The 71,436-nt window shown below is 48.7% G+C and overlaps 1 long non-coding RNA gene across 1 annotated transcript; it reads left to right on the top strand.

Annotated features, from left to right (window-relative positions):
- Positions 1 to 30,154: 30,154 nt before the first annotated feature.
- LOC139358847 (uncharacterized) lies at positions 30,155 to 68,458 on the top strand. The gene is made up of 5 exons (XR_011614369.1): positions 30,155 to 30,266; positions 54,222 to 54,349; positions 58,156 to 58,283; positions 64,128 to 64,255; positions 68,067 to 68,458. It is a non-coding gene; the product is annotated as an uncharacterized lncRNA (long non-coding RNA).
- Positions 68,459 to 71,436: the final 2,978 nt, after the last annotated feature.

Below are 71,436 nucleotides of genomic sequence, written 5' to 3'. Positions count from 1 at the left end.
GGGTCGCGGGCACTGGGAACTGTGCAGCCAGGGGGACTGGGCCGAGGACAAAGGTTTCTGCCCTTCGGCAGCTGCAGGGCTGACTTCCTGAATTCGGTGCTGAGATGGCGTTGGCCCGGGTGTCAGGGCTCTTGGTGGTGCAGGCAAAGTGCCCGGTTGCTCTGCTGCTGCCGTGCCCTTGTACAGGTGGCAGCTGCAGCTGAGCTCTCAGGAGAGGCCGGCAGGGTTTGTCCCATAAGGGATGAGGATCGCCCAGTGCACTGCTGTCCCAGCCTAGGGTCCACTCTTCCTTGGCCCGCGCCCAGAGCTTGGGGTTTCAGGCGCTGGGCCCTGTGCGGCTGCCTAGAATAGGCAGAGCGGCAAGTTCCTGCCCTGGAAAGGCCTCCAGCCATGGAATCCTCACTGCTGTTGGCAGGCGCTGAGCACAGTGCAGGCGCTGGAATGGGGCTGAGCTGCAGGTTTCCGCCCTCTGGGGGAAGGTTTCCGCTGCTGGGGGGCGGACCGCCTGAGTCAGGTGCCTCAGAGGCTTTTGGTCATGGGGTCTGCACTGCGGGTGGCTTGCACAGGGTCCGCGGCTGCCACAGCTGCTATAGTTCACTGTGTGCACTTGGCAGCCGCCCCTGACCCCACCGCTGAGGCTGCAGGGCTGGTCCGGTCCCAGATGGCCTGAGGGTCATTTGCCCGCACCCAGAGCACTGGGTGGCAGGCGCTGGGCACTATGCAGCCTCCAAGAATCCGCCGAAGGGCAGGTTCCCACTCTCCTGCAGCTGTGGGCTGACTGCCTGACTTTGCCACTAGGTGACATCTGGCTCTAGGGTTTCGGGGCTGCTGGTGTGGCGGGCAGAGGCCGGGTTTGCCACTGCTGGGCGCCACGAGCAGGTAGCAGCTGCAGCGGAGCATTAGACCGAGGCTGGCAGGGCTGACCCCAGATGGCCTGAGGATCTGAGAGTGCAGGATCTTCCCACCCTAGGTCCGCTCTTCCTTTGCTCTTATCCAGAGCACGTTGTGCGGGCGCTGGGCTCTGTGCAGCCACCAAGATGGGGCTCAGCAGCGGATTTCCGCCCTGCTGCAGCTGGAGGAGGAACACCTGAATTAGCCGCTGAGGCGGCATCTGGCCCTGGGGTTCCTGCTGCTGGTGATGCGGTCAGGGTCAGGGTTGGTTCCAGGTGGCAGCTGCTGCTAAACCCATTGCGAGCCTTAGGGTCACCAAGTTCACTTGGTGACCTTCATGGTACTATCTGATCTTTGGCCCGCGTCCAGAGTGCAGGGTCGCCTCGCTGGGCATTGCATAGCCTCTGGGAGCCGTGTCAGCGGCAGTTTCACGTCCTCCTGCAGCTGCGTGGCCTAAGGTCTTAGGTGCCAAGGCATACTCTGGCCCTGCTGTCCATGCTGCTGGTGGCGGGGACAGGGTCAAGGGTTGCCACTACTGCTCCCATGTGCTGTCGGCAGGTGGCAGTTGCAGCTGAGCCCACAGCTGAAGCTGTTGAGGCTGTTCCTAGATGGTCAGAGTGTCGCGGAGTTCACCGAAAAACCACCCTAGGTTCCGCTGTTTCTTGGCTTGCACCCAGAGCGCCTGGTCATGGGTACTTGGCTCTGTGCAGCCACGGGGATGGTGCTGAGTGCAGGCTCCCGTCTTCCTGAGAAGTGAACCAACTACTGGAATTAGGCCCTGTGGTGGCATCTGACTCTAGGGTCCGAGCTGCTGGTGGCATGGGCAGGGTCAAAGTAGCCTCCCTTGCTGCTGGGCGCCATTTGCACTGTCCTCCGGAACAGGCTGGTCTGTGCTGTGTATGGTCAGTGGAGTCTTCTCTGGACATTCTTCACCGATATCTGCTGATGTGGCTCATCTTCTCTTTGATTTTGCATGTATTGGCACCCACTGATGCAGTTTCTGGTCACCCAATGCCATTTTCCTCTAGCCTCCTAGACCTAAAATTCTGAGGCCAGCATGTCCCACCGGTGGCCTCCACTGGTCCAGTCAACCCATTTATGAGTCCCCCTCCCACTAAGCTTGGAGAGACTGGATTTTCAGGCAGCACTCACAAGCTGAAAGTAAGAGTAAGCTCTGTCATTCCTGGGCCACCCTATGTGCACTAGAGAAGACACCAGCCTCCATATTTTCTCATCTTTCTTGGTCTATTTTTTCTTATCTATCTCTTTGAGCGAGTCCCAGGAGGATGCTGGGGCTGAATACCTGATCAGAGACACAGGCAGTGCCATAGTCACTGAGAAAGTTCACATCTCCTGGGAACTTTCTCCTTCCTGTGTAGTTCAAAGCTCTTCTCTTCCTCTTGTTCATAGAAATTCCCCTTACATTAAACCTTTGACTAAAACAATCCCTTCAGCTTGATAAAATTTTAGACAGGATTATTTCTGATTCTAGGCTCCTTTTCTTTTCTTTTCTTTTTTTTCTAATATCCTAGAAATGTTATCATTGTAAATTCTTTCTCTGCCTCTTTGACATAGACATCTTTGTAAGAGCTCACTTGCCAGTTTTACACTTCAGAAACGTCCATTTCAAGAACCTCAGTGCCATCCCTTTGAAATATACTTCTCAAGAAAGATAACACCATTATCTCCCAGACTCCATGAGAGAGTAAGAGCAAAATTTTGGTGGGCATATTGATCTAATTTGTAAAATTACCTTCTGTCATAAAGATAAAAAGATAGTTTAGCATTCCTTTGGAAAAAGACAACTAGCAAAGAAAGGTGGTCTATGATCTCCCCCTCATCCCAACTCTTAAAATCCCTACTGCTGTTTGTTTCAGTGGAGCTGAGTCCAGACTAAGTACTGGCCTCTTTACCCTTTTGCAATAACCTTCAATAATAGCTTTTTTATGTGTTTAACTTTGTCTGGTGCAATTTTTTTTCTTTGACAATTTCCACCCTAACTAGAACTTCCATTAAAGTCGTAGTAGGATTCAAGGCAGCCAAACTTGACTCACATACGTAAAAAATCTCTTTAGGATTTAGAAACCCACATTCTCTTCAATAAATTGTTTCTTGAGACTATTGCCTTATTCAAACTGTCTAGGTCTTATTTTGGCATTGAAAAGGAGAATGCCAATTTTTAAATAAGTCTCTGCTCACTTTTAATTTCTGCTATCACAATTTTATTGCTTTCCATGGCTGAACAAGGAGAAGAGTAGAACACAATTTTAAATTAAATTTTATTTAATTTTTACTATTACAATGGTTTTGCTTTCTGTGACTGAAAAGAGAAAACTCGAACAAAGCAGTCTAGTCTATAAAGAGACTAGAACAAAGAATCTTAATACATTTCAGAAAGTTACTTCCATTTAACATCAATGGTGTCATTTAATATTCTTAACCTTCCTATCAACTAGACACTATTATTACCTCTATTTTATAGAACATTAAGTCTTATATATCATATCTAATCAACCGAAGGTCATGTAGCATAGTAGATATGATAGGTGTACAAAGAAACAATGACATTAGAAGCAGAGGAGGGAGAAGGATTAAAAGATTAAACCTAGGTCGGTTAAGAGAAAAAGAAAAACAAGGAGGAGACAAATTCTTGTTAGAAAAAAATGATCAAGGCCGAGCAAGACAGTGGTGCAGACCTCTCCTGTTATCACACCCCTATAGAAACATCAATATGAGCAACTGTCTACATGTGAAATTACCATTACGAGAACAGAACCTCAATGCATGAACAAGGTTATGAAGCATGTTTGGACTGTGAAGATGAGTAAAACCATGGCTTAGACAGTGAGCGAACCAACTCTGTGACTGTGATACTCCTCCCTCAGGCCATTATGGTACCATCTGTAGAAACTCCCACAGGGCTTATAGTTTTACATAGAAAAAAGTCAGCAAGAGGTTGATATTTGGTTTTTTCACTATACTGAGTGCCTTCACAGTAGACTCACTCCTGTATCAGCCCACAAGTGGCATCATGAGTGCCAAAAGGGATGAACCATGTGAGGATGCTAAGGACATAAGAGGAGGTGAGGCTAGCAACAGCCTCATGTGAAACAACACACAGACTCTACAGGCTTGATGGCCTTACGTGTTCACCCCATAGCCAGGGGACTCTGTGGATCACCCGTGGGCCCATTCAGCAAATGGTGCATCAGTGGTGCAGCCATCGCAAGACTTACGTCTAATGCGGGATCTGGGCTATCTCTAATGCTGCAATGGAATACAATTGTGAGTCCACTCAAAATTTCTTAATAAGTCCACTGAAAAGTAGTCACAAAGAAACCCAAACTGAGAAGACTCAAATATCTAATTCATCAACGTGTAGATGGAGATGTATATCTAAAAATATTAATAATAGCTTAGGAAAGTTGCCTCACCAAATGGAAAAAGCAAGGTGCCAGCAACCGACCTTAAAGACATACAGATGAATGATCTGGCAGGCAAAGAATTCAAAATGGCTGTTTTAAGAAGAACCTGTGAACACTGAGAAAGTAGAAACACAATTCAGAAATCTACCAGAGAAATTCAACAAATAAATCAAAATAATGGGAAAAAATCAAATGGAAATCATGGAGCTGGAAAGTTCATTGAACACATTGAAAATCCAATGGAAAGCATTAATAGTAGAACTGATCAAGCAGAAGAAACAGTGAGCTCAAAGACAGGCTCTTTGAAAATACATATTCAGAGTAGAATGAAAATAAAAGAGAATGAGAAGAAACAAAGAAAGTTTATGAGATTTGGGGGACAACAACAAAAGAGCAAATCTACATATCATTGACATTAAAGGGGAACTAAGAATGAAAAAGTGATAGTTTATTCAAATAGATAACAGAAAACTTTTTAAACCTGGTGAAAGATTAAAATGTTTAGGATGGTCAAAGTCACCAATCGTATTTAATCTGAATAAGGCAACCAAGGACATATTACAATTAAACTCTCAAAGGTAAAAGACAAAGAGAAGACCCTGAAAGGACTAAGAAAAGGGAAACAAATAACACATAAGAGAATTCCCATGTGCCTGGCAGCAGACTTATCAGCAGAAACACTACAGGCCAGGAGAGAGTAGGATAATAGATTCGAGTGCTGAATAAAAAATCTGTCAACCATGAATACAGTATCCAGCATAGCTATCATTTAGAAATAAAGGAGAGATTGAAACATTCTCAGACAAACAAAAAGTGAATGAATTCATTGTACTCAAACCAGCCTTACAAGAAATGCTAAATATTGTTCTTCAAACTGAAAGAAAACGGCAGCAATATGTAACATAAAATATCTGAAGGTATAAACCCACAGGTAGATGTGAGGATTCAGACAAATTTGGAATGCACTAATATGGTAATAATTGAATGTAAACCACTTATATATCCTTAGTAGGAAGGTTAAAATACAATACAAATAATAACAATTACAATAATTTGTTAAGGAAGAAGCAATATACAAAGATGTAAATTAAGACATCAGAAATGCAAAATGTGAGGGATTGATGGAGTTGAAGAGTAGAGTGGTTTCTTTTCCCCTTGTTTGAATCAAAATTAAGTTGCTATCTCTTTAAAATAACTTATTGTAAGCATAAGATGTTCTTTGCATGCCTTGCGGTAACCACAAAGCAAAAACTTTTAGTAGATACTCTAAAAATTAAAAAAATAAAACAAGAAACCAAAACACACTGATAGAGAAAACTTAACCACAAAGGAAGATAGTGAAATCAATCAATCAATCAATCAATGAAAGTATAAATTTTAAGAAAAACATGAAAACAAGTAATAATGTGGCAGTACCAAGTCCTTGTCTATCAATAATTACCTTGTATGTAAATAGATTATCCCATTTAAGACATATAATGGCTACACTGATTAAAAACAAGACCTAGCTATAAACTTTCTACAGAAAATTCACTTCATTTGTAAATATATACATAAATTGAAAGTGATCTGATGGAAAAAAATGTTTTATAAGTATGGAAACCGAAAGAAAGCTGGGTATAGATATATTTATATCAGATAACATATACTTCAAGCAAAAATCTATAAAAACAGACAAATATGGCCATTATATAACTATAAAGGGGTCAATATCACAAGATAATATGATAATTGTAACTGTATATGCACTCTATATTGAAGCACCTAAATACATAAAGCAAATGTTAATAGATCTAACAGGAGAAATAGCAAGCAAGAAAATAATAGTAAGAAACCTTAACATTCCACTTTCAGCAATAAACAGATTATCAAGCCAGAAAATCAACAAAGAAACGGCATATTGAAACTGAACTCTGGACCAGAATAACTTAGCAGTCATTTATGGAACATTCTATCCAACAATTGCATAACTCACAGTCTTCCCAACTGTGCATGGAACGTTTTCCATGATGGGTCATATATTAGGCCACAAAATGAGCAAATTTAAAAAAATCAAAATTATATCACATGTCTATTCTGACAATATAGAATAAAACCAGAAAGAAACAACAAGAACTTCAGATATTGTGCAAATAAATACAAATTAAACATGTCCCTAAACAACCAATGGGTTAAAAAATAAATTGTTTCATTTTAAAAATTCTTAAGACAAATGAAAATGAAATCAGAACATATAAAAACGTATGAAATACAGCAAAAAAATTCCTCAGAGGGAAGTTTGTAGAAATAAATTTCTACATGAAAAACAGAACACTCTCATTAACAATTTAAGAATGTATTTCAAGGAATTATAGAAACGTGAACAAACTAAGCCCCAAATTGGTGAAAGAATATAAATAATGAAGACCAGAGCACAAATAAACAAAATGGAGACAAAAATATGAAAGATCAATGAAATAAAAAGTTATTTTTTGAAAAGATAAACACAATTGATATATCTTTAGTCAGATTAAGAAAAAAAGAGAGAAGAGTCACATAAATAAAGTCAGAGATGAAAAAAGACACTAAAATGGTTACTACAGAAATACAAAGAATCATGAGAAAGTACTGCAATTATATGCCAATAAATTAGAAAACCTAGAAGAAATAAACAATTTCCTGAACACATGTAACCTATCAAAATTGAAGAATGAAGAAATACAAAATGCGAACAGACCAGTAACAAACGATGAGATTGAAGCATTGTTTGTCAATACAAGAAAATCAGGAGGGCTTGGCACAGTATCTGACACATGTAAACTCACACTTTGGAGGCCAAGGCAGGAGGATTACTTGAAGCCAGAAGTTCCAGATTAGCCTGGGGAACATAGTGAGACCCAGTCTTTACAAAAATAAAAATAAAAATTAGCCAGGTGTAGTGGTGTGCACTTGTAGTCTTAACAACTTGGGAGGCTGGGGCAGGAGGACCACTTAAGACCAGGAATTTGAGGCTGCAGTGAGATATGACTGCACCACTGTACTCCAGCCTGAGTGACAGAGAAAGACCCTGTCTCTAAACAAAAATATTTAATAAGAAGAAGAAGAAAGAAGGAAGGAAGGAAGGAGAGAAAGAAAAAAAAGAAAGAAGGAAAGAAAGAAGGAAAGAAAGAAAGAAAGAAAAAGAAAGAAAGAAAGAAAGAAAGAAAGAAAGAAAGAAAGAAAGAAAGAAAGAAAGAAAGAAAGAAAGAAAGAAAAGAAAAAATAAAAGTTTAGGACCCGAAGCTTATACTGCTGAATTCTTCAAAACATTTAAAGAGGATCTTATACTAATTATTTACAAACTCTTCCAAAAAAAGTGAAAAGGAGGAAACTCTTCCAAACTCATTCTATGAAGACACAATTACCTTATTCCAAAATGAGACAGGAACAGTGAAAAACTAAACCACAGGCCAATGTCACTGATGAACATGAATGCAAAAATTCAAAACCAGCAATGCTAGCAATCATAATTTGAAAGCACATTAAAAAGATCATTCACTATAATCAGGTTGTATTTGTTCCAGGGAGGCAAGGAGGGCTTATGATATGTCAGTCAATAAATGTGATACACCACATTTGATAAGGGAAGATAAAAATAATATAATCATTTAAATAGATACAGAAGAAGCCTTTGACAATATTCAATGCTTTTTGTAAACATGAGATCTCTTAACAAATTAGTTATAAAAAGAACATAACTCAATAAAATGAAGGCCATATATGATAACCCACAACCAACATGATACTGAATAAAGAGAAGTTGAAAACCGTGTCTCTAAGATCTGGAAGGAGACACGGATGTTCACTTTACTAACTTCTCTTCAACACAGTACTGGAAGTCCTAGCCAGAACAATTAGGCAAGAGAAAGAAAAGACATCCAAATTGAAAAACAAAAAGAAAGCCAAATTGTCCCTGTCTGCAGATGACATGATCTTATGTATAAAAAAAACCCTAAAACAGAAACAGTAAATGAATACAGTAGTTTTAGAAAACAAAATCAGCATAGAAAAATCAGTCGCATTTCTACACCCAACAGCAAACTATCTGAAAAAGGAATCAAGAAAACAATCGCATTTAAAACAGCTATAAAAAAATGGCTGGGAATAAACTAAGCAAAGAAAGATGTCTAAAATGAAAACTATAAAACATTCATAAAAATCAATTAAACATAGACATAAAGTTATCCCATTTCTATGAATTAGGAGTATTAATACTGTTAAAATGACCATCATACTCAATCTATAGGTCCAATACAATCTCTAACAAATTTCCAATGTAATCCTTCACAGATGTTAAAATAGATTTTAAAGATCGTTCTGCGATGTTAAAAATATTTTTAAAACCGTTTTTTTCGTTCTTGAGACGAAGGCTGTGGCTGCTCTCCTGGCGGCCAGTTCCCAGCAGCAGTGCATCTCCCCTGCTCCGCGCCTTGGCTCCAGGCCCGCAAGGTCACAGCCCCGCGGGGATCCGCACTGAGCCGGTCTCGCCGCAGCCCCAGTGTTCAGGCTGCGACTGCAGGGACCCGATAGCCCAGCGCTTGGAGGAGGGCGACGAGGCCTTCCGCACGGGGAGTGCCACATAGCAGTCGGGCTCTTCCTCTCCAGGCTGGCCCCGCTGGCGCAGCCCGACCGCGGCCGGTGCCTGAGGCTGGGGGACTCGCTGGCCCGCGCCGGCCGCCTCCCGGTGGCCCTGGGAGCGTTTGCTGTCGCCGTGCGGCTGGAGGCGCTGCGGCCGGAGGAGCTGGTGGAGCTGGCGGGCGGCCTGGAGCGCCCTGGACTGAGCCAGCGGCCACTGTTCCCTGGGAAGCCGGCGGCGAGCTGGAGACGCCAGGCTAGGCAGGGCCCGCCCCAGCGCCCAGCGCGCCCGGCCACCGGCTCTGCTGCCCAAGGCTGCTGCACAAGCCGGTGATGCTGCCCTGCGGGACTGATGGTCTACAAGCATTGCATTCTGGAACTGGGCCCCCCGCTCCAACCACAGGCGCGGTGCGTGAATGTGGTGCTGAGCCGCCTGCTGGGGAGGTGTTTCCTGGCCTAGTGCCCGCTGTGCAGGCTGGAGAGTCAGGCGTGGAGCCTGCAGCCCAGCAGCAGCCCCAGGCCGCACTGCTCAAGTGAGACCAGGCCCTGGAGTTGTGACTTGGCTGTGGGGCTGGCCCGCCTCCCTGACCCCTGTCAGGCCGAGTGACTGGAGCTGACCGGTGGGCCCCGGCTTTCCAGCGCTTTGTCCAGGCGTAGGGGGTCACTTCGCTTGCTAAGGATGGGAAGGTGAAAGGTGTGGGCGGCCACATCCTGCAGTCAGGGTGGCAGGTGTCAGAGGCCACAAGCAACTCACTGGTTTTGTCTTTTCCAGGATGCTGATAAGTTTCCCGCGGCCCCAGAGCAGCTCTGTAAGGCCCTGTAGTTGCCTGTGGTTCCCTTCTGCTCTATTGAGGGGTGGGAGGATGACAAAGTGTTTTTGCTCACCCCGAAGGAAAATTGCCATGGAAGGACACACCGGTTAGTATTTGACTAGCCCAAGCAGGAGACCCGTGGTCTGCTCCAGCCATGATACCACCTCAGGCGAAAGTAGCCTTGTGGTTGTTTTACTTCTTTTTACCAAATGGGTCTTTTTGGGGTTTGTGGCATGTCCCACGTAAGGATGATCTCTTGGTTCTCCTTTCTCATTCACACCCGGGAGCTGAGGTGGATGGGTGCGGGGCGGGGAGGTGAGTGGCCACCTGCGCCAGGTGTGAGAGAAGCTGCACCTGAGACCAGCCCCTCTGTCCTCCTCCTGCCTCTGCATCCAGCATCCCTGCAGGAGGCAGAAGGGATGAAAAGTAGCCTCGATGTGAAAGTGCTTGTGTGTCCCTGAGGGGAAAGGAAGTCACAGTCGAGACACTGATTGCTGTCATCAGGTACAGCACAAAGAAGGACCCCAGGACATGGGGTGCAGACGGGAGCACAGAGAGGGTGGCTGCTACTGGGGTGCACAGGCAGCTTGAGGAGGATGGAGATGGCAAACTTCATTTTGTCACACCAGGTTCACGTTTAGGGCCGGAGGACCACCAGATCCCCAAAGCCCCCAGTGCTTCTGAGGCAGAGGAGAGGCAAGGCCGGTGGCCATAGGCATCCAGGGACCTGGCAGCCACCACTGAGGCCCACCTGCTTGTTCCTCAGCTGGATGCCCACTGGCGGCCACAGTCCAGGTCTCTGGGCTCTGCCTAGGACTTGTGTTGGGGCTTCTCTCCCGAGCAGAAGTCATCTGCGTACCCTCTGCATCCCACGGATTTGCTTTGTTTCTGAGGAAATAATTATGGAGTGTTAGTATGATATCAAAAATTAGATAATTATGGCAAAGAGCTAACGGGACGATCTGGGAACTTGTGGAGCTCTAGTTAGTGATGACAGAAGACGAATATATTTGACTGTTTTGTGCTCCACCCAGGTTCTCAGGAGGTGGCGAGGGAGGAGGCTTGGCAGTGTGCCATGCACAGAGCCCCTGGTCCCGGGGACTCTGTTTCCCTGTGGGAGTTTAGAGGAAAGGTGGTGGGCTGAGAAACTCAGGATGGAGTGAGGAAAGAGAACGACTTGAGGTGCTTGGGTTGGAGAGTTCTAGTGCCCCAGGCGGGACTGGCTGTGGCCTGCACTCACCCCAAACTCACATATTCTGTCATGCTCACACACAAGCACACACACACTCATAGCCTCAAGCTCACACACCACACTCACATGGCTTATTCACACACACACACGCACTAATACACACACACACTCATATTTACACTTTCACACACAGTTATATTCCACATACACCCTCATACTCCCATGTTCAAACACACATTTCTCCACAAACATTCACTCAATAACTCACATACACACTCTCACACATGTACACACTCACCTACACACTCTCCATTACACACATTCACCTGTCCGCTCTCACACACATGCACAAACACACACACTTCAAGCCAAATTAGAGCCCCTTTCCTGGTCCCACAGAAACAAAAATGATACCTCAGTTTCTTGGTCTTGACCAGAGCTGGGCGCATGATTCCATCCATCCACAAGGTGGAGCAGGAATGAAATCCTATCACGTCCTCAGATCGTGGAGAACAACACTATGTCAGGCCGCTCTAATGTCTACCACAAATGAGCAGGAGGGGTTGAAACAGAAAAGAGGTTCCTCCTGACGTGTGGCACTGACGGAGCCCGGTTCTGCCTCATGCCAAGCACCACCTTGCCCCTCGATGATGGAAAATGGTTGTGTCTTGTTTCCCGGCCCCCGTCTCTGTCTTGGTACAGAGTAGAGACTTGAGTCTCGACTCCAAAGCCAGGAGTCCCGCTGAGCTGACCTGCCAGCCCACAGATGAAGTCTTGCCATCTGTTGACCAATTTCCCCAAGGACCCTTGAGACACAATTTCTGAAGAGGGTCTGCCCAGAATTCCCTGTCCCCATGCTCTGCCCAGCTGTCAGGACACTTGTGAGCCTGGTCTGTGGGGAGTCCCTTTTCAGCTCAGTCAGCAGGTGGCTCTTCTCTACAAAGAAGCAGAGGATGAACCTCCTGTCTAGTTTTAGCAGCAGAGGCCATGAGATCCATGGCGAGAGGCCAGAGCTGTGCAGGCTGTAGGAGGTACCACTTCAGGGATTTCAAAAGGAGGAAGGTACTTTCCAGAGAGTACTGCAGGGGACCAAGCCATATCCACCGTAGCTGCAGTGAAACCTCTGAGGCTCAGCTTAACCTTGACCCTAGAAATGATGTCCCAGCACAAGCTTTACAGGAGAAGCAAAATTTAGAGAAGAGAAAATGCAGACCCAGGCAATGATAAACATAAGTCATCTGGACCAGCACAGAGCAGATACAGCGCCTTCTCCAGGTGCAGTGAATGATGTTCTCACATCTGTTAGTGTGTGGAATTGAACATCAATATCAGAATCATTCTGTGTTACCTACAGCTGATTTTATGTTGCTATGCCTGTCACTTGATGAATGTGTATCTTCACCCCAAAGCTCCTGCCCCAACCCCTCCTCCTGGAAGTGCCCATCTCTGGTCTTGGCAGGAGGCTGTTCTTCCCAGCCCGTGGGGTGGCCACCTTGCAGTCTGCAACCCTCTACAAGGAACAAAGTCTTCTCTCCTTTTCCAAATTTCGATATTCACTTAATCCTTAGCTTCTATTTTTTCAAGCTTTTAAGCTGCTTTTAGGTCGTGGCCTCTTCTCTGTAGGGTCTGGAGGCCGAGAGATGTCCAGCAGGAAAGAGCTGCTAACTAATTCCGGTAGCGCTGCTTTTCTGCCTAACGGAGGTGTTTAAATGTTGATTATGAAAAAATCTATGAGCAGGTTGCTCCCCCTCTCCCGAGATCTCTCACAATACTTTGTAAAACCCAATTTAGCATCATCTGTGAGGGCAGCTTTTACTGGTTCTGCAGCAATGTTCCTTACTCAGAATCCTTTGGAATATTGGAAAGCGATGCGGATTTGTGGCATGTGAGAAGAGCATGTAGACCCACGCTCTGCTGTCATTCAAAGTGCCCTAACACCTTCCTCTCCCCTGCAAGTTGTGATAGGAGGGTGCTCCGGGTCACTGAAGAGAGGGAGTCATAAAGGAGCAGAGGCCCTGCGTCGTGAGTGCTGTCTGACCTTGAGTGTGGCCTCTTGTTCTAGCCCATGGGCTCGCCATGGCCTGACTAAATGCTGGCACTGCTCATACATCCACTTTTAAAAGTTGGGTTGAATATGAGAACATAATCATTCATATTTTGTCCATTTGCATGTATTTGATAACATCCTTTCTCTGTTCTTATCTCTACTTTACAGCCTTTTTCTTTAAAGAATGAATGTTTCCGTGTTTAAAGCCACAGAATTTCTGGTTTTTCCTTTTGGAGCCCAAGGAGCAACGCCAGAATGAGGAACATGCTGTACCTTACAGACAGTTACTGTTAAGGCCGCAGCACAGAAACTGCAAGAAATGTCAGTCATAAAGTGTCCCAGTGCGTTTTAAATGGATGGTTATTAAAATCCTTCTTTATCTCTAGGGGATCTAAAAAATTAAACAATTCATCATTTAAACACAGTTGCCAGGTAGCCTGAGTCAAAAATCAGGAGAGGCTCTGTGGTCTGAAGTCACCTAGTGCTCACCTTGGTGAGGGTCTAGTTGCCTAATGGGTTAGCGTAATGACGTCATTCTAACACAAGCAAAACACAACTCTCTTAGAGTTGTTCAAAAAATCAGGAAATTGAAAAAAAAATAAGGGAGAATAAAGTACTGACAGGAGAGAAAAAGAAGAGTTACTTGGAGATTTGAAGGAGGTGAAATGGGCAAAAAGTAAATTTAGCAATTAGATTTTAAAGTCAATGGATAATTAAGTCAAATAATTTATTCTTATGTCCATATATTTTGGTTTTAAAGTTTTGATTAATACTCACGCAACACTAATTTATAACAAATTCAAATATTTTCCCATAGTCTATTTTTACTAGTGAGTTTGTAATAAAGATCCACCAGTAATTTTAGTACACCATAACCCTTCAAAAGAAGCCCATAGAATAAACTAATTTTTAAAGAGTCACATTTTATTCAATGTCTATTTATACATGTTATTAGCAATAAACTCTTTTATCTTTAATTTTGAGAAACTTTACAAATACAGAAAAGTAGAATGAACAATAGTGCCCATAGCCAGGACTCAGATCTGGAAAAATAGGTCTAATCGGTTGTTATACTGTGTTTATATCATACATTTCACTTATTTTTATCAAATAAAAATTAGAATTTATAAAATGTTGATGAAAAGGAAAACATTCTGAGTAAAGTTTAGTCCCATGTTTCTTCCTCCAAATCTCTTTGTTCTACATTAACAGGTCAGGATAAGTATGAATGGGGAGGCTGAAAAAGGGGTATCCTTGCCCACGTGGTCCCCAGAGCCATATTCTCCAATCGGGATTTGGGGAACATCTTTCTCCATCCAGGACCTAGGGGGCATCCTTTCTCCATCCAGCACCTGAGGGATGTCTTTCTCCACCCTGGACTTGGGAGGTGTCTTATCCACCCAGGACTTGAAGGGGATCCGATTCCATTCAGGAGTGGGGGAAATTCTTCTTCATCTGGACAAGGGGTCATCCTTCTCCATCCAGGACTGGGGTTTGTCCTTCTCCATATAGGACTTGGGGGACATCCTGCTTCATCCAGTACTGGAGGTTATCTTTCTCCATCCAGGACTGGAGGTTGTCTTTCTCCATGTAGAACTAGGGGGCATCTTTCTCCATTCAGGAATTGGGGAGCATCCTTCTCCATCCATGACTTTGGGGACATCTTTCTCCATCCAGTAACTAGGGGGCATCCTTCTCTATCCAGGACTTGGGGGGCATCCTTTTCCACTCAGGAACTGGGGGGCATCCTTCTCCATCCAGGACTTGGAGGACTGTCTTTCTCCATCCAGGACTTAGGGGACCATCTTTCTCCATCCAGGACTCAGGAGACATCATTTTCCATCCAGTAACTAGGGGGCATCCTTCTCCATCCGGGACTAGGGGGCATCCTTCTCCATACCAAAAATGGGGGGCTTCCTTCTCCATCCTGGAACTGGGGGACAGCCTTCTCCCTTCAGGACTTGGGGGACATCCTTTATCATCCAGTAAACTAGGGGGCATCCTTTTCCATCCAGGACTGGGGGGCATCCTTCTCCATCCAGGACTGGGGGGCATCCTTCTCCATCCCAGAATTAGGGGATATCCTTCTCCATCCCGGAATTGGGGGGCATCCTTCTCCATCCAGGACTTGGGGGACATCCTTTATCATCCAGTAACTAGGGGGCATCCTTCTCCATCCATGACTGAGGGGGGCATCCTTCTCCATCTAGGACTGGGGGGCACCCTTCTCCATCCAGCATTGGGAGTCTTCCTCCTCCATCCAGGACTTAAAGGGTGTCCTTTTCTGCACTTCTTTGGATGGCAGCCTTTCCTGTGCAGTCATTCAGAAAGTCAGGCTGACACATGTTGTCATCTTGAACTCTGGCATCTCATCTCTATTCTGGGTGAATCCTTTTATGTTTATAGTGATTTATCATTAAATCACTGTGCCATTTTTTCCTAAAATATCTGCGGTGTGTTTTTTGTTCTGACTTCTGTTAGTCCTTTGGTTCCCTGCTCCAGTTTTTTGTAATTTCTTTTGCAACCGAATATGGGTCTCATTTGGTAAGTATTACATATACTAGAAAATGATGTATGTTCAGCATTTGTTGTGATTTTAAAACCTTTTATAAACACATAGCATCTTTGTCTATTTCCCATTTAAATTCAGAAGTAAGGGTTCCAGCGTCCCTCTCTAGACCTGCTCTATCCTGTTAGTTTCTTTGTATGCCTGGAGGTGAGGCCAGCATTGGACTTGACATTGCTTCACCTACACGGTTCTATTGTCCGTCCATGTGCAGTGTCTCTCCTGTTGTTTATGATTTCTTCCTTACATTTTATTTGAACTAAAATTGATTTTGTGATAGCAGCTTGCTTTCTGTGAATATTTACTTAAATTTTTATACAGTATTTATTTTATTTTTTCTTTCTTTAATTTGAAAGTGCTGCTTTATTATTGATACTTTTGTATTTTAATATATGAGGTTAATCCCTCTATGTTTGGTAGGAAACAGTGATATATTTGAACTTATTTCTATCATTTGATTTTTGAATTTTGTATTTGCAAAGTTTTATCCTCAATTCTCTTTTCCTTCCTTCAGATTTCTTTTCTTTTCTTATTTTTTTGAGGGGACAGAATTTTGCTCTTGTTGGCCAGGCTGGAGTGCAATGGGGAGATCTCGGCTCACTACAACCTCCACCTCTCGGGTTCAAGTGATTCTTCTGCCACAGCCTCTGAGCAGCTGGGATTGCAGGCATGCGCCACCACACCCAGCTAATTTTGTATTTTTAGTACAGACAGAGTTTCTCCATGTTGGTCAGGCTGGTCTCAATCTCCCGACCTCAGGTGATCCACCCACCTTGGCCTCCCAAAGTGCTGGGATTACAGGCATGAGCCACTGTGCCCGGACTTTCAGATTTATTTTCAATCAACGTTTCATTTTCCACTTCCTTCCTATGCTGGCGTGTAGGTTTTCCAGGCTATTTACCTTTATCTAGTGTCAAAAATTCTTTTGGGCACTTTTGAGTTGTCACCCAGTAGTTGTAAGTATATTGGATATTGCTGTTTATCTCCCGGTGCTCTGGTTATAATCTCCCCTATTAATACTTTGTAGTCTTATTGTTGTATTTTTTTCTATTAATTTCTGAGATATAAGAATTAGAATTGTCATATTGTGGATTTATGCATTTATCCTTTTAATTCAATAACTTTTGCTTCATGTATCTTGTTATTTTTCTTGGGTGCGTGCATGCTTATGATTATTAGGTGTTCTAAGCAAATGGACTCATTAGTATAAAACATCCTTCTTTATCCCTGGTGATGCTTGTCTTTCTTGTAGTCTGTCATATCTGCCATTAACACACTGGCTGCAGTTTTTGATAACAAAGATTTGCATGGTGTATATTTGTCCATCTTTTCAGTTCGAATCTATTTGTATCTTTATATCATAAGTGTATTTCCTTTTAAAAGCAGATATTGAGGTTTCCTTTTTCCCTACTTTGACAGTCTCTGTTCCACCTTCCTGGTCTTCTTCTGGATTATTGTAGTTTTGGTTTGTTTGTTTGTTTTATGGGGTTTCTTTCTTTCTTTTTTTTTTTTTTTGGTATGGATTTTGTACTTTGATTTTTTTTTAAACTATCACTCCTTGTTTCATTTATTTATGTTTGGTGAGTTCTTTAGAAATTAAAATATAAATACTTAACATATATTAAATACCATAACACTTATATAAAACACAAAAACCTTACCTTACCCTCCTCTCATCTTTTGTGCCATGTTGTCTTGGATTTTTCATCTGCACATGTTGTAATTCCTGGAGGATGTCATTAAAGTAGTAATTTCCCCTTCACATATTTACTATTTTTGGCACACTTTGATCTTTTCTGTGAACTATAATTTCCAATTATTGTCATTTCTCTTCACCCTGAACAAGTTTCTTTTGCATTTATTATGGTTTGGGTGTGATGGCAACATAGTCTCTCAGACTTTCTTTAACTGAAAATGTACTTTTCTCATCTTCAGTTCTGAAGGCTGCTTCAGCAGGTTCATAATTCTAGGGACTCTTTCGACTTTGAACAGCATGAAGTCTCTGCTCAGCAGTGCTCTAGGCACCATCTAACACATTATCATAGCCAGTTGTGTCAAATCCATCATGGGTCATAGAACCCTTTGACAGGTGCTTCTTGTTGCTTAAGTTCTAACATTTCATAGTCTTCAGAGACATGGAGAAGTAGCAGTGCTAGTAGCAGTACTAGCAAAACCAGGTTAAGCCCTAAAAATAATTAAGAAGCCATTGCATGCACACACATGAATGTTTAACTTCAGCTAAAACGCTTTCAAATGTACTATTTTATCTTTATACAAGGTTATAACACAAATTAAAAATTTAAAAATATGTTCACTTTACATATGTGAAAACTGCAGCTCAAAGAATTTAAAAGACATGATTGAAACCCCATAACTAGGTAAAGATGGTCAGATCTGGAGCCCGTGTGTCTGGGTCCCCCCATGCCCTGGTACAGAGCATGTGAGGCTTCACCAGGAAGCCCTTTCAGCTCAAGGATTAGCTTTGGGGAAGTGCAGCAGGCAGGCCCACTTTGCACCTTTTTTCCAGCAGAAATCCAATGTTTGTTCAAGTTTCCAGTTCTTTTTGTTTTGTTTTGTTTCTTACCATCATGGCTCTGGGAGTTATTTATAAAATTTAATTTTAAAAGAGACAGTTCCCATCATTAAGGTTCCTTGGAAACGTATGCAAAAACAAAAAAATACTGGTAGATGAGAAACTTTTGAAAAATTGTTAGATATATATATATAATATATATATAATTGTAACTAAAGAAATGTGTATCACAGTAATAATTTATTACGTCATTTTTTTGCCAGATTTGAGGGCAATTTTTTAAGCTCTCCACGTGTGGTTTACTGTGGACCAAACACTGGCATACTTCAGGCTGACAATCTGCTGACAACCCCTTCTTAGTTCCTTCACTTGAAAAATGTGAGCGTGCCCTGTTCATGTGCCTGGCAAGCTCGTAACCCACTCAGGAGAAGGACAGTGGCCACTCAGGTCATCAGGTGAACTTGTGACGAGGCCATCAAGAGGCTGCACGTGAGCTCCAGAAAATGAAATTCCCACTGTCTACCTATTCCCCATTTCCACCCAATGCCCCGCCCCTGCTCCAAAGCAAGGTCTCCACCTCCTAGGATTGATTTTCAATGTGGCTGAACAGGGGTCATAGAAAACAAACTGAACAAAGACACAAATGTAGCCTTTAACTCAGTGAGCAAAGACACAGCACCTCCCCACCCCCACAACAGCTCCAGAGCCACACAGCTGCTGCCAGAGCCTGAGCACAGGCCTGAGCTCTGGCCCGTGGATCTCACCAATGCATTTCTTCCCTCTGTGTCAAAAAATGTATCCATACATGGGATTCGTTTACTTGGAATATAAAATAATGTATACCTCTAATTTTGTCCCAGAACTGTGTAAACCGACCTGCTGTCTGCCACAATACAGTCCTCACCCTGCATCAGGAGCTTAGATGGGGGAAGCTGGCAGGGCTGGAAGCCTGAGAGTCACAGGTGCTCGGACAGGAGAGAAAAGCACCACAGAGAGCCAGGACTTGCCTACAAGTCACATTTGTAGGGGTCTAGTGGTCTGGGCAGGCTGGGAAATGCTCTCTACAGGAAAGGCAATAAATATTGCCCCACATCTCCCACCACCAAACAGAAAGTGCAGGTGGTCAGCCCCAGGGCTCACCTGCCCTTTGCCAGGGTCACGAGTCAGGCCCAGGCTGTGCCCTTCACGCTACCCTCAAGGGGACTTCCTGCCAGGCTGGGACAACTGCACCAGGCCCTGATGCCCTGGGAAGGACAGGGTTGTGTTTAACAGAAAGAGCTAAACCTGCAGGGATGAACTTGCCTTTCCCCGGGGCCATGGGAAGACTTATAGAAAGTTCTACCCATCAGGACAAGACTTCACATGACACCATCAGATGAACTGATTTCACGCCACAGAGGGAGGAAGAGGGCACATGGTCTGCTGGTCACAGCACACACACGCTCCTGAGAGCTTCAGACCCAGCAGTGTGGCTCAGGTGCCAGGTCAGGATGTGGGAGGACACCGTGTCTGGGTGAATCTATCACCTTTGCTAGCTGCCTTGTTTCACCAGGTGGAAGATATGGCAATGGGAGCACAGCAGTAGGAAGTCCAGTGTCCCCCAACCTTCCACATCACACCCAGGACCTCTGAGGCGCATCTATATCCTGCACATCTGGGCTCTGAAAAGCAGGAGGTCCTGGTTTCCACAGCTGTGGGGCTTCTAGCCAGGGCAGGTCCAGGTTCTCTGAAAAAAAACAAGCTCTGGGTGCTGCTTTGTCCTCAGGCTGCTCCTCCATGGGACCTGCGGGCAGAAAAATGAGTACCACCTGGACCGTGGTGTCAGCTGGAGCAGGACTGTGCTGCCTGGGGAAGGAGGGGCTCCACGCAAGTGCCTCTCGGTACACAGCATTTGATGACATGTGGACAAGTGCGGGAGCTCTAGACCAAGGACTATGTGGTGAGCAAGGCTCAGGGCCCCTTAGGAGTGAGGGCCTGGGTTACACGACCAGGCGGTCACCCGGACCCTCAGCAGAAGGTGGAGGGGGTGGTGATCATTACCTGTGCAACCTTGAGATGGGTGGCAGCCACAAGAAAAAGGGTTCATTGAACCCACATTTTGTAACTAGCACCCAGGAAAAAGCCTAGAATTTAATAAAGACAAGGCCCCTGTCAGTGCAGTGCTGGCTGGGGCACACCCCCTGGTGCACACCCGATCCTCCCCCAGGGCCTCGGCTGTGAGCTTTGATTGTAGACACACTTATGCCACGGCCCCTTCAGACTGCTCCTTTCACCTCTGAAAAACCAGACAGGATGCTTCTGTTCCTGGAAACGTGAATGCCCTTCATGTGCTTTTTACTTTGGCTATAAACTCTTCTGCAACCGAAATATATGCAGAGGCCTTGTGTGTTCCCAAGGTTTCCAGGCATCTCTGAGAGTTGATTCTCAGTTCCCAGAAGGTGTGACAGCTCCAAAGCATGTGCTGCTGGTTTCTAATCTCCGTGTATTTTTGTTCCCTGTGGACAGCATGTTTCTAACCCCCTGGCACATGCTTGGCTCAGATCTTTGAAAAAGCCAAGGGTGGGAGACAGAATGATGTGGAATGGGCAGAAACTATGAGTAAAGGCTGGCCTCACCCCAGGAGGAGACAGAATGCATTAGCCAAGTGAGGGTGCCAGGGAACCCACGCAGCAGCCTAGGGAAGGTCAGGGAATGGAGCTGGGGTTTCGGTTGTCACCATCCCAGAGTTAGACTCAGCCAGGTGAACAGCTGATTCTCCTCCACAGAACCCTTGGGCTGGCACAAAACATGCAATTCACACAGAGAAAGACCAGTCATGTCCACCCCCTGTGGCCTCCACATACCTGAGCCTGTACCTGATATATCGCAGAACAAGACTCCACAGCCATGCATCTGTTCTCTCCAGGGCATTTTATGGTGAGAAAGGGATTTACTTAACATGATGAAAATAGAAGAGGAAATAACCTTGATAAGGACATAGTTCCACACCCGCCATCCAAGGCCTAGGAATAGTGCTCAGCCAGGGCCCAGCACTTCTAGGGCTCTGGGAAGCTGCAGTGGAGTTGGGGTTGGAACAAGGAAGAGTGGCCATTTGCAGGTAGTGTGGGCACCAGGCCCTCTGCAGGGGAAAAGCCCAGTGGCAGGATGAGAGGACAGCAGAAACCTGTCAGGGGCTATTTACACCCTTACCGTGGGAAGGGGATACACTCCCAGGTGGGGCCACTGTTTAAATTGAAATCACTCAAGTCCATCACCAGAAAACACAAAGAGGATTGTCTTGCCAGAGATTAGTGACCTGAGACTTAACCAAAATGCCAGTTCGCAAATAGAAGGATTCTTAGTTCCACAGACCTCATGTCTACAGTTGCAGTAAGCAAGACTGAACTCAGCCACGCTCACCTGCAGACACTGAGATGCTTGCCAGGAGGCTGTGCAGTGGAATACAAGACACGAATGCTGACAAGGATGGGAAGAGCCTCCCTTTTCTGGCTGGGGGGAGGGAGAGACTTGGCCAATCCAAAAATAGATAACAGAAGGTCTCAGAGCTCCTGAGGCAAGAGCTACTTAGGCATTCAGAGATACTTGGATGATGGCATTGTCTTCAGTAGAACCCTGAAAAAGCACCAGGGACTCCCAGACAACTTAGCTTAAATCTCTCAAGAGTAGAGCTAGTCTTTGAGCTCTCCATCAAGTGGGTGAGCCTTCGCCAGCATGACAGCACATAATAAAGTCGCCCTTGTTAGCAGCAGGGACAGGCCTGATGTCACTGATCCTGAGGCAGGAATCTTGTAAACCCATATAATTTAATTTTGTGTAAGCTCAAGCTCGTCACTGAGATCATCCTCTGTATGATGATCCATGAGGCCACCATGAACAGCATGGATGGACCCAGGCCACGGATGGGCCCTCTTCATCCTGGATGAGGAGCCCACAGTTGCCATTGTCCCTCAGTCAGAATAAAATCAAGACAAAAGCAATCAGAAGACCCATACACCATGAGACTGAGGGTTTTTTTTCAAAGATGTCAGAATAGGAAAATAATAAAATGGAAAAAAGCCCAGAATTCCATCCCCTGAGTTGCTTCAGAGGCCTCCCCAACTCCAGGCCACCAGGTGCAAGGGGCCTGCCGAGGAATTCTCCCTGGGTAGAAACTCCTCTGGTTTTTGCCTTCCACCCAATGTTGGCAACTTCAATTTCATCTTTTTCGACATCATAGCTAACATTAAAAGGACGCAGGTCAAAAAAGAGTGATGCGCTGCAGCCCTGACAATGCTCCCAGTGAGCATTTGTGCAAAACTCTTCCCTTGACCTGCAAAACCAGGTCCAGGCAGGGTCTTGGGGCTGTGATGACTGCATCTCTGCCTCCTCCTCTCTGCAGTGCGGTCTCTTCACAGGCAGAGCATTCACTCCTCTCTAGCTTCTCACCAGCCCAGGATGCAGGGAAGAAGTAGCTTATCAGCACAGTCTTTGAATATTTTGCTTTTCCAGCTGGGCTCCTATGAACAATGTGTCCAACTATAGGTAAACAATGTGTGCAGATAATGTGAGAGTGACAGCACCGTGTCAGGACCATGCAAGAAGCTGGCCAGAGGCACAAGCAGCACATGGGATGCTGATGGGGGTGACTGAAATCCAGTGTGGGGCAGCTGTGTGCTGTGATCAATCTGCAGGGGTAGGGAAAACAATAACCCTGGGCCTGGCTAACATTTGCGTGGGAGAACATTGACCCAAGTCCCCAGGAGAACGTGGAAGAGAACCGCAGGTCATTGTCAAAGGCAAAAGTAACCGCAGAGTTTTCTTTCTGGTTCTAAGCAGATGGGAGGGGTGTAGCCTGCAGAACCAAGGGTGTGGGGGTCCTAGAATGTTGTTGGTGGTTGTTCAGTAAAGGGCTTCACTTCTCAACCTGCAGAACTTTCCGTCTATGAGTGTGGGTTACATCTACACATATACAGGAGATCATATACTCCCACTCAGCCACCCATATCTAAATATGGGAGTATTAGGAAACATAGGAAAGCAACATCCTACTAGATTACATTGCTTGCAGTGAAACCATTTAAACCCCTGAGCCTCGGTGTCACCAATTAACACTGCGTGTAAGGAGAATGCCTGCCTCATGGGGGTTTGTAAAGACAGAATGTAAAAATAAAATCTAGAGTGCTTGGTAAACTAGAGTTCTAAATAAATATTGGTTGTTACTATTATTATGTCAGAAGTACTAGTCATAAGACTGAAATACTTCCCTTGAATGAGAACTCATTGGAAAGAAGTTGGATAAATTTGTGAGTTTGAAACTGCAATAGGACTAAAAATATGCCAATTAATTTATTAATGTATTCATGTTCATTAACTTATTTATATTCAAATGAATTAAATATTTAGTGCATGCTCAGAGCTGGGAACACACCACCATAAGGGCTGCACAAACTCTGTCCTCAAAGCGATTGTTTTCAGATGACCTCAGAGGAAAATGAGAAGGAAACACCGGCAATTTCCTTCAGTGGATACCTTAGCTGGCTGCATAGCTCATGTTAAGTCAGTCTTCATGAGGAACTCAGAATGTTTGGGGCTTTGGTATTAAAACTACAGATCTCTATGGCAAGCCTTCAGAGCTCCTTGGATTAGACATCAGCTGCTGCAGTAGCGTCCCCTGAGAAACCCGCACACGTTCTGAACACTTGCATGAGTTTCCTTTCCTTTCGGGCCACTATATGTGGAAAAACACTTTCACCCATGACCCTAACTGTCCCAAACTGCAGCAGAGGCAGATTGTAGCCAGCTAGTCCCTGTCAATGGCCTGTTGCCCTCTTCTGGGTCAGCCTTGTCCGCCCAGCCTGAGGTGTTCTCTGAGACATCCTAGCCACCATGCCACACGCCCCTCAGCCTGACCAGAGCATCAGCATGCTGTGCATGGCCGTTAGCTGGGATGACTCAGAATTGTGTGCTGTGGAGCAGGGCTCCGAGTGAAGCATGTGGTCACTCAGGCCATGGAAATGATTCAAGCTCTTACTCCTCTGTCAGCTCAGTGCCTGCACAGTGGAAAGGAAGCACATCTATTGATTTCTTGGCCAAAAGAGCAAGTTGATACATTTTTTAAAGCTTTGACATTTTGTCTTAAAGCAACAGTGGGCCTTGTTCAACTAGAATCTCATTTCTCCAGCCTAATTTTGCTGGAAAGGCCCCCAACCCAGGCAAGCCCCTGGAGGAGAGAGAGCACCTAGGATGCTGGCACCAGATGGCTTTGTTCCCCAGCCTTCAATATACTCAGTTACAAAATAACCACAGCAGAGGTTTGATAAGATTACCCCCAGGCCATTTTTCAGGTTTATATGCTACCATATTTTCTACCAGAATACAGTATTTGAATCAACTTTCAGGGGCCCCAGCCTTCAGCAGACACTCTGGTGAATACAGCCATTTTTCTAGCCTCAAAAGCACGGTTTGCAAACTGGTTTGTTCTTTGCAGGAGAAAACCACACGCGTGGCCATTGAGGCCCTTGGTTAGCAGAATTGAGGGGATTTCATCTGGCTCTCACCTAGAGGTCATCGTCAGCATCCTGAAGTCACTTGCCAGCCTCTGTGCAGATGTCCCCTCAAGGGGCTTCAGTCTGTGGAAGTGAAACAGTGAACACAGGACCTGCCTAGACTTCCTGCCTCACAGCACAGCACCACAGCCTGGATTGCACTCAGCCTGATACTTGGTTGGGAACTTTACTCCATGAAAGCATCCAAATAAAAATATACAGACTCCCCACCTATCCTGTCTGCCGTCGGGTTCTAATTCCTCCACAGACATCCCATCAGGGAGCTTTCCCCCGTGACGGGGGACTCCTGCACTGGACTCCATCCCTCCCCTACTGGAAAAGCACAGGTGCTGTGGCATGAGTTTAACCGACTGAAATTCCCTGATCTTCAGAGTAATAATTCTAAAACAGGGCCACAAATACCCTTGTCAGTGTACTTGGAAGAACCTCTCATTACTTGAGGCCCTGGAAATGTACACACCCCTCCCGTTTTCCAGTGTGCTGTCAACCCTGGCATCAGAGCTCTTCCCGCCGTGGGCACTGGTAATTGTCTTACTGGAGAAAGTCAAGCTTTTAAGTCCCAGGAATACAGGGTTCCTATTTCTTTAGGCTGTGTTTATTTTTACACTATTGCTGGTAGAGTCAGTGTGCACTCAGTGAAGATGAAGCAAAAGTGTCAAAGAGTGATTTCCAGGAAGATGAAAAATGATCTGCAGTTTCTACTTCCTTAACCAGCAGGCGATGTCTCTCCTGTGGCATCAGACAGTGGAGACAGTGGCGCTCACTGTGGGGCCTCCTGGCTGAAGGAGGGGACAACACCGTGTTCCGTCTCCTTAGATGCTGTATGCACCTCACCTGGGTGGTGATTTACTTGAGAGAAACCCATGTGTGGAGTAGGGAGTGCTGCCTTTGGCACCTACCCAGGTCTAGCTCTGGACTCTGCCTCTTACCAAGGGTGACTTCTAGGCCTAACTCACCTGGTGGCTGTGAGAACCCAGTCCCCACAGATCCAGGCACTTCACAGTTCACAAGGTGAATGCTCAAGATGATAGAATCTTCCATTGGCTCATCTGAGCACAGCACTCCCACAGCATCAGCTCCATTCACAGCCAGCTGCTCTGCCAAGCGCTGCTGTTTTCCTGGAATTGTGAATGCCCGGAGTCTCCACAGGTTGCCAGCTTGAGTCCGGAGAAGGTATATGTATGTGGAGAATAATAAATAGTGAATTTTGTGAAAGTTAAAATGAAAGAAAATGAAATGAAAGAAAAAAAACTTGAATATGAAAAGGTCTTTACACACCATTTTTGCTTTGTTTTTTGCTTTCGGTCCTTTTTAGTTGGTCACAAGGTCTAGCGCAGGTATTAACATATGATGTCAGTCTTCAGGCTCAGTGAATTCCTCTGTCTCACCTTGCAGGTTATATAGGAACTTGCAGGTGGCAGAATCCTAAGAGCTGGAACTCCTGACTCTGCCTGAGGGATCACGGTGCTTCCCATGCAGTGATTCTGTGACTACAGGCACCTGCCTCTCAGAGGAGGAATTTTCAAATCTGTCACAGCTACACTTGCAGGGGTGTCCGTTGTCACTTTTTCTGATGGAGAACTCGGTTGTTGTGAAACATATAGTTTCTGATATTTTGATCCTCACACTTCCCACACTAAACAGCAGCACTGCATTCTGTCCCGCAACTTTGAAAGGGGAAGCAAGAGGTTACATCCTGTCTGAATCTCGAGGTGCTCCTTGAGGAATGTCCAGTGGCTGCTCTGGCTTGGGACAAGCAGTGTCTCACAAGACCAAAGTGCCTCGTGGCACAATCCTGTCAGCCACAGAGGCTGGTGCCAGGGCCATCACCCCAGACAACATGACCAGACCCAGACTGCTGTCCCAGACAGCACACTGCCCATCAGTCCAGGGAACCCTCTATTTACCATTACATACTGTCGAGGGACTTCATAGAAAATGGTCTTGTGGATGTTGTGAGCTTCTTATGGTTATTTAATAATAACCCCATGAGATGCAGACCCTGAGCACAGGGGGATCTCAGTGTGCGTTCCTGTTGTAAGGGCAGGATGAACGGTCCAGTCAGAGGCCTGTGGCATTGGGCATATGGGCACGTGGATCTGGTCAGCATCTTCTGCCTGCAGCTCTTTCTTCTCCAGCAGTGCACGGCATCTGCGTTAGTCAGGGTTAGCCAGAGAAACAAAACCAACAGGATGTGAGTGTAGATGCAGAGGGAAATTTATTATAAGGAGTGAACTTGTTATTCGCAATGCCGACCAGCCCCAGATCTGCAGGATGAGGGGGCAGCTGGAGGCCCAGGAAAGCCCTGTGTGGTTCTGTTCCAAGGACTCACAGGCAGGAGGAATTCTCTCTGTTTGGGGAAGGGCAGGCCTCTTGTTCCCTGTGGGCTTCAGCCTGATGGGGTGAGGCCCCCACGCTGGGAAGGGCAAACTGCTTTATTCCCTCTGCTGATTTAAACATTAACCTCATCCAGAAATACCATTGAGAGTAAGGCCTGACCACACCGGGCTCCCCGTGGCCAAGTCAAGCTGACGTATAACTGAAGGTCACAGCATCTGAGAACTTTCTCTTCCTCCTTACGTCAAAACCCCCATGAGTGTTTACAGCAAAACAAATTCAGAACCGAGGCTCTCCTGGGTGCCCCTGTCCAGACACTCTGAATGAAAGTCCGAATTCCAAATGGGGCACCTGCCTGCTTCCCAGGCCCCTTTTTCCAGGGATTGGGGTTGGGACGTGGGTCTGGGTGCATCCACTTCGGAAGTCCACACCGGGAGGCTCAAGGTGGAGCCATAGCACTGGGCCAGGGCTATGGGTTCCTAGGGGCTGGTTTTCCAGGAAATAAGAAAGCAGCCACTTGCAGAAGAGACAGAGTTGAAGCCCTGACCCTGCAGTGCTGGGTCAGTGGATCCGTTCCTGTCTCTGCTGAAACTAACCTGTGTTCTGTTATTGACAATACAATATTCCCAGCTAAAACAAAATGTGCCCTATGCTGACCCTGCAGGAACTGTCTTTGTGAAGTCAGTACTACCAGGTTACTGAAGTTCTATTTCTAAACTGCTGAACCCAGACAGTGACCTGGACGACTGTTAGACCTGGAGGCTGGCTCTGATACAGGCCTGAGGCTGCCTAAAATCACTGCAGGAGTGGAAAAGGCCAATTGAGTGTTCATTTGACTTTTCTGCTACTGCACAAATTATGCCAGGCCTCTTTACATTCTAAGCCAACAGGTGGGATTCAAGAGCCATTCTCCATTGCTTTTTGTTTTTTTTTAAACTTCGTCAAGTTTAGATACTGGTGAGTATGTGACTTTATTTCTGTGTTCTCTATTCTGGTCCATTGGACTCTGTGTCCGTTTTTACACCGGTAGCTGTTGTGTTGGTTACTACAGTAACCTTGCCGTGTAGTTCGAAGTTGGGTAATACGATGACCCCGGCTTGGCTCTTTTTACTTAAGTTTGCTTTGGCTCTTTGGGCTCTTTTTTGGTTCCACACACATTTTAGAACAGTGTTTTCTAATTCCGTGAAAAATAGCATGGGTAGTTTGGTAGGATAAGATTTCTAGATTGCTTTGGGCAGTATGACTATTTTAATAATTTTGATTCTTCCAATCCATGGCCATGGAATTTTTTTTTTTTTTCATTTGTTTGCTGTCTGTGATTTCTTTCAGCAGTGTTTTGTAGTTCTCCTTGTAGAGATCTTTCACCTCCTTGGTTACATATATTCTTAGGGATTTATTCTTTTTGTGGCTACTGCTAATGAGATTGAATTCCTGATTGGGCTTTCAGCTCTAACATTATTGCTGTATAGAAATGCTACCGATTTTCATACATTGATTTCTATTCTGAAATGTTAATGAAGTTATTACTTCTAGAAGCCCTTTGGTGGAGTCTTTCAGGGTTTGGGTATAGAATTACATCATCAGTGAAGAGAAATAGTTTGACTTTCTCTTTTTCGATCTGGATGTCTTTCATTTCTTTCTCTTGCCTGACTGCCCTGGCTAGAACTTCCAGTACTACATCCAACAGGAGTGGTGAGAATGGGAATCATTTTTTGTTCTAGTTCTCAAGGGGACTGCTTCCAGCTTTTGCCCATTCAGTATAATGTCAACTGTGTGTTTGTCATAGATAGCTCTTATTATTGTGAGGTATGTTCCTTTGATGCCTACTTTATGGTTTTTTTTTTTTTTTAACACAAGGGGATGTTGAATGCCATCAAAAGCTTTTTTTCACATCTATTGAGTTGTGTTTTTAATTATGTTTATGGGGTAAATCACATTTTTTTATTTTCACATGTTGAAACAACCTTGATTACAGAAATCTACAGGGTGATGATGAATTAACTTTTGGATGCGCTGCTACGCTAAGTTTGCTAGTATTTTGTTGAGAATCTTGGGTATATGTTTATCAGGGATATTGGCCTATAGGTTTTGTGTGTGTGTGTGTGGGGGGGAGTGTGTGTGTGCGTGTCTTTGCTAGGTTTTGATATCAGGTTGACACTGGCTTCACAAAATAGTTCAGGAGGAGTCCTTCCTTAACTGAGTTTGCTTCAAGAAGTTGCCGGGGGCCGGGCGCGGTGGCTCAAGCCTGTAATCCCAGCACTTTGGGAGGCCGAGACAGGCGGATCACGAGGTCAGGAGATGGAGAGAGATCCCGGCTAACACGGTGAAACCCCGTCTCTACTAAAAAATACAAAAAAATAGCCGGGCGAGGTGGCGGGCGCCTGTAGTCCCAGCTACTCGGGAGGCTGAGGCAGGAGAATGGCGTAAACCCGGGAGGCGGAGCTTGCAGTGAGCTGAGATCCGGCCACTGCACTCCAGCCTGGGTGACAGAGCAAGACTCCGTCTCAAAAAAAAAAAAAAAAAAAAAAAAGTTGCCGGGATTCCCCCGTCTCAACCCCAGATCCCCAGGAGAGTTCAGCACCGCCCTTGCTGTGGGTGTCACAGAGACCGATGCGGGTCCCTCTCCCCGGGAATGGGCGAGCCTGGGTCCAGTCCACAGGGCGCCTCGCAGGTGCTGATGCAGGATGGAGTTGAGGTGGGGGCAGCGCTGGACCCCAGGGCCCATGCCTGCCTCCTGGGAAGCCCGGTGACCCAGGCAGCCCTAGCGAGGTCCCCGGGCTCCCACAGGACAGATGCGGACATTGGGGCTGGGGAGGCCCTGCTACCCTCGGGACTGTCCCTCCAGCCCCCAGCTTTCTGTGATTCTCTGGGCACCCTCTGCAGAGGGGCAGGGGATCCACCCTGGATACCGAGGTGCCGAGCTTGAGGGACCCCAGAGCTTCAGCCAGGCCGCTTCGTTTGCGGGGTGAAGCTGAGGTTCAGAGGAGGGCAGGGGCAGGTCCTGGGGGCTCACCAAACAAAGGGAGCCTATCTCTTGGCTGGGGTCACAGGGAGCGCTCCTGTGCCACAACCCTGAGCTGTGTCTGGCCGGTCCGAGCCGCGGGCCCTTTAAGAGGGGGTGGTGCTTCAACCTGGCAGGAGGGACGCTGCCAGCGTGCATGTGCCTGCGTGCACGTGCCCGCGTGCATGTGCCGCCCCTACGGAAGCGGAGACTACACTTCCTGTGAGGCCTCGGCAGCGGCGGCGGAGCAGCCTGGTGGTTGGAGAGAGCTTCCGAGAAGCCGTGGTGGGTTTCGCGTGACAGTGGAGGAGGAGGCGAGTCTCGGTAAGTGTCCGGGGCATGGACCCCACTGGGAACCCTCTGGACCTCCCTTCTCCTTCCCGGTCACTCCCTGCTTTCGGGCCCTGACTTATTCTGGGCCTCTGGGCCCAAGTCGTCCGCATGGAGGCGGTTGTGGGGTCCTGGCCTTGGCAGCGTCCGCCCTCCTGCCGCCCCTTGGCCCAGAGCCCCGGCGGTGACACGCTGGTCCAGGGTCTCTGCGAGCCCCATGGGCTTCTGAGCTGGGGTCTAGGGTTATTTTTGATGCCTCAAGACCTTTAGCAAGAGACCTGGCCAGAGCAGGGGACATGTGTAGTTTCAATTCTTTGAGGAGTGTCCGGCTATTTAGCTGTTTTCCATGGTGTGTATCCTAATTTTCAGTTCCACCTACAGTGTATGAGTTCCCCTTTCTCGAAAACCACACTCGCATTCCTATGTTTTTCTTTTCGTTTGTTTTGTTTTCTGAGACACAGTCTTGCTCTGTTGCCCATGCTGGGGTGCAGTGACGTGATCGCGGCTCACTGAAACCGTTGTCTCCTGGGTTCAAGCAATTCTCCTGGCTCAGCCTCCAGAGTAGCTGGGACTCTGGGCACCAGCCACCACACCCAGCTAATTTTTGTATTTTTAGTAGAGTCGGGGTCTCACGACATTGGGCAGGCTGGTCTCAACCTCCTGACCTCAGGTGATCCACCCGCCTTAGCCTCCCAAAATACTGGGATTACAGGCCTGAGCCACAGCTCCCTGCCCCTCCTATTTTTAAAAGTTTTTTTTAGGAATATTCAATAAGTGTGAGATTATGTGCATGTGGTTTTGAATTACAGTTTTCTGATGAATAGTTAATTTTGAGGACCTTATATCGTATCTGTTGTTCTTTTTTATGACTCTACAGAATTGTCTGTTCAGGTTCTTGGCGAAATAGTTGATTGGATTCTTTTGCTGCTTTATAGTGTTTTCTGTGTACACATTAGATGACAACTCGTGAATTACAAGATTGCCTGAAATTTTTGGCTAATCTATAGGATGCTTTTATTATTTGTAAAGTAATTTGTTTTGAGATGCAGAAACTTTTCAGGTTGGTATAGTCCCATATGTTTGTTTTTGCATTTCATGCATGTAATTTTGGTCACCCATATAAGAAAATATATATCAGTGACAAAGCATTTAGTTGTCAGTGAGGTTTTTCTTCAAAGGTGTTTGTTTTCCTCTTTGCAAAGATGAGCAGAGATTCAAGTAACCAAAAATACATGTTCATCCTGTGTTTTAAAAACTTTTTGTGGTTTATGGTCTTTTGGCCTTCAGTTTGGGGGAGGGGGTTTTGTTTTTCATAGGTCGTGTAAAATAAGGGTCCTGTTTCTTGCTTCTGCATCCGGATATCATTTTTCTCAAATGTATTCATTGAGCAGACTCTGCCTTCCACATTGTGGTGTTCTTTATGAAAGTCAGTTGACTATGTCCATATTTGTGTTGATCATGTTTTTGCTCTCCCTGTTTTTTTCCACAGTTCTAGGTATTTTTATTTATGCAAGTACCATATTTCTGCTGCATGACTACAACTTGGCAGTGTAATTTGATATTGAGGATTGTGGGTTCTCACTTTGATTGTATTTCTGAGGGTTCCTTTAAATATTCATTGCCTTTGTGGCTCTCTGTGATTTTTAGGAATATGTATTTATTGCTGTTAACTTTATTTCACAACACAAAGGTCTATAATTAGGGGTACATTTTCATACATATAGATGGGGTAATGATCAAATTAGGGTACTTGGGAGCTCTGTTCCCTCACACAGGTTATATTTTTGTGTGGAGAGAACATTCAAAATTATCCCTTCTTGCTCTTTAGAAAAATATAATATTGTTAACTCCAGTCACCGGGGCTGAGGAGAACATTCAGATGTATTCCTTTAATGTTAAGATAACTTTGTTTCCATAACCAATCCTTCCCCATTCCCCCTCTAGCTCCCAGACTGTGGTAATCAATATTGTGCTTTCTACTTCTTTAAGATAAACATCTTAAGATTTCACGTGAGTGGTATCATGCAGTGTTTGTCTTTCTACGCCTAGCTCATTACATTTAGCATAATGTTTTCCAGGTTCATCTGCTTGCTCTAAGTGACAGTGTTTCATTGTTTTGATGGCTGAAGAATATTCCCTAGTGTATGTATATGAGAGTTTCTTGATCTCTGTATCTGTGGATGAACAGGTGGGTTGAATGATACCCAGTAGTGGGACTGCTAGATGGTTTGTTGTTTCTTTTTTTTCCTATTTGCAGGACCCCTCAACTGTTTTTTATAGCGTTAATAATAATTTACGTTTCCACAAACAGTTCCCCTTTCTGGAAATTCATACCAGGATTTTTTTTTTTTTTTTTTTTTCCTCTGAGACAGAGTCTAGCTCTGTCACCCAGGCTGGAGTGGAGTGGCTGATTTTGGCTCAGTGCAAGCCCCACCTCCCGGGTTCATGCCATTTTCCTGCCTCAGCCTCCCGAGTAGCTGGGACTACAGGCAGCCGCTACCACGCCAGGGTAATTTTTTGTATTTTTAGTAAAGACGGGGTTTCACTGTGTGAGCCAGGATGGTCTTGATCTCCTGCCCGCGTGATCCACCCGCCTCAGCCTCCCAAAGTGCTAGGATTATAGGCATGAGCCACTGCGCCCAGCCTAGGAATTGTCTTTTTAAATACTTTAATTTTTTTGTAATGTTCATTCTAGTTGGAGTGAGATAAATTCTGAGTGTGGTTTTGATCTACATTTTTCTCATGAGTAGTAATGTTAACCCCATTTTTGTAAACATTGGGTCAGTTTCCTGTGTTCTTTGCAGAAATATCTACTCAGGTCATTTGCCCAATTTTGATCTGTGTTTTTTTCTGTTGTTTTGTTTTTTTTGCTAGCTGGCAGTGTTACTAGCTTGTACATTTTCAAAAACAACCCCTTATCCACTGTATGTTTGCCCAAACTTTTCTTATAATTTTCAGTATGCTTTTTCATTTTGTTCATTGTTTTCTTTGTTGGGCACAAACTCTTCAGTGACATGGTCCCACACGTGTAGAATTTCTTGGTTAGCTGTGCTGTTGGTTACTAATCAGGAAAAAACAAAATTGCTACCAAAGCAGTCCATTGTCAATGATTTTTTTCCTTGTATTTTTGTTACTTTTTGAAAACCATGAGCATACATCCAAGTTGCCCTAAATATACACACACCAGAGGTTGTCTTTATAGGAGCCTTATGGTTGCAAGTTTGGTATATAATCTTTAATCCTTTTGAGTTGATTATTGTGTATCTAGTACCATAAGAGTCCTGTATTGTATTCCATATGGATATCTAGTTTTGGAAACCTTCCCCATTGTGTCATTTTGCTGGTGTTTTGAAACATGTGTTCACTCTGTAGAATTTTGTGTTGATTCTTGAGCATCCTCATTTTTCTCACTGGTCTGTGTTTCTCTGTGTATGCTAGTAACATATGGGTTGGTTAACCAGGGATTTTCTAATAATTAGAACTCAGAGAATGTGATGCATCCCATATGGTTTGTATTTCTCAGGATAGCTTTGGAAATTCAGCATGTTTCACATTTTCACATACATTGTGGCATTATTTCTATTTCTTAAAACACTATTTGCCATATACTAAATGTATATGATCAGAGGGTACAAGGAAGATTTTGATACATGTATATGTTGAGTAATGATAAAATCGGGTTATTTAGCATCTCTTCACCTCATATAGTTTTTATTTTTTGAGTGGTAACAACATTCAGAATCTTTCCTTCTAGCTACTTTGAAACATATGACACATTTGTGTTAAGGCTAATCACCCTGCTATGGAATAGAAGACCAGATTTGATCACTCTCATCTGAGAGTGACTTTGTACCCATCACTGATTCCTTCCCAGACCACCTCTACCTCCCCTGCAGACTCTGGTGACCCCTATTGAACTTGTTACTTCTAGGATGTAAAGTTCTTTTCAGTCTACATCCCTGAGATAACATGGCATCAGTCTTTCTCGACCAGGCTCATTCATTGGATGTTCTCCAGGTTTCGTCATGTGGCTGCAGATGGCAGGATTTTCCAAAGCTTTGTGGCTGAAACATATTCTGTGGTGTATCTATACAGCAGTTTCCTCATCGCTGCAGCTCCGTATGCACAGGTAGGTTGGTTCTGTACCTTGGCCACAGTTACAAGTGCTTTAGTACTCCTGGGAAGGCAGATAGCTCTCTTCAACCTAGGATTTCAACTGCTTTAAATGTGGAACCACTGGTGTGGCTGCTAGCTGACGTGGTAGATGTACTGTGAATTTGTTCAGGAATCTCTAGCTGTTTTTCAGAGTGTGTATACTAATTTACATCCCCACCAATAGTGTTTAAGAGGTTACCATTCTATAAGTCTATACTGGATGTCACTTTCCAAAAATCTGTGTTTTGTTTGTTTTGGGTAGTATTCATTCTGAGTGGAATGAGACGGAATCATAGTGTGGTTTTCATGGACATTTTTGTGAGGATTAGTGATGTCAATAAAGTTATTTGAGAAATCCCCACATTGCTCTCCATGGTGTCCAAACTAGTTTTCATTTCCACCAACAGCCGACCAGCATCCCTTTCCTCCCATGCCTCACTGCCATTTATTCTTGTGGACTGTGTCACAATCGTCATTCTGACCAGTGTGAAATACTATCTCATGGGTTTTTTGCTTTACATTTCTCTGATGATTACTGAGGTAGAGAAATGTTGTCCTGTCTGTTGGTTGCTGTAAACCTTCTTCTGAGATGCTTGTTTTCATGCCCCTTGCCCTTCCTTCATTGAGTTTTTGTTTTGCTGATTTATTTGCTTAAGGTCTTTGAGGTAGATACTGGATATTAGACTTCATCAGATGCATACGTGGAAACATTTTCTGCCACTGCGTAGGCTGTCCGTTTACTCTGTTGGTAATTTCTTCTGCTGTACAGCAGCCCTTTTGTACATTAGGCCCCACTTGTCAATAATTGTTTTAGTTGCACTTGCTTTTTACACATTTTGTAAAAGAACACCAAAAGACACAATGAAGAAGGGGGAATCTGCTTAATAAATTGTTTTAAAAATTGGATATCCCTATATAAAATAATAAAATAGAATCCCTATTGTGTAAAAGGCACAAGAACCAACTCAAAATGAATTAGAGACTGATACACAAAGCAGGGACATAGGCATATCCGTGCTGTGCCAAATCCTCTGTCAAGAAGGGTATTTCCTAGGTTCTCCTGCAGGCTTTTCATAGTTTGCAGTCTTGCATTACATCTTTCATTCATCTTGAGTTAGTTTCGGTACACAGTGAGACACAGGGGCCCACTGCCTTTCTTCTGCAACTGGCTAGCCATTTATCCCAGCACCATCTACTGAGAGGAGGGAATCCTTTCTTCAAAGCTTAGTTTTGTGGATTTTGTTGAAGATCAGATGGTGTTAGGGGTGCGGGTTTACGTCTGGGTTCTCTAATCTATTCCACTGGTCTGTGTGGAACGGGGTCCCTAACTTTTCAATGGAATGTAAAATCAGGAAGTGTGACACAACCGGTGTAGTTTGTATTTCTCAGCGTTGCTTTGGAAATTCAGGGTGTTTTGTGGTCCACATGAACTTTAGCATTGCGTGTTTACATATTTTTTAAAAGATTGTCCATACAGTAATGGCATACAATGGGGGAAGTTAGAGCGGGGCATTTTGGTTAATGCAGATACAGAGAAATGTTAAAATCAGGATATTTAGAATCTCTGTTATCACCAACAGTTGTTAATTTCTTTGTGATGGAAACATTTGGAATTTTGCATTTACAAGAGTCTCTATTATCACAAACAGTTGTTAATTTCTTTATGGTGAAAATATGGGAAATCTTTTCCAGATTTTGTGAAAAAGGTGTGATGAAGTGTTAATTTACTCTAGTCACTGTGCTGTGGAATAGAGAGGAACAATTCATGCCTCTCATCTAAGTGTAACTTTGTACCTATTTCTGATCCCTGCCCATCCCCCCTCTTCCCTCCAACCTCTGGTAACCAGTATTGTGCTCTCTAGATTTATGCAATAAAGCCTTTTATTTTGGATTCTACATGAGTGAGATGTGGCAGTGTTTTTCTTTCTCTGCCTGATTTAGGTCATTTACCATAATGTCCTCCAGATTCAACAGTATGGCTCCAAATGATGACATTTCATTCTGTTTTTCTGGCTGAAGACTATTCTATTTGTGTACATCTATCACAGTTACATTATCCCTTCATCTGTGGCTGGACAGGTAAGTTTATTCTGTATCTTGGCAGTTGTCAGTAGTGCTGCAGTCCACATAGGATGGCAAATATCTCTTGCATGGACTGATTTCTTTTGCCCTGAAAGTATACTTAATGGTAGAATTGTCAGATGAAGTGGTAGTTGTAGGTTTAATTTTTGGAGGAACCTCTCACTGGTTTCTGTAGTTTGTATACTAATTAACGTTCTTACCAAACGAGTTGCTCTCTGGAAATTTACACCCACATTTGTGTCTGTTTTAATGTATGTTATAACTTTGATAACATCCATTTGAATTATAGTGAGATGATGTATGTGTTGTTTTGATCTTTCTCATGATTTGTGATGCTATCCAAGTTCTTAAACTTGTTTTCAATGTTATGTCTTCTTTGCAGAAATGTCTGTTCAGGTTCTTTTGACCCATTTTGTTTGGTTATTAGTTTCTCATTTGTGTTTTTGCTAGTAAGTAGTGTTAGTGGCTTAGACATTTTGAAGACAACCTTTTATCAGATGTATGTTTGCCGAAACCTTTCTTGCAAACTTCAGGATGACTTTTTAATTTTTTTCATAGTTTTTTTTTTTTCTTTAATCTGCTTGGGCACAAACTCTAGAATGGGATGCATTCCCATGTGTGTCTGTTTTCTTGGTTCCCTGTGACGTAGGTGACTGATGAAGAAAAATAAAATCATGTCCGAACTAATCCATCACCCATGAGTTTTCCCCCTGTATTGTTTGTTTGGTTTTGGCACAGTGTGAACACAGATCCACATTGACCTAAATATACCCACACTGTATGTCTTCTCTTTGAGGGAGCTTGATGGTTTCAAGTTTTGTGTATTAGTCTCTAATTCATTTTGAGTTGATTGTTGTGCCTTTTACACAATAGGGGTTCTATTTTGTCATTTTATATGGGGATATCCAATTTTTAAAACAATTTATTAAACAGATTCCCCCTTCTTCATTGTGTCTTTTGGTGTTCTTTTACAAAATGCGTATACTACCAAGGAGTTTGGGTTTGTGATTGAGCTCCCTCATTCTGTCTGTTGGCCTGGGTGTCTTGGTTAATGCCAGTCATCTGTTGTTTAGATAACTAGCTTTTCAATATAATTTCAAATGGAAGACAGTGATGCGTCCCACATACTTTCTATTTCTAGAAATGCTTTTGAAATTTAGGGCATTTCATGGTTCCATGTTAATTTTAGCATCGTTGGCATCCTTTTTTTTTTTTTTTTTTTTTTTTAAAGAAATTGCCCTAAAGTATATGTATATAACTAGAGGATGCAGGGGCCATTTTGATATAGGTACCCCTAGCATATTGATGAAATCACAATATTTTGCATCTGTGAAGTCCTCTAGGTATTTTATTTGTCTGTGGAGAGGATATTCAGAATCCTTTCCAGCTATTTGGAAAATTCACTACAATATTAACCTTAATCACCCTGCTATAGAAGAGAAGGGTAGGATTGAGTTCAGTTTTCTAAGTGTAACTTGGTAACCATTACCAATTCCTACCCAGGCCCCTCTTCTCCCCTGCCTCTGGTAACCACTGTTGAACTTTCTACTTCTATGAGGTCAGGTGTTTTAGATTCCACATAGGCGAGATTATGCAGTATATGTCTTTCTCTGCCTGGCTCATTTCATTTAACATAATGTCCCTCAGGTTTTTCCACATGGCTGCAAATGACTAGATGTCACCCATTTCTATGGTTGAAGAATACTCCGTTCTGGATGCATGTTGCAGTTTCCTCATCCCTTCATCAGTGAATGAATGGGTAGGCATATTTCCTATCTTGGGTATTGTGAGTACTATAGTACACAGGGCAAGGGAGGTATCTCTTCCACTTAGGAATTTCATTGACTGTAAATGTACAGCCGGTGGTGGGAAGGCTAGATGAAATGGAGTTTTTACTTTGTTTGAGGAACTTCTAGCTATTTTTGCTAGAGTGTGTACCAATTGATATTCCCACCAAGAGTGTAGGAGAAGAGTTTCCCCTTCTGCAAGTCTATACCAGTTGTTTCCTTTTCAAACTTGTATTTTTGTTTTCAGTAACATTCATTCTATGTGTATGGAAGTGGTATCTCACTGTGGTTTCCCTTGACATTCTCGTGAGGATTAGAGCTGTTGGGAAACTTTTTCTTTTACCTATGAGTGAATTGCTCATCTACTTTTCAGACATGTCTGTTCAGGTCCTTGGCCCAGACTTAGCTTGGGTATTTGTTTTTGTTTCTGTTTTTGTTTTCTCCCACATCATAGTGTTAGTTTCTTGCACATATTTTGTAAGAACCCCTTTCAAAGTCAGGATTTTCCATAATTTTCTTTCAGTCTTTGAGGTGCCTTCTCTTCTGGTTCATTGTTTTCTTTTCCCTACATAAGATCCAATGTTTTCTGTAGTCCCACATGTTTATATATTAGTGGTGGCTTTTGTGTACAATTAAAAACAGTGAAAAAGGTTGCAAGCCATGGCATTGTCTATGGGTTTTTTCCTTCTAATTTTTCTTTTCTTTTTCTTTTTATATTTTACATTTTGCAAATTGTGTGCATAGATTAGTCTTCTAAAATATATGCTCACCCTATGTTTCCTAAGGGAAGTAAGTGGTTTCAAAACTGAGTTTAAGTCTTCAGTGTAATTTACATGGATTCTGTCCTATTTCACTGTTTTTCAAGTGGTTATCCAGTTTCCTCAAAATCGTTTATTGAGCTGACTTTTCTTTTCCCATTGTGTCATTTTGTGTTCGTTTGAAAACTGTGTTCACTGTGTATATACATTTGGGTGGCACAGGGGACTCCGTCATTCTGTCCATTGGGTAGGCTCTTTTTCTGCCAGTAGCAGATTGTTTGGATCAATATAGGTTTTAGTTGTTTCATCTTTTTGCCCACTTAGTACCTTTAGTTTCTTGTGTGTGTTAGATAATGATTCCTTTGACATACATAATTTTCTATAATTTTATCCCAATCTTTAGGATGCCTTTCCTTTTGGTTCATTGTTTTCTTCTTGTTTAGAAATTTTAAAGTTGTCCTTTGTCTATCATACTTATATTTGCTTTTGTTGCCAGTGATTTCTGTGTCCCATTGGGAAATAAAAAGACATGGTGAAGCCATTGTATTGTGTATGTGTATATTCTCCCTAATTTTTTCTTTTTGCAACTGGTGTGTACAGATTCAAGTTTCCCCAAAATAGACACCCTGTGTTTTTTACCTGGGAGCTGTTTTAATTTCAAGATTAGACTTAAGTGTTCATTTTATTATGTGTCGATATTTCTGTATTGTGCAACATAAGGTTCTTCAGTCCTTTGCACATGAATATCCAGGTTTCTCAACCTGAGTACCTTTGGTGTGTTTCTGAAAAATGTGTTTACTCTATATAATTTTTGTCTGATTTTCTGCCTCCTTCATTTGGTCCATTTGGTTATCTTTCTGTGTTTATGCCACTAATGGATGGAGAGGGACAATGTAAGTTTTATTTTGTTTTCCTGTGTGTGTGTTTTTCTTTTTCTTTTTCTTTTTTTTTGTTTTTGATCTTTCAACCTTGATTTTCTAAAAGAATACCAAGAATACTGTGATTAACAGTATTATGAACATAGTACCAGTAAGGTGGTTCATCGATTTAGAATCTCTTTCTCAATAGGGGTAAATTTTAGTGAAATAATAGAGATAACAAAGACATTTAACAGAAGAGAGCTCTTATAAACAAGTAAGTTCCAGTATAAAAAAGTTCAGTAGGCCAGGCGTGGCGGCTCACATGTGTAATCCCAGCACTTTGGGAGGCCAAAGCGGGCAGATCACCTGAGGTCAGGAGTTTGAGACCAGCCTGGTTAACATGGTGAAACCCCTCTCTACTAAAAATACAAAAATTAGCCGGATGTGGTGGTGCGCAGCTGTCTTACCAGCTACTCAGGAGACTGAGGCAGGAGAATAGCTTCAACCTGGGAGGCAGAGGTTGCAATGAGCCATGATCACGCCATTGCACTCCAGCCTGGGGGACAGAGTGAAATTCTATCTAAAAAACATAACATAACAAAACAAAAAACAAACAGAACAAAACAAAACAAGACAAAAAAACTTAGTAAACAAATGTCACTTAAACTGTGTAAGAGTTATAAAGTGGTTAAACGTCCCCCCCAAAATTTTGGAGGGCTACTTAAGATCATTAACTGGACTGAGACACAGAGAATACTACAGACAAATAGGACATGTGGGTATAAAAGTAAAAGTTATAAATATTAGAAGCCATTGTGTCAACACATTAGTATGTCATGACCAGATATCCTTTATGGCAGGAGTGCAAGTGAGATTCAGCATTTGCAAATCCTGTAATACTGTTAAGCACATTCACAGAGTTAATGAGAATGCCATGTGTTCATGATCGTGTATGTGAAAAGACACTGTCAGGATTCTACAGCATGGTATATTTTTAAAATTTCACAAAATCAGAATTGCTGTAAAAATGTATAAAATATGAAATGGATTTGTACAGAGAAGATATAATAAGACCACAATTTTAGAAAATTATGTGTAACAGTATGAAGAGGTCAGTGATTCTTTAATCATTTGATAAATTGAGCTTGACTTCTATGTAGCTACTATCTGACTGTGCATAGAGATAAAACTGATTGCAAAGAAGAATAAACAAAAATATCCATAAAAATCTGAATATGAAAAATAACTTTTCATGTATTTTAAATACTTGGAAATCGAAAGTGTGATGTTGATTCATAACTAGACTGAGAGAAAAATGAAGCACAGAATTCAGAGAATAGAATGAAACATATATGGAAATGTTCTGTAAAATAAAAGCAGCAGTGGTAACAGAGGAGATGTAGGCTCTGAGTGTCTCATTGGAGACTGAAGTCCACAGATATGCAGCAAAGCCTTTGTCTCCCTGTTGTTTTTGCCTCCTGCTGGTCATGTGCTTTCACACATGGAGAGAGGACATTTAACCTTTGAGCCAGGGCGTCATTTGCTGTTGTCTGGTGGGTGAGCTTTTTGCTGGCATACTCCATATTGTTACATGTTCTTGGGACCCACAGGATTAGTCTTGGTCATCTAAGATGTTACATCTTATCATCTTAAGGTATTACTGACTTTATCACCTTCAACCGACTCCTATTTATTCTTTGAAATAACCAGGTCCACACATTGTTTTGGTAATTCTTTCAGTTGGTGATTCGCCTGGTGTAGCACTATGTGAGAAACCTCTTCTCAAATGACCCACAAGTGATAAGAGGCTGTGAACAAACAGTTCACAGGAGGGACCAACCACGTGCAGACATGGAGTGGGTCATTTCAAGGTGAGGTGGTCAACCTGTACCCTAAACTGGCACAGACAGGAGAAGCCACAATCCTTTAGAGAGAAAAATGGCAAAGTATAAATATCCTTTGTTAAGAGAAATAGAGACCATCTTCAGAGGTTGTAATAGTATTAAAATGTGTTCTCGTTGTTCAGCTCCCACTTATGAGTGAGAACATGCAGTGTTTGGTTTTCTGTTTCTGTGTTAGTTTGCTGAGAATGATGGCTTCCAGCTTCATCCATATCCCTGCAGAGGACTTGATCTTATACTTTTTTATGGCTCCATAGTATTCCGTGGTGGATATCTAGCACATTTTCTTTTTCTACTCTATCATTGATGCACATATGGGTTGGTTCCATGTCTTTCCTATTGTGAAGAGTGCTGCAGTAAACATCCGTGGAGCAGATAGTGCTCAAAGCAAGAGGAAACTCTGAGCATGATGAGCTTGAAACATGATGGGGTTCAGGCAAGATGGAGCTCTGAGCAATATGAAGCGCAGAGCAGATGTTGCTCAGAGTAAGATGGAGCTCCAAGCGTATGGTCTCAGAGCAAGATGGAGCTCAAATCAAAATGGAGCTCCGAGCAGATGGTGCTCAGAGCAAGATGGAGATCAGAGTGACTGGAGCTCCAGGCAAGAAGAAGGTTTGAGCAGATGGTGCTCAGAGCAAGATGGAGCTTGGAGTAATTGGAGCTCTGAGCAAGAAGGATCTTAGAGCAAATGGAACTCTGACACATGGGGCTTAGAGCAGATGGTGCTCAGAGCAAGATGGAGTTCAGAGTGATTAGAACTTTGAGCAAGATGAAGCTCAGAGCAGATGGAGCTCTGAGCAGATTGTGCCATAGCAAGATGGAGCTCAGAGTAGATGGAGCTCTGAGCAAGCTGGAGCTCAGAGAAGATGCAGCTCTGAGCAAGCTGGAGCTCAGAGTGGATGGAGCTCTGAGCAAGCTGGAGCTCAGAGTAGATGGTGCTCAGAGTAAAATGGAGCTCCGAGCATTTGGTGCTCAGAGCAAGATGGATCTCAGAGCGATAAGAGCTCCAAGCAAGATGGAACTTGGAGCAGATGTTGCTCGGTGTAAGGTGGAGCTCAGAGCAGACGGTGCTCGGTGCTCAGAGCAACATGGAGCTCAGAGTGATTGGAAGTTAAAAACATTGCTCTGTAGGATTGGAGCTCTGAGCAGATGATGCTCAGAAGCAAGATCGACCTCGGAATAAATGGAGCTTTGAGCACAATGGGGCTTGGAGCAGATGCAGCTCCGAGCAAGATGTAGCTTAGAAAACATGTTCCTCACAGTAAGATGGAGTTTGAGCAGATGGCGCTTAGAGCAAAATGAAGTTGAAAGCAATTGGAGTACTCAGCAAGATGGAGCTCAGAGCAGATGGTTCTCTGAGCAAGATGGAGCTTGGAGCAGATGAAGTTCTGAGCAAGAAGGAGCTCTAAGCGAGTTGGAACTTGGAGCAAATGTTGCTTGGTTTCAGATGGACTCAGAGCAGATGGTGCTCAGAGCCAGATGGAGCTGAGAGAACATGCTGCTCACAGTACGATGGAGCTTCAAGCAGATGGGGCTCAGAGCACAATGGAGCTGGAAGTGATTGGAGATCTCAGCAAGATGGAGCTCCAAGCACATGGAGCTCTGCGCAGAGGATGCTCAGAGCAAGAAGGAGTTTGGAGTGATTGGAGCTCTGAGAAAGATGGAGTTCTGAGCAGTTGGTGCTCAGAGCAAAATGGAACTCAGAATCATAGCTCTGAGTTAGTGTAGTAAGAATTAGGAAGTGTATATGTGAAGCAATGAGCTTTACAGTCAGTGTGCTTTTTATTATCTTTATCACCATTAGAAACAAATCAGTTTCCCCTAAGTGCTGTTCCTATATTTAATGTAGTTACCAGTACCTAAACTATAGAAGTTTTTGATTCATTTTTCTCTTCATCTTTATAAGAAGTGTGATAATGGCAAAGCTTTTTTTTCTTTTGAAAACACAATTCTGAGATCAAATAAAACAGTTGACAACTTTGAAACTTAAAGGAAATCACTAGAGTGTAACATATATAATGTTCCTGCTGCCTCTCACCACATTATGTTCAAGGAAGATGATTCCAATCACAGGAATAATTCCTCTTGTTAAATGTATTTCCTGGGATCTTTTCCAATTTTACACTTCAAGATTTTTGATGTAATGAAATCGATTGCAACCTGATTGCTTTCTATTTCTCCTATTTTATAGTCAATGCTTAGCCATTTTTTCTTCTAGGTTTTTGTTTTGTTTTGTTTTGTTTTTTAAACTCTTTAATCTTCCTGTAATTTACTTTGGCTTGCATCAGAAGATGAGGTTGTAAATTGCAGTCACCCTAGTGAGTTTCCTAAATGCCATTTATTGCTTGCGATTCATTTTACAGCCAGTGATTAACAGTTGAATTAGTACTGTTCCAACAGATCATACCTCTTATCTTGTTTACCTCTGTTCCAGTGCCCAGCCAATAGAAGGTAGCCAATATTTATTGAAAGTACATGAGAATGGTTTTAATATGTTCGCTTTGTTTTTGAATCTCCCCAGCACCTAGAAGTGTAGCACACAGTGGGGTCTTTAATCTTCTGATGAATTAATGAGCTGAAAGATCTGACACTAGGGGACTGCAGTTTTGCTTTTTCTCTGCAACCAGAATGACCTTTTAAAAATTATTACCATGTCACTTTTTAGCTTACCATCCTTTAATGGCCTCCCATTTTGTTGAGACTGAACCCAAGTTCCTTACTGGACCTCTGACCTCGTCTTTGACAGTCTCTGATCTCGTCACTCTGGTCCCTCTCTCTCATGGTGCTGAAGCTGTTATTGGAAAGGGGTCCTGATCCAGACCCCAAGAGAGGGTTCTCGGATCTCACACAAGAAAGAATTCCAGGGCCAGTCCATAGACTAAAGTGAAAGCAAGTTTATTAGGAAAGTAAAGGAATGAAGAATGGGTACTCCGTAGAGCAGCCCCGATGGGTGCTGGTTGCCCAAGTTTATGGTTATTTCTTGATTATATGCTACACTAGGGTTGACATTTGTAAACTGCCATGGCGCTGGTGGGAGTGTAGTAGTGAGGACAACCAGAGGTCACTCTCATCGCCGTCTTGGTTTCAGTGGATTTTGGGCAGCTTCTTTACTTCAACCTATTTTATTAGTAAAGTATTTATTACCTGTATCGTGTACCGACCTCCTGTCTCATCCTGTGACTAAGAATACCTAAACCATCTGGGAATGCAGCCCAGGAGGTCTCAGCCTCATTTTACCTAGTCCCCATTCAAGATGGAGTTGCTCTGGGTCAAATGACTGGCAATGCCACATTGACCTTTTTTTTCCTGTTCCCAGAACATTCTAAGCTCTTTGCTTGTTTTGGCCCAGGCCTTTGCACTGGCAGTTTCCACTGCCAGGAATACTGTCCTGTGACTTGTTACTATCACCTATGTCCAAGCTGAAACATGACCTCCTTGGGTTCTCTTCCTGACCACCCTGTCTGATCCTGACCCCTATCCTACCCCATCTGGCTGGTTACTCTCTGTCACATTTCCCTGTTTTATTGTCTAATCGGCACTCATTGATATTTGACTTTATAAGTCCATTTACTCATTTGTTGTCTGTCTTCTCCACTAGAACATAAGCTCCCTGAGGGCAGGGATTTTGTCTGCTCTGGATGATGTCTGTCTCCCTCTCGAAGGCCAACACATCTTGTGCTGTTAGAGCAGAGATAGGCAGCCTTTACAAGATCTATGAGATCCACCTGATCTGACTTGAGTCTCAATTCCCCATAATTGTATCCGTTTTTATCTCCTATGCCCCATATTGTCCCCATTTGTGCTCCCACTGAAAGAATATTTAAGTGCTTTCCAGAAGCTGGAGGGGGTGGGGTGAGGGAGGATGCTGTGGGAGAAGACACTGTGAACCAGACCAAGGCCACATAGCAAGGGCCTCATATGCATATTAAGAATTTGGTTTCAAGAGCAATGAGAAGACAGATTTGCATGGTGAAAATAGAGTCCTGCTTGTAGAGAATAAAGGTGTGGGAAGATTGGGAGGAGACACAGGGAGAAAATCTGGAGGCTCTTCTGGAAATGGAGATGAGAGATGCAGGGTACCTGGACTTGGTCAGTAACAGTACAGATGGAGGAAAGTATGTGGATTCAAGAGACATTCAGAAGGCAACAGTTGTAGAGAAAAATGTTTGTTTGTTTTTGAGACAGTCTGTCACTCTGTTGTCCAGGCTGGGGTGCAGTGGTGCGATCTCGACTCACTGCAACCTCCGTCTCTTGGGTTCAAGCGATTCTCATACCTCAGCCTTTGGAGTAATTGGGACTATAGGCACCTGCCAACACACCGGGGTAATTTTTTGTATTTTAGTGGAGACAAGGTTTCACCATGTTGCTCAGGGTAGTCTTGAATTCCTGAGCTCAGACAGCCCACCCAACTCAGCTTTCCAAAGTGCTAGGATTACAGGCATGAGCCACTGTCACCCAGGCTGGAGTGCAGTGGCCGGATGAGCTGAATTGACTTTATTTTTCATTTGCAAAATATTTATTGAGGATCGACTCTGCACCAGGCAGTGGATTATCAATGGTGAGGAAAGAAAAGTCTCTTAGGGCATTCTATCTAGTGTAGTAGAGACACATTAACGAAACAACCAGAAAAATAAATATAAATGGAAAATCTGAATAAGTTACAAGGAAAAATGCTAAGTGTTATGAGAATTTATGACAGCGAGTCCTCATCTAGCCTGGGGGAGAGTCAAGGAAGTCCTTCCTTGGGTCATTCTGAAGGATGCATTTGAGTTAGCCAGATGAAGAAGAGAGGGTAGGAATCGGAGTGAGGGAGGCCTGCCGGAAAGAGGGAACAGCATGAACAAAGGCTTGAGCTGGAGGAATATTGGCCATTTGGATAAACTGAAGACCAGCATGGCTAAGGAAAGAAAAGAGAAGAATGGCAATGAGCTTAGAGAGGTTGCAGGAAACAATCAGCATGATCAAAGTTTTATAGGTCATATAAATGATCTTGGTCTTTTTTTTTATTATTATTATACTTTATGTTCTAGGGTACATGTGCACAAAATGCAGGTTTGTTACATATGTATACATGTGCCATGTTGGTGTGCTGCACCCATTAACTCGTCATTTACATTAGGTATATCTCCTAATGCTATCCCTCCCCTCTTCCCCCCCCCCTCCACAAAAGGCCCCGGTGTGTGATGTTCCCCTTCCTGTGTCCAAGTGTTCTCATTGTTCAATTCCCACCTATGAGTGAGAACATGCGGTGTTTGGTTTTCTGTTCTTGTGATATTTTGCTGAGAATGATGGTTTCCAGTTGCATCCATGTCCCTACAAAGGACATGAACTCATCCTTTTTTATGGTTGCATAGTATTCCATGGGGTATATGTGCCACATTTTCTTAATCCAGTCTGTCATTGATGGATATTTGGGTTGGTTCCAAGTCTTTGCTATTGTGAATTGTGCCGCAATAAACATATGTGTGTATGTGTCTTTATAGCAGCATGATTTATAATCCTTTGAGTATGTACCCAGTAATGGGATTGCTGGGTCAAATGGTATTTCTACTTCTTCATCCTTGAGGAATCGCCACACTGTCTTCCACAATGGTTGAACTTGTTTACAGTCCCACCAATAGTGTGAAAGTGTTCCTATTTCTCCACATCCTCTCCAGCACCTGTCATTTCCTGACTTTTTAATGACCGCCATTCTAACTGGTGTGAGATGGTATCTCATTGTGGTTTTGATTTGCATTTCTCTGATGGATAGTGATGATGAGCATTTTTTCATGTGTCTGTTGCGTGTATAAATGTCTTGAGAAATGTCTGTTCATATCCTTTGCCCACTTTTTGATGGGATTGTTTGTTTTTTTCTTGTAAATTTGTTTGAGTTCTTTGTAGGTTCTAGGTAGTAGCCCTTCGTCAGATGAGTAGATTGCAGAAAATTTCTCCCATTCTGTAGGTGGCCTGTTCATTCTGATGGTAGTTTCTTTTGCTGTGCAGAAGCTCTTTAGTTTAATTAGATCCCATTTGTCAATTTTGGCTTTTGTTGCCATTGCTTTTGGTGTTTTAGACATGAAGTCCTTGCCCATGCCTATGTCCTGAATGGTATTACCTAGGTTTTCTCCTAGGGTTTTTATGGTTTTTGGTCTAACATTTAAGTCTCTAATCCATCTTGAATTAACTTTTGTACAGGGTGTAAGGAAGGGATCCAGTTTCAGCTTTCTACTTATGGCTAGCCACTTTTCCCAGCACCATTTATTTAATTGGCAATCCTTTCCCCATTTCTTGTTTCTGTCAGGTTTTTCAAAGCTCAGATGGTGGTGGATGAGTGGTATGATTTCTGAGGGCTCTGTTCTGTTCTGTTGGTCTGTATCTCTGTTTTGGTACCAGTACCATGCTGTTTTGGTTATAGTAGCCTTGTAGTATAGTTTGAAGTCAGGTAGCATGATCCCTCCAGCTTTGTTCTTTTGACTTAGGATTGTCTTGGCGATATGGGCTCTTTTTTGGTGCCATATGAACTTTAAAGTAGGTTTTTCCAATTCTGTGAAGAAAGTCATTGGTAGCTTGATGGGGATGGCATTGAATCTATAAATTACCTTGGGCAATATGGCCATTTTCACGATATTGATTCTTCCTATCCATGAGCATGGAACGTTCTTCGGTTTGCTTGTGTCCTCTTGTATTTCATTGAGCATGGTTTGTAGTTCTCCTTGAAGAGGTCCTTCACATCCCTTGTACGTTGGATTCCTAGGTATTTTATTCTCTTTGAAGCAATTGTGAATGGGAGTTCATTCATGATTTGGCTCTCTATTTGTCTGTTATTGGTGTATAAGAATGCTTGTGATTTTTGTACATTGATTTTGTATCCTGAGACTTTGCTGAAGTTGCTTATCAGCTTAAGGAGACTTTAGGCTGAGATGATGGGATTTTCTAAATATACAATCATGTCATCTCCAAAGAGAGACAATTTGACTTCCTCTGTTCCTATTTGAATATGCTTTATTTCTTTCTCTTGCCTGATTGCCCTAGCCAGAACTTCCAATACTATGTTAAATAGGAATAGTGAGAGAGGCCATCCTTGTCTTGTACCAGTTTTCAAAGGGAATGCTTCCAGTTTTTGCCCATTCAGTATGATATTGGCTGTGGGTTTGTCATAAATAGCTCTTATTATTTTGAGATATGTTTCATCAATACCGAATTTACTGAGAGTTTTTAGCGTGAAGAGGTGTCAGATTTTATCAGAGGTCTTTTCTGCATCTATTGTGATAATCATGTGGTTTTTGTGATTGTTTCTGTTTATGTGATAGATTACCTTTATTGATTTGTGTATGTTGAAGCAGCCTTGCATCCCAGGGATAAAACTGACTTGATTGTGGTGGATAAGCTTTTTGATGTGCTGCTGGATTTGGTTTGCAGTATTTTATTGAGGATTTTTTTATCAGTGTTCATCAGGAATGTTGGCCTGAAGTTTTCTTTTTTTGTTGTATCTCTGCCAGGTTTTCATATCGGGATCATGCTGGCCTCATAAAATGAGTTAGTGAGGAGTCCCTGTTTTTCCATTGTTTGGAATAATTTCAGAAGGGATGGTATCAGTTCCCATTTGTACCTCTGGTAGAATTCGGCTGTGAATCCAGCTGGTGCTGGGTTTTTTTTGGTTGGTAGGCTATAAATTACTGCCTCAATTTCAGAACTTGTTATTGTTCTATTCAGGGATTCGACTTCTTCCTGGTTTAGTCTTGGGAGGGTGTATGTGTCCAAGAATTTATCCATTTCTTGTAGATTTTCTAATTTATTTGTGTAGAGATATTTATAGTATTCTCTGATGATAGTTTGTATTTCTGTGGAATCAGTGGTTTTATCCCCTTTATCATTTTTTTATTGTGTCTATTTGATTATTTTCTCTTTCTTCTTTATTAGTCTGGCTAATGGTCTATTTTGTTAATCTTATCCAAAAAACAGCCCCTGGATTCGTTGATTTTTTGAAAGGTTTTTCGTGTCTCTATCTCCTTCAGTTCTGCTCTGATCTTAGCTATTCCTTGTCTTCTGTTAGGTTTTGAATTTTCTCTTGCTTCTCTACTTCTTTTAATTGTGATGTCAATTTTAGATCTTTCCTGCTTTCTCCTGTAGGCATTCAGAACTGTAAATTTCCCTCTAAACACTGCTTTAGCTGTGTCCCAGAAATTGTGGTAAGTTGTGTCTTTCTTCTCACTGGTTTCAAAAAACTTATTTATTTCTGCCATGATTTTGTTATTTACCCAGTAGTCATTCAGGAGCAGGTTGTTCAGTTTCCATGTAGTTGTGTATTACTGAGTGAGTTTCTTAATCCTGAGTTCTTATTTGATTGCACTGTGGTCTGAGAGACTGTTTGTTATGATTTCCGTTCTTTTGCATTTGCTGAGGAGTGTTTTACTTCCAATTATGTGCTCAATTTTAGAATAAATGTGATGTGGTGCTAAGAAGAATGTATATTCTATTGATTTGGGGTGGATAATTATGTAGATGTCTATTAGATCCCTTTGGTGCAGAGCTGAGTTCAAGTCCTGAATATCCTTGCTGATTTTCTGTCATTGATCTGTCTAATATTGACAGTGGGGTGTTAAATTCTCCCACTCTTATTGTGTGGGAGTCTAAGTCTCTTTGTAGGTCTCTATGAACTTGCTTCATGAATCTGGGTGCTCCTGTATTGAGTGCATATATATTTATGATAGTTAGCTCTTGATGCATTGATCCCTTTACCATTATGTAGTTCCCTTCTTTGTCTTTTTTTAATCTTTGTTTGTTTAAAGGCTGTTTTTTTCAGAGACTAGGAATGCACCCCTGTGTGTTTTGCTTTCCTTTTGCTTGGAAAATTTTCCTCCATCCCTTTATTTTGAGGCTACTTGTGTCTTTCCACATGAGATGGGTCTCCTGCATACAGCACACCAAATGATCTTGACTCTATCCAATTTGCCAATCTGTGTCTTTTAATTGGGGTATTTAGCCCATTTGCATTTAAGATTAATATTGATATGTGTGAATTCGAGCCTGTCATTATGGTGCTAGCTGCTAATTTGGCCCATGTGATGATTCAGTTTCTTCATAGTGTTGATGGTCTTTACAATTTGATATGTTTTGGCAGGGGCTGGTACTGGTTTTGCCTTCCCATATTTAGTGCTTCCTTCAGGAGCTCTTTAAGTCATACCTGCTGGTGACAGTATCTTCAGCATTTGCTTGTCTGTAAAGGGTTTTATTTCTCCTTCACTTATGAAGAAAAAACTGTGGGAAAATGACATTTATGTTTTTCTTTCCTAGAGAGCATAGGTCTTCCTTCCTCCAACTTTTTATTATACATCACCTATACACACATATGTAAATACATCTATATAATCAATTTATAGTATCTACTTGAGTATTGAATATGAGATGGTACTGAGATTTAGCAGGGTTAGAATAACATTAGAAGCAAAATCGGAAATGATCACGATAACACTGTGAGTCATGTCTACTTTGTATATTCTTGCCGTTCAAAATTAATAAATTACTTTTTAACTTAATAACTAAACCAATTACAACTTTTTTGTAAATTATAAAAGGGAGTCTTTCTTGTCATCTTCATTAATTATATACAATGTTACCACTACTGAATTTTAAGTAATATTAATATTAACATAATAAAATATCCTATATTTAGTCTTACTATCCCTCATTTTTATTCGTGTTTATAGTGGAACATCTGTTTGGCTGAAATTTTAAACTGCCTGCACTAAAATAGGCTAACAAATGTCATTTAACACTTAGTATAACTGAAAGTACTAAGTCTAAAAATTTGTCATAATAAAACAAGGTGATATTTACATCACTAAAAAAAACTACATAAGTTGTATAAACATAATTCATTTTTTTGGTTTAAGTGGGTTATATAATATTTTATTTATTTATTTTCATGTTCTTTTTTTCGGTTTTTTTTTTTTATTATACTTTAAGTTTTAGGGTACAGGTGCACAACGTGCAGGTTTGTTACATGTGTATACACGTGCATGTTGATGTGCTGCACCCATCAACTCGTCAGCACCCATCAACTCGCCATTTACATCAGGTATAACTCCCAATGCAATCCCTCCCCTCTCCCCCCTCCCCATAATAGGCCCCGGTGTGTGATGTTCCCCTTCCAGAGTCCAAGTGATCTCCTTGTTCAGTTCCCACCTATGAGTGAGAACATGCGGTATTTGGTTTTCTGTTCTTGCAATAGTTTGCTGAGAATGATGGTTTCTAGCTGCATCCATGTCCCTAGAAAGGACACAAACTCATCCTTTTTTATGGCTACATATTATTCCATGGTGTAAATGTGCCACATTTTCTTAATCCAGTCAGTCACTGATGGACATTTGGGTTGATTCCAAGTCTTTGCTATTGTGAATAATGCTGCAAAAAACATACGTGTGCATGTGCCTTTATAGCAGCATGATCTATAATCCTTTGGGTATATACCCAGTTATGGGATGGCTGGGTCATATTAGCACAGTCCTGGCCCTGCCCTGCCTTGGCCCTATGCTTTCCTGGCCCTGCCTTGCCTGCCCTGGTCCTGCCTTGGCCCTACTCTAGCTTTGACCGTGCGCTGGCCCTACTTTGGCCTTCACCCTAGCCTTGCCTGGGCAGTGTGCTGGACCTGGCCATAGCACAGACCTGGTTGTGGCCCTGGCCCTGCCATGGCCCTGTCCCAGACCCTAGCCCTGCCAGGTACCTGTCCTGGCCCTGCTCTGGGCCTGGCTTTGTCCTTAGTTCTTAGATGACCCTGGCCCTGACCCTGCCCTTGCCCTGGCACTGGCCTTGGACATATCCGTGGTCCTAACCCCGGCCCTGCCCTGGAGCTGTCACTGTCTTGGCCCTGCCTTGGCCCTGGCCCTGGCCCTGCCACAGCCATAGACCTGCCCTGGTTGGTCAAGCCCTGCCTTTACCCAGTGCTACCCTGGGCCTGCTCCACCCTGCCCTGGCTCTGCCCTGCCTTTGGCCCTGCCCTGAACCCGCCTTGGCCCTCACACTGGCCCTAGTGCAAACCTGGTCCTTGCTCTGGCCTTGGCCCTGCATTGACCACTGCTCCTGACCCTGGTCGTGACATGGCCATGGCCCTGCCAATGATCCTAACAGTCCTGGCCCTGGCCCTGTCTTGGCCCTGTCCTGGCCCTGACCCTGGCCTGACCAGACCCTGGCCCTGAAGTGGATTTGAAGGTATCCTGTCCCTGGTTTAATCTTGCTCTGCCTTCGCGCGTCCCTCTCCTGGCCCTACCATGGCCCTGCCCCTTCCCTGGCTCTGCCCTGGTCTTGTGCTTACCCTGAGCGAGAACTTGACCCTGCCCCAGCCTTGTCCCAAACCTGGCCATGGCCCTGCCCCTGCCCTGGGCCGGCGCTGGCACTGGCGTGGACCCTGGACCTGGCTCTTGACTACTTAAGGCCATACCCTGGCCCAGACCTCCTCCTGACCCTGTCCTGGCCCTAATTTGCGCTGACCCTATCCTGGCATGCTATTCTGGCCCCACCCCTGACCCTGTCTCTGTCCTGGCCTTAGCTAAGTTGGCCATGGCCGTGTTCCTGACATTGCCCTTTCCTGGTCCTGGCCCTGGCCCTGCCCCGGCCCTGGTCTGAACCCCGGCCCTGCAATGGACCTGCCTTGGCCCTGCCTATACCCTGCCTCTGGCCCTACCTCTGCCCTGGCCATACCCTTGCTCTGGCCTGGAGTCTGATCCTGGTCCTTGTCCTGCCCCAGCTGTGGCCCTGGCCCTGCCCTGCCTGTACCCTGTTCTATCCTGCGCTGGCCCTGCCGTTGCCTGGTCTTCCTCTTGCCCTGCCCTAGCCTGCCTTGCTTGTTCCCTAGATCTGCCCCGGCCTTTGCTCTTGTCTTGGTTCTAGCACTGAGTCAGCCGTGGACCTTCCCTGACCTTGCCTCAGCCCTGGCACTGCCCTGGCCTTGCCTTGGCATTTGCCCTACTCTCTCTAATGCCTGGCTCTGGTCCTGCCTTGCTCTGCTCTTGTTCTGTCGTGGCACAGCCCTGGCCCTGGCCCTGGTCCTGCCCTTATGCAGGCGTGACCCTGCCACTGCTCTGGCTTTGACCTGGACCTTGGCCATACAGTGACCCTGCCTTGACCCTTTCCTGGCCCTGGCCTGGAACGTGGCCTTGCCAAGGACTCGCCCTGGCTCTGTCATGGCCCTGGCATTTTCTTGGATTTGGATGTGTCCTGTCCCTTATTTGCCCCAGCCCTTCCCTGGCTCTGCCCTTCCACTTCTCTGGGGTAGGGGGACAGGGTCAGGACCAGGCCAGGGCAGGGTCAGGACCAGGGTAGGGCCTTGGTAAGGCCTGAAGATGGGAAGGGCTAGGGCAGCAGCAGGGCCAGGGAAGGGTGTTAAGTTGAGGCTCTTAATGCTACCTCCCCTCGCATCTTCCTCTAGGCTTTTGTGGCTTTGCCCGACCAGCTGCTCTGTGCCAGGAGGAGGAGGAGACACCTGGAGCCTGTGACACCACGGCTTGCCTCGCTGAGGGTGGGTGGCAGTGACGGAGACTGCAGCGTGCTAGAACGGTAGGAGAGTGACCACGCTAGGAGGTCAGGCGGCTGCAGCCAGGGTTGGGGGTGAGGCTTACAGCGATGGCCGGGCTGCGGCAGTGGCCAGGTGGTAGAAGCCTTGTAGGGTGGGCTGTTGCATTGGCAATGGGCCTGGCTTTGCCCTGCCACTGCCGTGGACCTGGCCCTGTACTGCCCTGCCTTGCCCTGGCCCTGCCCTACCCTACTGTTACGTGGACTGTGTCGGCCCTGCCCTGCTCCGATCCCATCCTGGTTTTGCCTTTGCACTGGCCTTTCCCTGAACCTGTGCTGGCCCGGCCTTGGCTCTGGCCCTGCATCTTGTCCTGACCCTGGTCCTGTCATGGCACTGGCCCTGCTAGTGGTCATGGTCCTGCTCCTGTTCTGGCCTTGACCTGGCCTTGGACGTGTCCTGGCCCAGATTTGTTCTGGCCCTGCCTTGGCCCATCCCTGCCCAAGCCCCACCGTGGCCCTGCCTGTTGTGCCCTCTCCTGGCACTGACTTTGCCCTGTCATGGCTCAGTGGTGCCATTGACCTGCCTTACACTGCCCTGGTTGTGCCCTGGCCCTGCCTGGCACTGGCCTCTCCCTGGACCTACTCTGACCCTGCCTTGGCCTTTGCCCTGTCCTCCCTATGGCCTGGCCCTGGCCTTGTTCTGGCTTAGCCCGGGCCCTGGCCCTAGCCCTGGTCCTACCGTATCCCTGGCCTTGCCCTTATCCAGACCCTGCCCCTGCCTCTGCCCTGGCCCTGGCCTGGAACCTGGTCCTGTCAAGGACTTGGCCTGACTCTGCCATGGCCCTGGCCCTGCTCTGCCTTGGTCCTGGCCCTGACCCAGACGCTTTCCTGGCTGTGCCCTTGCCATGGCCTTTCCCTGGCCCTGAGTTGGCAGTGGTCTGCCCCTGGTCTTGCCACCACCCTACCCTGCCATGCACTGGATGTGTCATCAGCCTGCCCTGGCCCTACCTTGTCCCTCACCCTAATCTTCGCTAGGCCCTGCTCTGGACCTGGCCCTAACCCAGACCTGGCCCTGACCCTGGCCCTGGCCTTTGTCCTTCATAGCCCTGGCCCTGAAGTGGACTTGGAGGTGTCCTGGCCCTGGAGTGACCTGGCTCTGCCTTGGCCTGTCCTTGTCCTGTCCCTACCATCACCTTGCCCTATTCTGCCCTATCCTAGTACTGACCCGGCTGTGGCATTGCCCTGCCCTACGCTGCCTTGGCTGTGCCCTGGCTCGATTCCGGCCCTGGCCCCGCCCTGTGCATGCCATGACACTACCTCAGACTTGGCACTAGCCTGGTCCTTTCCTGGCATCAGCCCTGCAGTTTCTATGGACCGCCTTTTGTCGTGTCCTGCACTGGCCATTCCATGCCCTGCCCTGCCCTGACTCAGCCCTGGCCTTGGCATTGCCCTTGGTCCTGCCATATTTCTTGCCCTGTCCCTATCCTGGCCTTGGCCCTGACCCTTACCTTGCTCTGGCCCTGCCCTTGCCCTTAGGCAGCCCCTGGCCCTGTCATGGACCTGCCCTGGACCTGTCCTGGCCCTGGTCCTGCCCTGCTTCAGACTTTGCCCTGGTTCACCCCTGGCCTTGACCGTGAAATGCCTGACCCTACCCTGGACTTGCACTGCCCTGGCCCTTGCCCTGACTATGGTCCTGTCACTGGAGAAGCCCCCGCCCTGTTGCTCGTCTTCCCATGGCCCAGACCCTGCCTTGGCCCTGCCCTGACACTGTCCTGGACCCTGGCTGTGCCAAGAACCTGCACTGTTGTTGCCCTTGTTTTGCTCCTGTCCCGAACCTGGTCCTGCTCAGGCCATGGCCATGGCCCTGTCCCTGCCCTGGCTGTTCCCTGGCCCTGCTCAGGTCTTGGCACTGTCCTGGCCCTGCCCTGCCTTGGCCCTATGCTATCCTGGCCCTGCCTTGCCTGCCCTGGTCCTGCCTTGGCCGTACTCTAGCTTTGACCCTGCGCTGGCCCTACTTTGGCCTTCACCCAAGCCTTCCCTGGGCACTGTGCTGGACCTGGCCATAGCACAGACCTGGTTGTGGCCCTGGCCCTGCAATGGCCCTGTCCCAGACCCTAGCCCTGCCAAGTACCTGTCCTGGCCCTGCTCTGGGCCTGGCTTTGTCCTTGGTTCTTAGATGACCCTGGCCCTGCCCCTGCCCCTGCCCTTGCCCTGGCACTGGCCTTGGACATGTCCGTGGTCCTAACCCCGGCCCTGCCCTGGAGCTGTCACTGTCTTGGCCCTGCCTTGGCCCTGGCCCTGGCCCTGCCACAGCCATAGACCTGCCCTGGTTGGTCATGCCCTGCCTTTACCCAGTGCTACCCTGGGCCTGCTCCACCCTGCCCTGGCTCTGCCCTGCTTTTGGCCCCGCCCTGACCCCGCCTTGGCCCTCACACTGGCCCTAGAGCAAACCTGGTCCTTGCTCTGGCCTTGGCCCGGCATTGACCACTGCTCCTGACCCTGGTCGTGCCATGGCCCTGGCCCTGCCAATGATCCTGATAGTCCTGGCTCTGGCCATGTCTTGTCCCTTTCCTGGCCTTGGCCCTGGCCTGACCCTGGCCCTGAAGTGGATTTGAAGGTATCCTGTCCCTGGTTTAATCTTGCTCTGCCTTCGCCCGTCCCTCTCCTGGCCCTACCATGGCCCTGCCCCTTCCCTGGCTCTGCCCTGGTCTTGTGCTTACCCTGAGCGAGAACTTGACCCTGCCCCAGCCTTGTCCCAGACCTGGCCATGGCCCTGCCCCTGCCCTTGGCCGGCGCTGGCACTGGCATGGACCCTGGACCTGGCTCTTGGCTACTTAAGGCCATACCCTGGCCCAGTCCTCCTCCTGACCCTGTCCTGGCCCTAATTTGCCCTGGCCCTACCCTGGCATGCTATTCTGGCCCCACCCCTGACCCTGTCTCTGTCCTGGCTCTAGCCAAGTTGGCCATGGCCGTGTTCCTGACGTTGCGCTTTCCTGGTCCTGGCCCTGGCCCTGGCTCTGCCCCGGCACTGCCCCGGCCCTGGTCTGAACCACGGCCCTGCAATGGACCTGCCTTGGCCCTGCCTATACCCTGCCTCTGGCCCTACCTCTGCCCTGGCCATACCCTTTACTCTGGCCTGGACTCTGATCCTGGTCCTTGTCCTGTCCCAGCTGTGGCCCTGGTCCTGCCCTGCCTGTACCCTGTGCTATCCTGGCCTGGCCCTGCCGTTGCCTGGTCTTGCTATTGCCCTGCCCTAGCCTGCCTTGCTTGTTCCCTAGATCTGCCCCGGCCTTTGCTCTTGTCTTGGTTCTAGCACTGAGTCAGCCCTGGACCTTCCCTGACCTTGCCTCAGCCCTGGCACTGCCCTGGCCTTGCCTTGGCATTTGCCCTACTCTCTCTAATGCCTGGCTCTGGTCCTGCCTGGCACTGCTCTTGTTCTGTCCTGGCACAGCCCTGGCCCTGGCCCTGGTCCTGCCCTTATGCAGGCCTGACCCTGCCACTGCTCTGGCTTTGACCTGGACCTTGGTCATACAGTGACCCTGCCTTGACCCTTTCCTGGCCCTGGCCTGGAACGTGGCCTTGCCAAGGACTCGCCCTGGCTCTGTCATGGCCCTGGCGTTTTCTTGGTTTTGGATGTGTCCTGTCCCTTATTTTCCCCAGCCCTTCCCTGGCTCTGCCCTTCCACTTCTCTGGGGTAGGGGGACAGGGTCAGGACCAGGCCAGGGCAGGGTCAGGACCAGGGTAGGGCCTTGGTAAGTCCTGAAGATGGGAAGGGCCAGGGCAGCAGCAGGGCCAGGGAAGGGTGTTAAGTTGAGGCTCTTAATGCTACCTCCCCTCGCATCTTCCTCTAGGCTTTTGTGGCTTTGCCCGACCAGCTGCTCTGTGCCAGGACGAGGAGGAGACACCTGGAGCCTGTGACACCACGGCTTGCCTCGCTGAGGGTGGGTGGCAGTGACGGAGACTGCAGCGTGCTAGAACGGTAGGAGAGTGACCACGCTAGGAGGTCAGGCGGCTGCAGCCAGGGTTGGGGGTGAGGCTTACAGCGATGGCCGGGCTGCGGCAGTGGCCAGGTGGTAGAAGCCTTGTAGGGTGGGCTGTTGCATTGGCAATGGGCCTGGCTTTGCCCTGCCACTGCCGTGGACCTGGCCCTGTACTGCCCTGCCTTGCCCTGGCCCTGCCCTACCCTACTGTTACGTGGACTGTGTCGGCCCTGCCCTGCTCCGATCCCATCCTGGTTTTGCCTTTGCACTGGCCTTTCCCTGAACCTGTGCTGGCCCGGCCTTGGCTCTGGCCCTGCATCTTGTCCTGACCCTGGTCCTGTCATGGCACTGGCCCTGCTAGCGGTCATGGTCCTGCTCCTGTTCTGGCCTTGACCTGGCCTTGGACGTGTCCTGGCCCAGATTTGTTCTGGCCCTGCCTTGGCCCATCCCTGCCCTGGCCCCACCGTGGCCCTGCCTGTTGTGCCCCCTCCTGGCACTGACTTTGCCCTGTCATGGCTCAGTGGTGCCATTGACCTGCCTTACACTGCCCTGGTTGTGCCCTGGCCCTGCCTGGCACTGGCCTCTCCCTGGACCTGCTCTGACCCTGCCTTGGCCTTTGCCCTGTCCTCCCTATGGCCTGGCCCTGGCCTTGTTCTGGCTTAGCCCGGGCCCTGGCCCTAGCCCTGGTCCTACCGTATCCCTGGCCTTGCCCTTATCCAGACCCTGCCCCTGCCTCTGCCCTGGCCCTGGCCTGGAACCTGGTCCTGTCAAGGACTTGGCCCGACTCTGCCATGGCCCTGGCCCAGACCCTTTCCTGGCTGTGCCCTGGCCATGGCCTTTCCCTGGCCCTGAGTTGGCAGTGGTCTGCCCCTGGTCTTGCCACCACCCTACCCTGCCATGCACTGGATGTGTCATGAGCCTGCCCTGGCCCTACCTAGTTCGTCACCCTCGTCTTCGCTAGGCCCTGCTCTGGACCTGGCCCTAGCCCAGACCTGGCCCTGACCCTGGCCCTGGCCTTTGTCCTTCATAGCCCTGGCCCTGAAGTGGACTTGGAGGTGTCCTGGCCCTGGAGTGACCTGGCTCTCCCTTGGCCTGTCCTTGTCCTGCCCCTACCATCACCTTGCCCTGTTCTACCCTGTTCTGCCCTGTCCTAGTACTGATCCGGCTGTGGCATTGCCCTGCCCTACCCTGCCTTGGCTGTGCCCTGGCTCGATTCCGGCCCTGGCCCCGCCCTGTGCATGCGATGACACTACCTCAGTCTTGGCACTAGCCTGGTCCTTTCCTGGCATCAGCCCTGCAGTTTCTATGGACCGCCTTTTGTCGTGTCCTGCGCTGGCCATTCCATGCCCTGCCCTGCCCTGACTCAGCCCTGGCCTTGGCATTGCCGTTGGTCCTGCCATATTTCTTGCCCTGTCCCTATCCTGGCCTTGGCCCTGACCCTTACCTTGCTCTGGCCCTGCCCTTGCCCTTACGCAGCCCCTGGCCCTGTCATGGACCTGCCCTGGACCTGTCTTGGCCCTGGCCCTGCCGTGCTTCAGACCTTGCCCTGGTTCTCCCCTGGCCGTGACCGTGAAATGCCTGACCCTACCCTGGCCTTGCACTGCCCTGGCCCTTGCCCTGACTCTAGTCCTGTCACTGGAAAAGCCCCAGCCCTGTTGCTCGTCTTCCCATGGCCCAGACCCTGCCTTGACCCTGCCCTGACACTGTCCTGGACCCTGGCTGTGCCAAGAACCTGCACTGTTGTTGCCCTTGTTTTGCTCCTGTCCCGAACCTGGTCCTGCCCAGGCCATGGCCATGGCCCTGTCCCTGCCCTGGCTGTTCCCTGGCCCTGCTCAGGTCTTGGCACTGTCCTGGCCCTGCCCTGCCTTGGCCCTATGCTCTCCTGGCCCTGCCTTGCCTGCCCTGGTCCTGCCTTGGCCGTACTCTAGCTTTGACCCTGCGCTGGCCCTACTTTGGCCTTCACCCTAGCCTTGCCTGGGCACTGTGCTGGACCTGGCCATAGCACAGACCTGGTTGTGGCCCTGGCCCTGCCATGGCCCTGTCCCAGACCCTAGCCCTGCCAGGTACCTGTCCTGGCCCTGCTCTGGGCCTGGCTTTGTCCTTGGTTCTTAGATGACCCTGGCCCTGCCGCTGCCACTGCCCTTGCCCTGGCACTGGCCTTGGACATGTCCGTGGTCCTAACCCCGGCCCTGCCCTGGAGCTGTCACTGTCTTGGCCCTGCCTTGGCCCTGGCCCTGGCCCTGCCACAGCCATAGACCTGCCCTGGTTGGTCATGCCCTGCCTTTACCCAGTGCTACCCTGGGCCTGCTCCACCCTGCCCTGGCTCTCCCCTGCCTTTGTCCCCGCCCTGACCCCTTCGCCCTCACACTGGCCCTAGTGCAAACCTGGTCCTTGCTCTGGCCTTGGCCCGGCATTGACCACTGCTCCTGACCCTGGTCGTGCCATGGCCCTGGCCCTGCCAATGATCCTAACAGTCCTGGCCCTGGCCCTGTCTTGGCCCTGTCCTGGCCCTGGCCCTGGCCCTGGCCTGACCCTGGCCCTGAAGTGGATTTGAAGGTATCCTGTCCCTGGTTTAATCTTGCTCTGCCTTCGCGCGTCCCTCTCCTGGCCCTACCATGGCCCTGCCCCTTCCCTGGCTCTGCCCTGGTCTTGTGCTTACCCTGAGCGAGAACTTGACCCTGCCCCAGCCTTGTCCCAGACCTGGCCATGGCCCTGCCCCTGCCCTGGGCCGGCGCTGGCACTGGCATGGACCCTGGACCTGGCTCTTGGCTACTTAAGGCCATACCCTGGCCCAGTCCTCCTCCTGACCCTGTCCTGGCCCTAATTTGCCCTGGCCCTACCCTGGCATGCTATTCTGGCCCCACACACCCCTGACCCTGTCTCTGTCCTGGCTCTAGCTAAGTTGGCCATGGCCGTGTTCCTGACATTGCCCTTTCCTGGTCCTGGCCCTGGCCCTGGCCCTGCCCCGGCCCTGCCCCGGCCCTGGTCTGAACCCCGGCCCTGCAATGGACCTGCCTTGGCCCTGCCTATACCCTGCCTCTGGCTGTACCTCTGCCCTGGCCATACCCTTGCCCTGGCCTGGACTCTGATCCTGGTCCTTGTCCTGCCCCAGCTGTGGCCCTGGCCCTGCCCTGCCTGTACCCTGTTCTATCCTGGGCTGGCCCTGCTATTGCCTGGTCTTGCTATTGCCCTGCCCTAGTCTGCCTTGCTTGTGCCCTAGATCTGCCCCGGCCTTTGCTCTTGTCTTGGTTCTAGCACTGAGTCAGCCCTGGACCTTCCCTGACCTTGCCTCAGCCCTGGCACTGCCCTGGCCTTGCGTTGGCATTTGCCCTACTCTCTCTAATGCCTGGCTCTGGTCCTGCCTGGCACTGCTCTTGTTCTGTCCTGGCACAGCCCTGGCCCTGGCCTTGGCATTGCCCTTGGTCCTGCCATATTTCTTGCCCTGTCCCTATCCTGGCCTTGGCCCTGACGCTTACCTTGCTCTGGCCCTGCCCTTGCCCTTACGCAGCCCCTGGCCCTGTCATGGACCTACCCTGGACCTGTCTTGGCCCTGGCCCTGCCGTGCTTCAGACCTTGCCCTGGTTCTCCCCTGGCCGTGACCGTGAAATGCCTGACCCTACCCTGGCCTTGCACTGCCCTGGCCCTTGCCCTGACTCTAGTCCTGTCACTGGAAAAGCCCCAGCCCTGTTGCTCGTCTTCCCATGGCCCAGACCCTGCCTTGACCCTGCCCTGACACCGTCCTGGACCCTGGCTGTGCCAAGAACCTGCACTGTTGTTGCCCTTGTTTTGCTCCTGTCCCGAACCTGGTCCTGCCCAGGCCATGGCCATGGCCCTGTCCCTGCCCTGGCTGTTCCCTGGCCCTGCTCAGGTCTTGGCACTGTCCTGGCCCTGCCCTGCCTTGGCCCTATGCTATCCTGGCCCTGCCTTGCCTGCCCTGGTCCTGCCTTGGCCGTACTCTAGCTTTGACCCTGCGCTGGCCCTACTTTGGCCTTCACCCTAGCCTTGCCTGGGCACTGTGCTGGACCTGGCCATAGCACAGACCTGGTTGTGGCCCTGGCCCTGCCATGGCCCTGTCCCAGACCCTAGCCCTGCCAGGTACCTGTCCTGGCCCTGCTCTGGGCCTGGCTTTGTCCTTGGTTCTTAGATGACCCTGGCCCTGCCGCTGCCACTGCCCTTGCCCTGGCACTGGCCTTGGACATGTCCGTGGTCCTAACCCCGGCCCTGCCCTGGAGCTGTCACTGTCTTGGCCCTGCCTTGGCCCTGGCCCTGGCCCTGGCCCTGGCCCTGCCACAGCCATAGACCTGCCCTGGTTGGTCATGCCCTGCCTTTACCCAGTGCTACCCTGGGCCTGCTCCACCCTGCCCTGGCTCTGCCCTGCCTTTGTCCCCGCCCTGACCCCTTCGCCCTCACACTGGCCCTAGTGCAAACCTGGTCCTTGCTCTGGCCTTGGCCCGGCATTGACCACTGCTCCTGACCCTGGTCGTGCCATGGCCCTGGCCCTGCCAATGTTCCTAACAGTCCTGGCCCTGGCCCTGGCCCTGTCTTGGCCCTGTCCTGGCCCTGGCCCTGGCCCTGGCCTGACCCTGGCCCTGAAGTGGATTTGAAGGTATCCTGTCCCTGGTTTAATCTTGCTCTGCCTTCGCGCGTCCCTCTCCTGGCCCTACCATGGCCCTGCCCCTTCCCTGGCTCTGCCCTGGTCTTGTGCTTACCCTGAGCGAGAACTTGACCCTGCCCCAGCCTTGTCCCAGACCTGGCCATGGCCCTGCCCCTGCCCTGGGCTGGCGCTGGCACTGGCATGGACCCTGGACCTGGCTCTTGGCTACTTAAGGCCATACCCTGGCCCAGTCCTCCTCCTGACCCTGTCCTGGCCCTAATTTGCCCTGGCCCTACCCTGGCATGCTATTCTGGCCCCACACACCCCTGACCCTGTCTCTGTCCTGGCTCTAGCTAAGTTGGCCATGGCCGTGTTCCTGACATTGCCCTTTCCTGGTCCTGGCCCTCGCCCTGGCCCTGCCCCGGCCCTGCCCCGGCCCTGGTCTGAACCCCGGCCCTGCAATGGACCTGCCTTGGCCCTGCCTATACCCTGTCTCTGGCTGTACCTCTGCCCTGGCCATACCCTTGCCCTGGCCTGGACTCTGATCCTGGTCCTTGTCCTGCCCCAGCTGTGGCCCTGGCCCTGCCCTGCCTGTACCCTGTTCTATCCTGGGCTGGCCCTGCTATTGCCTGGTCTTGCTATTGCCCTGCCCTAGTCTGCCTTGCTTGTGCCCTAGATCTGCCCCGGCCTTTGCTCTTGTCTTGGTTCTAGCACTGAGTCAGCCCTGGACCTTCCCTGACCTTGCCTCAGCCCTGGCACTGCCCTGGCCTTGCCTTGGCATTTGCCCTACTCTCTCTAATGCCTGGCTCTGGTCCTGCCTGGCACTGCTCTTGTTCTGTCCTGGCACAGCCCTGGCCCTGGCCCTGGTCCTGCCCTTATGCAGGCCTGCCCCTGCCACTGCTCTGGCTTTGACCTGGACCTTGGCCATACAGTGACCCTGCCTTGACCCTTTCCTGGCCCTGGCCTGGAACGTGGCCTTGCCAAGGACTCGCCCTGGCTCTGTCACGGCCCTGGCGTTTTCTTGGATTTGGATGTGCCCTGTCCCTTATTTGCCCCGGCCCTTCCCTGGCTCTGCCCTTCCACTTCTCTGGGGTAGGGGGACAGGGTCAGGACCAGGCCAGGGCAGGGTCAGGACCAGGGTAGGGCCTTGGTAAGACCTGAAGATGGGAAGGGCCAGGGCAGTGGCAGGGCCAGGGAAGGGTGTTAAGTTGAGGCTCTTAATGCTACCACCCCTCGCATCTTCCTCTAGGCTTTTGTGGCTTTGCCCGCCCAGCTGCTCTGTGCCAGGAGGAGGAGGAGACACCTGGAGCCTGTGACACCACGGCTTGCCTCGCTGAGGGTGGGTGGCAGTGACGGAGACTGCAGCGTGCTGGAACGGTAGGAGAGTGACCACGCTAGGAGGTCAGGCGGCTGCAGCCAGGGTTGGGGGTGAGGCTTACAGCGATGGCCGGGCTGCGGCAGTGGCCAGGTGGTAGAAGCCTTGTAGGGTGGGCTGTTGCATTGGCAATGGGCCTGGCTTTGCCCTGCCACTGCCGTGGACCTGGCCCTGTACTGCCCTGCCTTGCCCTGGCCCTGCCCTACCCTACTGTTACGTGGACTGTCTCGGCCCTGCCCTGCTCCGATCCCATCCTGGTTTTGCCTTTGCACTGGCCTTTCCCTGAACCTGTGCTGGCCCGGCCTTGGCTCTGGCCCTGCCTCTTGTCCTGACCCTGGTCCTGTCATGGCACTGGCCCTGCTAGTGGTCATGGTCCTGCTCCTGTTCTGGCCTTGACCTGGCCTTGGACGTGTCCTGGCCCAGATTTGTTCTGGCCCTGCCTTGGCCCATCCCTGCCCTGGCCCCACCGTGGCCCTGCCTGTTGCGCCCTCTCCTGGCACTGACTTTGCCCTGTCATGGCTCAGTGGTGCCATTGACCTGCCTTACACTGCCCTGGTTGTGCCCTGGCCCTGCCTGGCCCTGGCCTCTCCCTGGACCTGCTCTGACCCTGCCTTGGCCTTTGCCCTGTCCTCACTATGGCCTGGCCCTGGCCTTGTTCTGGCTTAGCCCGGGCCCTGGCCCTAGCCCTGGTCCTACCGTATCCCTGGCCTTGCCCTTATCCAGACCCTGCCCCTGCCTCTGCCCTGGCCCTGGCCTGGAACCTGGTCCTGTCAAGGACTTGGCCCGACTCTGCCATGGCCCTGGCCCAGACCCTTTCCTGGCTGTGCCCTGGCCATGGCCTTTCCCTGGCCCTGAGTTGGCAGTGGTCTGCCCCTGGTCTTGCCACCACCCTACCCTGCCATGCACTGGATGTGTCATGAGCCTGCCCTGGCCCTACCTAGTTCGTCACCCTCGTCTTCGCTAGGCCCTGCTCTGGACCTGGCCCTAGCCCAGACCTGGCCCTGACCCTGGCCCTGGCCTTTGTCCTTCATAGCCCTGGCCCTGAAGTGGACTTGGAGGTGTCCTGGCCCTGGAGTGACCTGGCTCTCCCTTGGCCTGTCCTTGTCCTGCCCCTACCATCACCTTGCCCTGTTCTACCCTGTTCTGCCCTGTCCTAGTACTGATCCGGCTGTGGCATTGCCCTGCCCTACCCTGCCTTGGCTGTGCCCTGGCTCGATTCCGGCCCTGGCCCCGCCCTGTGCATGCGATGACACTACCTCAGTCTTGGCACTAGCCTGGTCCTTTCCTGGCATCAGCCCTGCAGTTTCTATGGACCGCCTTTTGTCGTGTCCTGCGCTGGCCATTCCATGCCCTGCCCTGCCCTGACTCAGCCCTGGCCTTGGCATTGCCGTTGGTCCTGCCATATTTCTTGCCCTGTCCCTATCCTGGCCTTGGCCCTGACCCTTACCTTGCTCTGGCCCTGCCCTTGCCCTTACGCAGCCCCTGGCCCTGTCATGGACCTGCCCTGGACCTGTCTTGGCCCTGGCCCTGCCGTGCTTCAGACCTTGCCCTGGTTCTCCCCTGGCCGTGACCGTGAAATGCCTGACCCTACCCTGGCCTTGCACTGCCCTGGCCCTTGCCCTGACTCTAGTCCTGTCACTGGAAAAGCCCCAGCCCTGTTGCTCGTCTTCCCATGGCCCAGACCCTGCCTTGACCCTGCCCTGACACTGTCCTGGACCCTGGCTGTGCCAAGAACCTGCACTGTTGTTGCCCTTGTTTTGCTCCTGTCCCGAACCTGGTCCTGCCCAGGCCATGGCCATGGCCCTGTCCCTGCCCTGGCTGTTCCCTGGCCCTGCTCAGGTCTTGGCACTGTCCTGGCCCTGCCCTGCCTTGGCCCTATGCTCTCCTAGCCCTGCCTTGCCTGCCCTGGTCCTGCCTTGGCCGTACTCTAGCTTTGACCCTGCGCTGGCCCTACTTTGGCCTTCACCCTAGCCTTGCCTGGGCACTGTGCTGGACCTGGCCATAGCACAGACCTGGTTGTGGCCCTGGCCCTGCCATGGCCCTGTCCCAGACCCTAGCCCTGCCAGGTACCTGTCCTGGCCCTGCTCTGGGCCTGGCTTTGTCCTTGGTTCTTAGATGACCCTGGCCCTGCCGCTGCCACTGCCCTTGCCCTGGCACTGGCCTTGGACATGTCCGTGGTCCTAACCCCGGCCCTGCCCTGGAGCTGTCACTGTCTTGGCCCTGCCTTGGCCCTGGCCCTGGCCCTGGCCCTGGCCCTGCCACAGCCATAGACCTGCCCTGGTTGGTCATGCCCTGCCTTTACCCAGTGCTACCCTGGGCCTGCTCCACCCTGCCCTGGCTCTGCCCTGCCTTTGTCCCCGCCCTGACCCCTTCGCCCTCACACTGGCCCTAGTGCAAACCTGGTCCTTGCTCTGGCCTTGGCCCGGCATTGACCACTGCTCCTGACCCTGGTCGTGCCATGGCCCTGGCCCTGCCAATGTTCCTAACAGTCCTGGCCCTGGCCCTGGCCCTGTCTTGGCCCTGTCCTGGCCCTGGCCCTGGCCCTGGCCTGACCCTGGCCCTGAAGTGGATTTGAAGGTATCCTGTCCCTGGTTTAATCTTGCTCTGCCTTCGCGCGTCCCTCTCCTGGCCCTACCATGGCCCTGCCCCTTCCCTGGCTCTGCCCTGGTCTTGTGCTTACCCTGAGCGAGAACTTGACCCTGCCCCAGCCTTGTCCCAGACCTGGCCATGGCCCTGCCCCTGCCCTGGGCTGGCGCTGGCACTGGCATGGACCCTGGACCTGGCTCTTGGCTACTTAAGGCCATACCCTGGCCCAGTCCTCCTCCTGACCCTGTCCTGGCCCTAATTTGCCCTGGCCCTACCCTGGCATGCTATTCTGGCCCCACACACCCCTGACCCTGTCTCTGTCCTGGCTCTAGCTAAGTTGGCCATGGCCGTGTTCCTGACATTGCCCTTTCCTGGTCCTGGCCCTCGCCCTGGCCCTGCCCCGGCCCTGCCCCGGCCCTGGTCTGAACCCCGGCCCTGCAATGGACCTGCCTTGGCCCTGCCTATACCCTGTCTCTGGCTGTACCTCTGCCCTGGCCATACCCTTGCCCTGGCCTGGACTCTGATCCTGGTCCTTGTCCTGCCCCAGCTGTGGCCCTGGCCCTGCCCTGCCTGTACCCTGTTCTATCCTGGGCTGGCCCTGCTATTGCCTGGTCTTGCTATTGCCCTGCCCTAGTCTGCCTTGCTTGTGCCCTAGATCTGCCCCGGCCTTTGCTCTTGTCTTGGTTCTAGCACTGAGTCAGCCCTGGACCTTCCCTGACCTTGCCTCAGCCCTGGCACTGCCCTGGCCTTGCCTTGGCATTTGCCCTACTCTCTCTAATGCCTGGCTCTGGTCCTGCCTGGCACTGCTCTTGTTCTGTCCTGGCACAGCCCTGGCCCTGGCCCTGGTCCTGCCCTTATGCAGGCCTGCCCCTGCCACTGCTCTGGCTTTGACCTGGACCTTGGCCATACAGTGACCCTGCCTTGACCCTTTCCTGGCCCTGGCCTGGAACGTGGCCTTGCCAAGGACTCGCCCTGGCTCTGTCACGGCCCTGGCGTTTTCTTGGATTTGGATGTGCCCTGTCCCTTATTTGCCCCGGCCCTTCCCTGGCTCTGCCCTTCCACTTCTCTGGGGTAGGGGGACAGATCAGGACCAGGCCAGGGCAGGGTCAGGACCAGGGTAGGGCCTTGGTAAGACCTGAAGATGGGAAGGGCCAGGGCAGTGGCAGGGCCAGGGAAGGGTGTTAAGTTGAGGCTCTTAATGCTACCACCCCTCGCATCTTCCTCTAGGCTTTTGTGGCTTTGCCCGCCCAGCTGCTCTGTGCCAGGAGGAGGAGGAGACACCTGGAGCCTGTGACACCACGGCTTGCCTCGCTGAGGGTGGGTGGCAGTGACGGAGACTGCAGCGTGCTGGAACGGTAGGAGAGTGACCACGCTAGGAGGTCAGGCGGCTGCAGCCAGGGTTGGGGGTGAGGCTTACAGCGATGGCCGGGCTGCGGCAGTGGCCAGGTGGTAGAAGCCTTGTAGGGTGGGCTGTTGCATTGGCAATGGGCCTGGCTTTGCCCTGCCACTGCCGTGGACCTGGCCCTGTACTGCCCTGCCTTGCCCTGGCCCTGCCCTACCCTACTGTTACGTGGACTGTCTCGGCCCTGCCCTGCTCCGATCCCATCCTGGTTTTGCCTTTGCACTGGCCTTTCCCTGAACCTGTGCTGGCCCGGCCTTGGCTCTGGCCCTGCCTCTTGTCCTGACCCTGGTCCTGTCATGGCACTGGCCCTGCTAGTGGTCATGGTCCTGCTCCTGTTCTGGCCTTGACCTGGCCTTGGACGTGTCCTGGCCCAGATTTGTTCTGGCCCTGCCTTGGCCCATCCCTGCCCTGGCCCCACCGTGGCCCTGCCTGTTGCGCCCTCTCCTGGCACTGACTTTGCCCTGTCATGGCTCAGTGGTGCCATTGACCTGCCTTACACTGCCCTGGTTGTGCCCTGGCCCTGCCTGGCCCTGGCCTCTCCCTGGACCTGCTCTGACCCTGCCTTGGCCTTTGCCCTGTCCTCACTATGGCCTGGCCCTGGCCTTGTTCTGGCTTAGCCCGGGCCCTGGCCCTAGCCCTGGTCCTACCGTATCCCTGGCCTTGCCCTTATCCAGACCCTGCCCCTGCCTCTGCCCTGGCCCTGGCCTGGAACCTGGTCCTGTCAAGGACTTGGCCCGACTCTGCCATGGCCCTGGCCCAGACCCTTTCCTGGCTGTGCCCTGGCCATGGCCTTTCCCTGGCCCTGAGTTGGCAGTGGTCTGCCCCTGGTCTTGCCACCACCCTACCCTGCCATGCACTGGATGTGTCATGAGCCTGCCCTGGCCCTACCTAGTTCGTCACCCTCGTCTTCGCTAGGCCCTGCTCTGGACCTGGCCCTAGCCCAGACCTGGCCCTGACCCTGGCCCTGGCCTTTGTCCTTCATAGCCCTGGCCCTGAAGTGGACTTGGAGGTGTCCTGGCCCTGGAGTGACCTGGCTCTCCCTTGGCCTGTCCTTGTCCTGCCCCTACCATCACCTTGCCCTGTTCTACCCTGTTCTGCCCTGTCCTAGTACTGATCCGGCTGTGGCATTGCCCTGCCCTACCCTGCCTTGGCTGTGCCCTGGCTCGATTCCGGCCCTGGCCCCGCCCTGTGCATGCGATGACACTACCTCAGTCTTGGCACTAGCCTGGTCCTTTCCTGGCATCAGCCCTGCAGTTTCTATGGACCGCCTTTTGTCGTGTCCTGCGCTGGCCATTCCATGCCCTGCCCTGCCCTGACTCAGCCCTGGCCTTGGCATTCCCCTTGGTCCTGCCATATTTCTTGCCCTGTCCCTATCCTGGCCTTGGCCCTGACCCTTACCTTGCTCTGGCCCTGCCCTTGCCCTTACGCAGCCCCTGGCCCTGTCATGGACCTGCCCTGGACCTGTCTTGGCCCTGGCCCTGCCGTGCTTCAGACCTTGCCCTGGTTCTCCCCTGGCCGTGACCGTGAAATGCCTGACCCTACCCTGGCCTTGCACTGCCCTGGCCCTTGCCCTGACTCTAGTCCTGTCACTGGAAAAGCCCCAGCCCTGTTGCTCGTCTTCCCATGGCCCAGACCCTGCCTTGACCCTGCCCTGACACCGTCCTGGACCCTGGCTGTGCCAAGAACCTGCACTGTTGTTGCCCTTGTTTTGCTCCTGTCCCGAACCTGGTCCTGCCCAGGCCATGGCCATGGCCCTGTCCCTGCCCTGGCTGTTCCCTGGCCCTGCTCAGGTCTTGGCACTGTCCTGGCCCTGCCCTGCCTTGGCCCTATGCTATCCTGGCCCTGCCTTGCCTGCCCTGGTCCTGCCTTGGCCGTACTCTAGCTTTGACCCTGCGCTGGCCCTACTTTGGCCTTCACCCTAGCCTTGCCTGGGCACTGTGCTGGACCTGGCCATAGCACAGACCTGGTTGTGGCCCTGGCCCTGCCATGGCCCTGTCCCAGACCCTAGCCCTGCCAGGTACCTGTCCTGGCCCTGCTCTGGGCCTGGCTTTGTCCTTGGTTCTTAGATGACCCTGGCCCTGCCGCTGCCACTGCCCTTGCCCTGGCACTGGCCTTGGACATGTCCGTGGTCCTAACCCCGGCCCTGCCCTGGAGCTGTCACTGTCTTGGCCCTGCCTTGGCCCTGGCCCTGGCCCTGGCCCTGGCCCTGCCACAGCCATAGACCTGCCCTGGTTGGTCATGCCCTGCCTTTACCCAGTGCTACCCTGGGCCTGCTCCACCCTGCCCTGGCTCTGCCCTGCCTTTGTCCCCGCCCTGACCCCTTCGCCCTCACACTGGCCCTAGTGCAAACCTGGTCCTTGCTCTGGCCTTGGCCCGGCATTGACCACTGCTCCTAACCCTGGTCGTGCCATGGCCCTGGCCCTGCCAATGATCCTAACAGTCCTGGCCCTGGCCCTGTCTTGGCCCTGTCCTGGCCCTGGCCCTGGCCCTGGCCTGACCCTGGCCCTGAAGTGGATTTGAAGGTATCCTGTCCCTGGTTTAATCTTGCTCTGCCTTCGCGCGTCCCTCTCCTGGCCCTACCATGGCCCTGCCCCTTCCCTGGCTCTGCCCTGGTCTTGTGCTTACCCTGAGCGAGAACTTGACCCTGCCCCAGCCTTGTCCCAGACCTGGCCATGGCCCTGCCCCTGCCCTGGGCCGGCGCTGGCACTGGCATGGACCCTGGACCTGGCTCTTGGCTACTTAAGGCCATACCATGGCCCAGTCCTCCTCCTGACCCTGTCCTGGCCCTAATTTGCCCTGGCCCTACCCTGGCATGCTATTCTGGCCCCACACACCCCTGACCCTGTCTCTGTCCTGGCTCTAGCTAAGTTGGCCATGGCCGTGTTCCTGACATTGCCCTTTCCTGGTCCTGGCCCTGGCCCTGGCCCTGCCCCGGCCCTGCCCCGGCCCTGGTCTGAACCCCGGCCCTGCAATGGACCTGCCTTGGCCCTGCCTATACCCTGCCTCTGGCTGTACCTGTGCCCTGGCCATACCCTTGCCCTGGCCTGGACTCTGATCCTGGTCCTTGTCCTGCCCCAGCTGTGGCCCTGGCCCTGCCCTGCCTGTACCCTGTTCTATCCTGGGCTGGCCCTGCTATTGCCTGGTCTTGCTATTGCCCTGCCCTAGTCTGCCTTGCTTGTGCCCTAGATCTGCCCC

Source organism: Macaca nemestrina, chromosome 15 (genome assembly GCF_043159975.1).
Source record: "Macaca nemestrina isolate mMacNem1 chromosome 15, mMacNem.hap1, whole genome shotgun sequence".
NCBI classification, from domain to species: Eukaryota; Metazoa; Chordata; class Mammalia; order Primates; family Cercopithecidae; genus Macaca; species Macaca nemestrina.
Note: the sequence above shows the minus strand (reverse complement) of the source record. Positions and strands in the feature narration are given on the sequence as shown.